The following is a 69396-nucleotide window of genomic DNA, read 5'->3' on the forward strand; positions in this document are numbered from 1 at the left end:
ACACAAACAAATCAGCCAAGGATGGTCCCATCATAAGGCAGAGTGAGGAAGTTACTTCAGGGAGCAGATTATAGTTGGCAGAAGCAAGGTGGTGGAGCAGAGACCTAAACTCCATGTGTGCCCCTTAAGCTGGCTTTCCGCATTCAGGCATGATAGAAGATCCTGTCCATTGTCAGTGCTGAGGAAAGGTTTACCAGTCAGCTTTTATTTATGGAGTGGGAAAGAATCTACCCTTCATCTGAAGCAACAAAGGTTTTGGGCTGGCTAAGCTACCTGTTGGTTAGCTATGCCAACAAAACAACAGAACTTAGCCTTTGCTCTGCTTGGTACTTGCATCCAAAGGCAGTGATGTCATGACCAGAGACATAACACAAAGCACAGCAAGGTCCCATCTTGACAAAGGAGGGTGGAGAGAGTACACAAGAGAGGCTGTTAGAACAGAGAGGAGTAGTGATGCTTGATGGGATGTGTCATCTCATATGCAAAGGAGCAGATGAAAACCATCTGCTTTTCACCAGTTCTTGTCTTTTAAAAAAATGAAAAGCAAGAGGGAGGGGGCTGTGGGATAAGGCAAGCTTGAAATGAACTGTTATCTGGATTTACTGCCAGCATCTGAGCCACAATGGGAACTTTTTCTTCTGAAATTTATGATCTTCTGTCTCATCATGTCATGACATCATCTAGCATGATGAATTTTAGGCACCATGTACTCACATCTTGTTGGAAGTCAGGCGAAGACACCCTTGCAGCTCTGGGTCATCTCCCCAGGCTCCCAAATTTCTGAGAATCATTCAGCACATCTGCCATAGATAAGGAGAGAGGAAGCAGCCTCCCGCCCAAGCTGCAGCGCATCTCAAAGAGTTTTTTTTTTAATGCAACATTTGTTATTTTCTCTTGTGCTCCACCCTGAATCTGGACTTTTCTTACAGACTTGGGACCATCAGAATGATTTGTGTTTCTGTCTTTTGGCAGCAAAGGGTAACCCTTCTGAGACTGGGAGGGAATTTGAAACATCACTCACTAAAGAGTTTGGAAAAAAGAAGGGCAAGGGCAAAGCACTTGACACATCCTCTTGTCAAGACAGTAATATTGTCCAAGACAGGACATAACACCATTCTCAGAGATCCTACAAACAGACAGTCAGCTCTAAGATGGCCAAGGGAAGTTTCCTACAATTTCCCTGAACCTTATGTCGAGATGACAGATACATCTGAAGACAATTTAAGGAATAACAAATGGAATAACAAAAAAGAATTTAGAATACATAACATATAAAACAAGCTTGGAAGAAAGTGAATGGAGCCCTGGTGGCGCAGTGGTTAAATGCCTGTACTGCAGCCATTCACTCAAGACCACAAGGTTGCGAGTTCAAGACCAGCAAAAGGGCCCAAGCTCGACTCAGGCTTGCATCCTTCCGAGGTCACTAAAATGAGTACCCAGACTGTTGGGGGCAAATTAGCTTACTTGCTAATTAGCTTACTTGCTGTTCACCGCTATGATCTTTGGAATAGCGGTATACAGTATAAATTAAAAAAAAGCAATCAATGTGATACACTGGCCACACAAGATTACTTCCATATCATGCCTTGTCTACGTCACTGGCATATTACAGTTGTTGTTGCTGCTGTTGTGTGCCTTTGAGGAATTTCTGACCTATGGCAGCCCTAAAGTGACCCTATTACAGGGTTTTCTTGGTGAGATTTGTCTAGAGACTATTTGCTATTGCTTTCCTCAGAGCCAGAGAGAGTGTTATTTGCCCAAGGTCACCCAGTGGATTTCCATGGCTTAGTGGAGAGCTGAGCTCTGGTCTCTTAGAGTTGGCATATATATCGATGCTCAAAAGTCATGCAGAAGGGAGAGAATGACCTTCCATGAGTTTGGTACTTTACTTCCCAGAATCCTTTACCATTTGGCCAGTCAGGTTATGGATGGAACTGAAGTCCAAACATCTGGAGGGCCCTAGAGCAGCCCAATCAACATGTCCTGCTTTTTCATTCCATGGAACATCACTACTAAATATCATACACCTCTGGAGGAGAGAAGTTGAGAAATTGATAATTAGCTATTCTATGAAAATTTTTGATCTGTCTCCAATCACTCTTTTTCTTTTAGTGATGTCTTAATATTAGTGATGTTAGTTCAGCTCCAGGTTGTCTGAAGATAATTAATGGGATCCCTTTCCAATCTGGATTTGGGTCTGGTTTGGGGATAACAACAATTTTGATTATATACCAACTGATTCAAAAAGAATGATACACAAGTAGAGCTGTTCTTATTTAGTTTTGCACCATTATTTTTGAATCACTGGTATTAAAACATGATCTATGCTGGCAGCTACTTCATTCTGTTTGACTTTTTATTAATATTTGATATCACCAACTGGAAAGAGGGTTCTAGACCTCTTTGGGAGATTGTTCCCAAGAAGAGTTTATTGATTAGTCCATCAGATTTCTATTTTAACTCCTTAGCCTTGGCTGCACATAATTGTGGGACTCTCAGGGAAGTTTGCTCGGCACCATCTCTCACTGTATTTTACCATATAGCAAAATCCCTTTTCTTTAGGTATACTTTATGTGGGTTTTATCTCCTGCATCTCTCTGTGTTGTTGTTGTTGTTGTTGTTGTTGTTTAATATTGTTGTATATTATTACTGGTTTTTATTTATCTTAAATGCAGAAGGAGAAGATATACATTTTCCATAATTCCCTCCTGAGAGAAAGGCAGCATTCAAAATAAATTAATAAGAAATAAATAAGAAAACATCAATATGATGGAGATGGGAGAGGTCATCCAGTGTTTGGAAACTGTGTCTCATCACCATACTGGTTGTATCCATCTCTTTCTCATTTTTAACTAATGGTACCAAACACACTGAAGAAATAATCCAGTTTGGGACAGCTTTCACTGCCCTGGCTCAATGCTAGGGAATTCTGGGGACTGTAATTTTGTGAGGCACTTAGCCTTCTCTGCCAGAGACAGCTCTGGTGCCACAATAAACTACAGTTCCCAGGATCCCCTAGCACTGAGCCAGGGCAGTGAAAGGGGTCTCAAACTGGTTTATTTCTGCAGTGTGCTTTGGGCCTAATGTCAAAGAAGCTGTGCAAATACTGAACCATTGGCTTGCCTGGAGCTCAGTCCAGAGAAGACAGAACTTCTGATGGTCTGTAGATAATTTAATCTGGAATTGGGAGCAGAGCATGTCTGAAGGATTTCACCTGATGCTGGGGTGAATGCTCCTGAGTTCGGCATTGCTTCTGGATGCTTAGGTGGCTGCTGCTATCAGGAGTGTCTTTGCTCAGGCTCAGTTGATGTTGCTGCAGCAGTTCTCTTTCCTGAAAAAGATGCATGGAGATTATAAACCAAGCCACAATGACACATGCTTTCTTGTTCACATTACAGCACAGTCTGTATGGAAGTGCCCTTGAAAACTGTTAAGAAACTGCAGCAGATGCAAAATGCTATGGCTAGATGACTTTTGGTACACATTTTATAGACTGTATAGTGAATCTTACTGCTTGGAGAAAAGCAATGAACATAACAACACGAGTAATTCTGCATTGGGTGCACAGATCTGTCAAAGCAGGCAAATAACATGGGATAATTTCTTTAACATTTGTGTCGGCCAGGTGTTTTAAAAGTAAAGTTGGTTTTACATGATTGGTTACTGAAGGGATCAGTTCCCTCATCATTTAGTTGTTTTGTTTTTTCCCTCCAGGGAATTTTCCAGACCACATATTATGTTTTGCAATTGTACAAAGGATACTGCTGCATCTGCATATACTTGAAAAAGTGTTGCAATAATACCATATTCTTTTAACAGAAAGATAATTCAGAATATCACAAAGAGCTTGTCAATGTGTGTAACATCATATGCACCAAGCTAGTTAATTGGTCATCATTAAGTATTGTGCTTCTTTCAGTGAACTAAAGGTGGAGTAAATGGAGTTGTCCCATTTTATTGCCTCAGTAGTTCTGTGAGGGAAGATGTGAGAAATAGTACCTCAAGAGAGAAGGGCTCAATTTTTTTTTCTTGTTAGTATACTCTTCCACTCCATATGCAGTTTCATAACCAATATCTGGAGTTGGGCATGTTTCGAGGTTGTAATGAACTGCGGAAACTAGAAGTTATACACTCAGTGGAAGCTGGACATAGTAAAAATGGAAATAGAACGTATGTACATAGCAGTACTGGGGGTGAGTGAGTTAAAATAGACAGGGATGGGCCACTTTGAATCAGACAACCACACAGTGTTCTACTCAGGGAATAAAAAGACAAGAGGAAATGGGATGGCTTTCATACTAAGGAAAGATGTGGCAAAAGCAGTCAAAGAATATAATGCAAAATCAAGCCGAATCATTTCAGTAAGGCTCCATGGTAAACCTATGAATATCCATTGGCCATATGGGCTGGAAAAGTCAAGGAACTGTAGTCCAAAACAGTAACTTTTCCAAGCTCTGGGCGTAGATCAGCATAAAGCAGCTTTATATAAAAGGACAATGAGGGGTCTCTTGGAAACATAAGACACCTGTATTCATCTGTTGTTCAACAGGGAATCCCATTGGTTTCTGCCTCCTTTTTCCTTCACTGCCTCATTTTCATGTCCTGGAGGGTGAGAGGGGATAACTGTAGTTCATGCACCAGTACATGACCCCAAGATTTTACAAGACATTATTGAATTTTAGCAGATGAATGGCAAGATCTATGACAGGGAACTTCGGGCTATGCATTTGACCCAAATATAGCATCTTAATCAAGGACACAAAGGGCTCCTTTTTCTTTAAAGTCTGGCTCATTTCCATCTCATGCGCAGGTCAATAAACATGGTGAATATAAACTCTGAATCACTTCCAGAAGGAGAGAGGGAGGGGAAGGAGGGGAGAATAGTCTTGAGGTGAGTAGAAAAAGAAGCTGAGGCCTCCTCTCATGTTTGTTACAGCAAGAGAGGAAAGACATACATTCAGTGTTGTTGTTGTTGTCTTAGAAATTAGCTTCACATTATAAATTAACTGCACCACATACAAGTAATACTTCTTGGATTACATTACATAGGCTGCTATGGCAGCCAGAGCAGTATAATAAATCCTGTGTCAAGGCACCAAATTCTCTGCATTCCTCTGCTTCCCAGTCTGTGTCAAATGTCAAGATTTCTTGCTGCTGCAACACAAGTGAGATCCAGAGATGTGGATTTTCAGCGTGGCAGAGCTCCAGTCCATGACAGATGTGTTTGACATAAACCACAGTGATCTGTATTCACACTTTTGGGATCTCATTTGATATTTCATATGGGCTTGGGAGCTGAATGTACACATACTGCTGCTCTTAAGAAGAGTCATCAGCATCTTTTATGTAACACTTTTGATTTGCAGTAATTTTTAAATATCTATTTTTTTTAAATTGAACAATTTTAAAACAAATTTTCTATCTTACCCATGCATGTAGCAATTCAGTAAATTGGCAGAACTTATAGAAGTTACTTAGGACTACAACTCTCAGACCTTCCTGGCCAAAAGATCACTAGCTATACTATGAGCCCCTAAGGCCAAATAACAGTTCAGCTGCAGATGTCATAAACTTTGATACCAAAACTGTGAAGCAGAGAGGAATGAATCTGTTAGTTTTAGTTTTCTCTACATTCAGTTTTTTTCAATAAAATTTATGAAGAAATATGTGAATTTTAGAAGATTCTCATCAAAAATGAACAAAATTCTCAGCCATCTATACTGGCCAGGTTTAACATGTAGATCTCTCCAATGAAAGCAAAAGTAAGTAAGTACTGTATTAAAAGAAAGGGATCTTGACACACACATAAGCAGCCATCTCACTTCAGCACTACAAATATAATAGATGCATGGGGATCCAGAGATGGACTTTTAACAAGTGGGCAAATCTGTCAAAATCTCATTTACATTTTTTAAATGTCTCTGAATTATTTTTGTGCAATTTAGGAAGAAATCTGCAGATTTTGGAAAGCCGTTTAAAAAAGGGAATGAAATTAAATTCTCCCCCATTGGTCCTCTAGTGTCTGGACAACAAGAATACCTAGTACCAGTACACCTTACGGGTTTTGTTGGGGCCAGGAGAGGACTTAATTGGTATTATCTCCTCATACAGCCAGCAAGCCAAGAACAGGTTTGTAGTATGAGTCTTCTATATACACAATTTAGAGTTGAATACACAATTCTATAAATGTAACCACTTAATCCTTATGTGATTTATTTCAGCCTACCCTGCCGTTTATACTGAATTTACTTTTTATGGTTTGAATATTTGTCTTTGTAATTTCAGGCACATTGTAATCTACCTTCTGAGGATTTTTACTCTGAAGAGTGAGCTAGAAATCTATAGCAATAGCAGTAGCACTACTTGTGAGACTACATTATCATCATTGCTGCTGCTGCTGCTGCTGTTGTTGTGTCATTTGCCGTCAAATCAAGTCTGACTTATGGTGACAGTACCATTCGGTTTGACATGACACATTCAGTTTTGCCATTGCCTTCCTCTGAGGCTGAGAAAATGTGACTTGCCCGAGGTCACCTGCTGGGTTTCCTTGACTGAGCAGGAATTGACTAGAGCACACTGGTTCTATATTTATGACAACCCTATCACAGGGTTCTTTTGGCAGGATTTGATCAGAGGGCATTTGCCATAGCTTTCCCCTGAGGTTGAGAGAGTGTGATTTGCCCAAGGCCACCCAGTGAGTTTCCACAACTGAGTACAGATTCTATCTCTGGTCTCCCAGAGTCCTAGTCACATACTCAAACCATTTCAACTGATGGCTCCCTTCTGTTTCTCACCTTCCTTTTCTCCTGCTTCAATCCAGCAGCTTTGGGGAAAGGTCCAGGGTAAGTAAGGCAGGGCTATGGAGTCAGTACACCAAACTTTTGACTCATAAAGGGCATAAAATATATTGATTTTAGTAAGTATAACATATATGTGTAAACTGATATATTTACCATATATTGTTATAATAGCATTAATTTTCATATTGAAGTCAATGCATTTCTAATTATTCCAACTTAACCCAAAATTGCTTTTAACTTTGATTCCAGTTCAATAGCCCTTAGTAAAATGTGTTGAAGGCATCTGAAAGAAAGAAAGAAAGAAAGAAAGAAAGAAAGAAAGAAAACAGTGCACTTTCTTAAGACATTTTTCTTATCTTGTCTTTGCAGAATGAAGCCTCATACCAGAGAGTATCGGGGCAGTGAGGTGAGGGAAAGTATATTTGCTCATTCAGCAAGGGCAATCAAGTAAAAGTTAATAAATTACATCAACATCATTTCAAGAAATTTAGGAAACAACAAGTAAGGCCTATAGATTTAGACTTTAGAGGTTCTCACCAGCTGTGACCAAGAGAAAGCATCTGCAGGGCAAGGGACTGCCCATCTACTTTCCGATTAGTCAGTGAAACTTAAGAGGAGTGCACTTGTCAAAACCTCATGTAACCCCTGGTGCTAGCATCACTGAACATAACAGATTTGCACTGCTTCACTGCCACAAGAAATGTACACACACACACACACACACACACACACACACCAGCATGTCTCACCAAATTGTCCTCATTGTTCAAAACGGACAAAAAATGTGACACAACTAGGTTTAGGGTACAATATCACCAGAAGAACTGGATCTCACTGATCCAAAGTTGACAAAGAGCTGTTTGTACATCAGAAGGGGAAATAGCTTTTTACTGTTCATTTGATGGGAGCCAGTTTGGAATGACTGACATGTTTTGAAAAAGTTTGAGAAACATGAAACAACACAGTAGCCCAGAAATGAGTAACCACACGCATGCCTCAGGACCCTCTGGAGCCTTCAACACAAATAACTGGGAGGGACTAGAAGTCCAGCTGATAACCTACTTGGTTGTTTTAAAATGTTAAACAATGTGAGAGCACCCCACAAACTTAAATGATGAATTCCACTCCTATAGGCAGCCAGAAAAGACTATTCACTCTCCTCCTCCACCACCACCTCCTCTTCTTCTTGCCAAAAAAGCCTGGTTTTGACAATCTGGAGGATTAGGTTCTGCAAAAACAGCTGAGAGGAGAGTTTGTGCTTTTGCCACCCTTGCAGCAATCAATATTTTACCAATGTGTTGTTGTTGTTGTTGTTTTGTGCCTTCAAATCATTTCCAATTTACGGTGACAAACCTATCACAGCGTTTTCTGGGGACAGTGTGTGACTCAACCAAAGTCACCCAGTGGTTTTCCATGGCCTAGTGGGGAATGAAACCTGATCTCCAATTGTAGTCCAAAGCTCAAACCACTACACTATTGTTAACTGCCCTTGAGTCAATCTCGACTCATGATGACCCCATGATTGAGGCATCTCCAAGACTCCCTGTCCTCCACTGCTCTGCTTAGTTCCTGTAAATTCATACCCATGACCTCCTTAACAGTCAATCAATCTGGCATGCAGCCTTCCTCTACCAAGTTCTATTTTTTTACCAATTAGTAGGAGCTAAAAATTAGACCATCTCAGCTTGCCAAAAAGGAAAAAGAAAGCTGCACACTATTCCACAATTCCTATGAATGGGGCCTTTGCCACTCAAGATAATCTAAAGAGCAGGTTTTGCAATAGTGGTCCCAACTGCAGCACTTTACTCTGACCACAGGAATAAATAAATGCAACCCTTGGGATATGGAACTCCACGAGGCTAAACCCTTCCACTAATGAGCCCAGCCAACTTCACAGTTATAGCACTGTAATTCCACTTGTACTGCCATAGAAGCATCCAGTGGAATCCTAGTATTGGCAGTTTAGGGATGGAGCATTTGTTCTCAGCCAAAGAGCATCTCTGCTACCTCTGACCAAACAGCAAACCCCAGGATTGCACAAGATGTAGCCATGTAGCAGTTAAAGTGGAATCATAGTGCTATAATTGTGTAATGCGTAAATAAATATCCAAGGACTGTTCACATCTGCATAGCACAAAATGGAGTTTGTGTTCTTGGTGGGAATGTGACAGAGACAGAAGGTATATGTACAAAAATGATTACCTTGCATTTGTTGTAGGATGTGTCATACCTCTTACTTAGCCAAACCTAGAGAACATATCTGCCCTCTCTTGGGCAATTTGTAAGCCTTGTATGAACGAGTCATGAGTACTAAGATCTGAAATATCAAAGGAGAACACATATAGCTTGGCTGTTGTCAGCTTCTGCGACGTATTTGCATAGTGTCAACCACCACCCTATCAAGGCGCCAAGAAATTACAATTCAAATTAGGTATGAGCACCATCACCACCATATGATTAATACTGGAACAAGCTGCCATATGAGAGGGTGGATCATCCATTAATTTGCACCCTTGGTATCAAGCCCAAACATATTGGTAAGATGATTTTACTTGAGATATGCTTCCTGATCCTTCCCTTCATCCTCTTCAATAAAGGGAGAATCAAGTTAAGCAAGATGTGAACTGCAAGATGCATGTCACCCACCCAACCTTCATATTCTTTATGGTCCTGGTAGAATCTGGAGAGCCCAATATTTTAAGTCAAAATGTAAAATTCTGGTTCTAAAGACTCTACCGTATAAAACAGAGAAAAAGGAAAGCAAAACACCAGAATGTTGCTCTGTACTGAAATACCTCCTCACAGCTATGTTGAAAACTCTTTCATGTTTATTCAAAGTTGCTCTATCATTAAATAGGGTTTATATCAGTTCCTGGTTTCTTTTAATTATAAAAAAACAGTTGTGGTACATCCTGAATATGTAAATATACTTGTGTTTATCTGTCAGAGATTTGTTCTCTATCAGTGAGAACAAGTTATTAGTACTAAAATCTGAAATACCAAAGCAGAAATATCATTGCTGAATTTATATGAACATGAACTGGCATCTCCACACACCAAGGAATATCAGAGAATTTTAATATTTCCATCTTCCACTAGAAACTGCATAAACTGCCTGCACCTAAAAATACAGCCGATCTGTTCAGTGAAATACAGAGCTGGGGCTGCGTCATGCCAGTTAAGATAATTGCGGTGGTGGTGGTGTTGCTGGTAGTGGTGATGGTGGTAGTAACTGTGCAAATTAGTAATTTAGTAATTCCACATTTTAATATGTCTCTCAGGAAGTTGCCCAGTGCTGAACAAAGATATCTACAAATGCCATAGTTTCAAAATATGGACAAAATATGACCTATTTTTGGTCTAAATCAACCAATCAATCTTTATTGTATAATCACAGACCATTAAAACACAAGGAATCTGTCATAAAAGAAACATGATAAAAAGCTAAGCCATATAAAACAGACAGAGGTAATATCAAGGGTTGTTAAAACATTTTTTTTAAAAAGCATTCAGTACATTTGGTATCATTTAGTACAATTAAAATGAAACAAATCCCAAGTATTACATATGTGTCTAAGTCATAATTTTATGAGTCTTAGCAGAAGAGAAAAGGAACTCTGCAACAGTTTCTGTTACACATTTTTTGGTCTATTCTAATAAATAACTAAGTGTCATTCAGAGCAGGGATAGGCAACCTGCGGCCCGCGGGCCGGATGCAGCCCGGCAAGGCCTTGGGACCGGCCCCAGCCCAGTCATGCCGCCGATTGCTGCCGGGGCCTTTGGCATCTCACGTGAGGGGCATGGTGGGGCAATTGTCTATAGAAGCCTCAGAAACATGCATTTATCTTAACATTTTTTTAAAAAATCAGCAAATTTTTTTGCGTGTCCTCCATTTTTTATTTAAAAAGTGCCCTCCATTTGAAAATTTTGTCCTACATTTGTCCCGGTTGATTTAGTTATTGATTTTTTTAATTATTTAATTATTTATTTTTTGTATTCGGCCCCCCAGTTGTCTGAGGGACAGCAACCCGGCCCCCGGCTCAAAAGGGTTGCCTACCCCTGATTCAGAGGGTCTTCCAGGGAATTTATTTAGGAGGGGTGTAATTAATCTTGATCTCTCATTGTTGTAAAAATTACAAAAGAACAATATATGGGATAGAGACTCTGCTAGTTCATCTCCACAAGAACAAACATGTTTTTTGTGAGGGATTCCCTGAAAACTGATGGAAGATTTTTGTATTCTCTTTCCCCCTCCTTAGATAGATAGGGATTTCCTGCATGCAAACTCTCCTCTCTCTCTCTCTCTCTCTCTCTCTCTCTCACACACACACACACACACACACACACTCAAACTTACCATGTAATTTAGGTCTCTCCCCCTTTTGAGAAGTACGAACACATTCTCTTAAAGATTTTCAACTGAACTGCTGGTCCTCCATCTTCCTCCTCTCTCAACTCTCTTTGGAAACATGGTGAAATAAACATTTCCAAATGATGTTGGGTTGCAGCTCCCAGCATTCCTTTCCACTGGCTACGCCAGCTGGGAGCTGCAGGCCAACATCATTTGGAAATGTTTATTTCACCATGTCATGCCAGACAAATCTGATCTCTTTCTCTGATAAAATTACCAGCTTGGTAGATGAAGGGAATGCTGTGGACAAGAGAAGTAATAGTGCCACTCTATTCTGCTCTGATCAGGCCCCACCTGGAATATTGTGTCCAGTTCTGGGCACCACAATTTAAAAAGGACATTGAGAAACTGGAGCGTGTCCAAAGGAGGGCGACTAAAATGATGAAGGGTCTGGAAACCATGTCCTATGAGGAACGACTTAGGGAGCTGGGAACGTTTAGCCTGGAGAAAAGAAGGTTAAGAGGTGAAGACGAAGGCCCTCCCTCCTTGCCAACTGTCATCTTCTGGCCTGGAGGGAGTGAAATGACAGGCCCAATGCCATTGGCCCAGCCTCGATTAAGAAGAAGAGCCCTCCCTGCAGTACAGGCCTCAGAGGGAGAGAAGAACCACTGGACCTGATCCCCTTCCCCACCCCCATTCCCTTCTCCTTTTGTGTTGTCTTTTTAGATTGTAAGCCTGAGGGCAGGGAACTGTCTAATTAAAATAATAATTGTAAGCCGCTCTGAGAGTCTTTAGGGCTGAATAGCGGGGGTATAAATACCATAAATAAATAAGTAAGTAAGTAAGATAGCCCTGTTTAAATATTTGAAGGGATGTCATTGAGGAGGGAACAAGCTTGTTTTCTGCTGCTCCAGAGAACAGGACCCGGAACAATGGACGCAAGCTACAAGAAAAGAGATTCCACCTCAACATTAGGAGGAACTTCCTGACAGTAAGGGCTGTTCGACAGTGGAACACACTCCCTCGGAGTGTAGTGGAATCTCCCTCCTTGGAGGTCTTTAAGCAGAGGCTGGATGGCCATCTGTCAGAGATGCTTTGATTTAGATTTCCTGCATGGCAGGGGGTTGGACTGGATGGCCCTAGTGGTCTCTTCGAACTCTACAATTCCATGATTCTATGAACATTTGGAAGGCCATAATTTGACCACCTTCTTATTCCAGTAGCTGGAGATGTTTGCTTTAAATGAAGGGTTACAGAGTAAAACACCACTAATAGCTGGGACCTCTTGTTTATTTTTATTAGTTATTTATTTAATTTATATCCTACTTTTTTCCTGGTATGTGACTCAAGGCAACACACAACATCTTAAAAACACAATGCAAATTTAAAAACTCTTGTAAAGGTTAAGATACAACTTCAGCTGTGCTATTGCTATGGATCTCCAGGCATAGAAACAAATTTCAGGACTAGCAGGACTGAAGAAAGAGGCACTTTAATTTGGATATAGGAGATGGCTTTAAAACCTGAGCACCCTGGCAATGGCAAACCTCTTGAAAAATCTTGCCAAGAAAACCCCATTATAAGGTTGCCTAAGGTCACCATAAGTCAGAAACAACTGGAATTCACACAACAACAACAACCCCACCTTAGACTGCATCTACACTGCAGAATTAATGGAGGTTGACACATCTTTAATTGTCATGGCTCAATACTATGAAATTCGGGGATTCGTAGTTTTGTGAAATACTTAGCTTTCTCTGTCAGAGAGCTCAGGTGCCACAACAAACAACAAATCCCAGGATTCCATAGGATGGAGCCATGATAGTTAAAGTAGTGTCAAACTGCATTGCCTCTGCAATGTGGCAGCTGCCTTAGATACCCTATTTTCTAACATCAGCTCTAAGGCTACATCTACACTACAGAAATAAAGCAGCATGAGACTACTTTAACTGACATGACTCAATGCTATGGAATTCTAGGATTTGTAGTTTTTTGAGATATTCCGCCTTCTCTGTCAGAGAGGTCACGTGTCACAACAAACTACAAATCCCAGGATTCCATAGGATGGCGCCCTGATAGTTGAAGTAGTGACAAACTGCATTAATTCTGCTGTATGGCAGCTGTCTTAGATACTCTATTTTCTACATGCTTCCCGCAAAGTCAGTGGCCAAAAAAATAGGTGGGATTACAACCTAGCAAAAAGCTTTGTGCCTGGAGCAATCCCACTAAAGAAGGCAGGGTGGGAAAGGAAAAAGTAGACAAGAAGCCAGAGGGAGACAGGACTGGTGCCAACAAACAAAAGCTATGGAGCACCTACCAAATATAGTACAACAGTCAGCATTACACATTCAAATTCACACTGTTTACGCAAGCTGGCACAGAGAAGCAATTGGGCAACTGGAACCAGGTGGGTGTCAATCCTGCCCTGGAGTAGCAATCAGCTCCTTGCTAGCCTTTACCTGCCTTTTCAGATCAAGCAAGGCAGGAGAACATAACCTGAATACCTTGTATTTAATTTTATTGCATTTTTGATCCAGATTTTTTTAGTGTGCTGTTTCATGACAGTATTAAGGCAAGAGTTTAGACAATGATGGGGAAACTCTCTGGTCCACCAGACATGGCTGGACCCCAGCTTCCACTACCCCCAGACAGCCCAGGTAATGATGAGGTATGATGGGAGAAGCAGATAATCCAAATCTGGAGGGCTGAAGGTTCCACACTCCTGGCTTTGTTTCTCCTTATAAGCAGTAAAAGTCTTTGACTTTACAGAAACAAGGCCACTCAGGAGGCAAGCTGCACTGATGTTTGATCACAGCTACTGGTGGTGATCATAACATTAGCTAGAAATATCACATTGAACCTCAATGTTCTAGAGTGTTTTTTTCAGCAGGGACTTGGTGTTAGCCCCTGATATTTTGCTGCCTGAGGAGGGACTAAAATGGCACCTCCCCTCCCATTATGGCCCACATTTTAGAATAGCTTTCACTAGTCAGGTTCCACCCAAATGCCTTATCACATTACAAAAAGTAAGATAAGAGGCAGTGAGATAGAAGCGGTTTTCTGTTTACATTTCCACATGCCCTCAAAGCATTTCCATTCTATTCCTCATGGAGACCATCATAAAAGCATGCTTTTTGTTTTTCTGGATAAATCCATTTGGCAAAAGCCACGCTTTTACAACTGTCTCCCTCTGGAGGTAGAATGGAAATGCTACAAAATTATGCAGGGAGGCAAGCAGAAAGCCACTGCTTCTATCTCACTGCTGCTAGACTTACTTTTGTAACATTATAAGGCTCTTCAGCTCCCATTAACTCCACACAGCACAGCCATCTATTAGGAATGCTGGGAACTGTAGTACAAAACATATGGTGGGTACAGGTTAGAAAAGACCACTTCAAAATAATCTGGCTGCATCAGACAGCAGTTCTGACTTTCCTTAGAGTGCATGGACAATCTACTGAACAATTCACTGAATAAAGTGAACCTACTGAATGGCTAACTGGGACTGACCAAATTATCTTCTGCTATATTGCCTAATAAAGAAAGCACTGATAAAATTGCAGTCCTCATCACCAATTATCTATCCTTTAAATGTTTAGAAAAGGCAACAACATGGCTGTTGAATTTCAGGTTGCCAAGTCTCAGAGTGCTGGCTGATGTTTCAGGGAACAATGCTGTTTCTATGGATTTCCAAGCATTGATCTCAGAACAAGCAAGACTGAAGGAAGAGTCAGTTTGATTTGCATCTGTGAAATGGCTTTAAAGCCTGAGCACCCATCTTCACCCATTCCCAGCTGGTACCATAGCTGTTTGGCAGAGAATAAAGGTGTTTGCATGTGTTTAGAGCTTTTGCAATGTCAGTACTGTACACCAAACACCAACAGTGACAGTTTACCAAAGGCCCACCCATGGAGTGGGAACTGGTGAGTGCTTACATTTATGCCATTTGGTGTGAGTCTACACATAATATGAGTCTTGAGCTTTCCTGATGTACAGTCCTTAGCAGCTGTGGATGCAGGGCTTGGCTGGGGGAGGAAACTACCTGAAGGCATGGCAATGAGCCTTCCACAAGCTCCAGTAGCAATAATTTCTGAGGGGAAATCTCCCTATAAATTGTGTATGCTCTAGTTAAGCCCCTAAGGACTGTGAGATCTGGAGGTAATTTGACAACTGCTGCAGCTCTTGGACAGACCATTCCGTCCACCCAGAACATGCCTTGTGGGTGTCCCCCTCCAGCTCTGGTTGTTTTATTCCCTTGTTAGCTGCGTTTTACCCATTTTATGGGCCTATTAATCCAGATTATCCTTGCACAATATAACAATGAGCTAACCTAGAAGCAATTCCAATCCATTAGAAGTATTTGACATCACAAATGCTGATTCCTTGGTCCATTTCAGGAAATGGGATGATACTGACCTGACAACCACGGCTGAGCAATACGTACCAGACAAGAATATTTGATCTCTTTATTTGACTATTTAAAGGAGGAACCCATCTGAAAAGAAAAACTAAGGAAAAGTTAGATGTAGATGGGTTGTTCCGCTCTAAGGACTTTTTCCCTCAGGGAAAATTGGAAGGTTAACCCAGGGTCAATCTGGAGTCATCCATGGTATTTCACGTAATTCTGCAAGAGAATATAAAACAATGTCGCAGGCAATCTAGGGGTAATCCAAACGCAATTACGAGCCATCTCAGGAATACGTAAATTTGGAAAAACATCACATTTATCAATCGTTCCACAGCAAATTTGAAGTCAATTCAAATTTGCGTTAGTATGAAATGCATCTCTAGTTTGGCCATGACTTCCCCCCCATTAGAAACAGACTGCAATTCCCATGATCCTTGGTTGCTGTGATTTTTCTTCCTGTACTCCCTCACTGCTGAGAGCAAAGCAGCTGTTTCAGAGGAAAGATCGGAGGGGGGGTGCAAAGTAAAGGCAAACCTCCTGAAGAAATCTTGCCTAGAAAAACCCCATGATAGGGTCTGGCATAAGTCTGAAATGACTTGAGGGCACACAGCAACAATATAAAAACTCAATTTAATGTTCTGACAGGAAATGTTTCCAAACAAGAGAAGGAGGAAAAGGGAGGGTGATTGGTCTTTTGGGCTGGTTTTCAGATGTGATCCTGTCCTCCCTGCACAGGCGCAAACACGCTAATTCACAATGAAGAAACCAATGGGTACTTGCTCATGTGCTGAATGCATTCACATTCACACTGCTTTCTCTTTCTCTTTCTGCATTGTCTTTGCATGTGATGAGCTAGTACGTAATTTCGTGGATTTTCAAATTGGCCCCACTTTCTTCTTCTTTTGGGATGGTGATACATTCCTCCCGTGTGAAAAAGTGTCAGCCATTTGTCTGAGACTGAATCTACACTGCAAAATTAGTGCAGTTTGACACTGCTTTAATTGCCATGGTTTGATCCTGTGGAATTCTGGGATTTGTAGTTTTGTGAGATAGTGAACCTTCTTGGTTAGAGATCTCTGGTGCCACAACAAGCCAAAAATCCCAAGAATCTACAGGATGGAGCACTGACAGTTACAGCAGTGTCAAACAGCATTAATTCTGCAGTGTGGCAGCAGCCTGAGTCACTCTGACTACCTTGTAGTGAAATAGATGGTACATTTTCTTATTGCTCTGGAGGTGAATTCATGGAGTTGTGAATTGCATGTGTGTGCACACGCCTTGATGGCAACCCCATGAATTTCCTTTGGTTTTGTTAGGCAAGGAGTACTCAGAGGTGGTTTGACACTGCCTTTCTGTGAAATATATAGCCTCCAGCACATATTGTTTCTTGGTGGTCACCCATGCAAGCACTAAACAGGGCTGACCTTGCTTAGCATCAAAGGCAAGATGGGATCTGGTGCCTTCAAAGTATTTAGGTGTCTTTAGAATGAGGACATGGAAAATAAGATTTTCTTTCAGTTAAAAGTTGCACCTTTTTAACCACAGAAGGCTCTCTGGGATTCTGATCAGGAATATAGCGCTATATATTAAATGACCCGTGCAGAACTATCACCTTGATTCTGCTTCCAGCTGTGACTGGAAAATAGGAATGCCTCAACAAACCTGAAGCACTCTAGGAGTGAATCAAAGAATGGCTCCAGTTTAGAAGCCTTTTCCCTAGAGATAACATTAATTTGCCACCCAGTGTGTGTATGGAAATATATACCCAGCATTATAGATTTAAATTGGGGCTGTGGGGATGGCTATGAAATTTGAAACCCTTTTCTCTATAGGCTATGAACATTTAGATCAAAAAATTAATAAGAACTGAATAAGACCTGAAACTTCAGCTGTTATGGGTGGTGAGTAAACTATTAGCATTTGGATGTTGCTCACTATCAATTACATTTTTCTGTGGTGTTCGTCTGCATTCTTTCCTATGTTACTCAAGTTCTGGTTTCTCTGATCTCCCTTTACCAATTTTCCACCTCACAGTCTTCCATCTAACCTGCTTGTAAATATAATTATGGCCACTCCTTCCAATATGTAAACAGCACAGACCTCTTAACTCCCCCAGTTTGTTGTTAATTGGTATCAACCCTGTCCTTATCCTAACAACTTCTTTTCACATCTATGTTGTTTGTTTTCTTCTAAGTCCATCTCAGGATGTGCTCATAATTACTGCACAACTGTAACTGATCCCACTTTTGCTGTCACATGGTCTGTTGGATGGAATGCTGGGGTTTATAATTTAGTGAATTACTTAACATGATCTCTGCTAAAGAGTTCTAGGCAGCATCTACACTGAAGAATTAATGGAGTTTGACACCACTTTAACTGCCATGGCTCAATGCTGTGGAATTTTTGGATATTTAGTCTTCTCTGTCAGAGAACTCTGATGCCACAACAAACTACAAAACCCAGGATTCCATAGGATGTTAAAACAGTGTCAAGCTGAATTAATTCTGCATTTGACCCTTTTTATAGTATCTTGGAAATCACTATTTTGTCACTGTTGTGCTTTTGCACATGCCAAACATTTGTCACAATGATTAGATCGTAGATGGCAATCCACCCATGGAAAACTGGTATATTTTCAGCTTGTGAGTTGAAAGGCTGATGCCTCTTGGACTGAACTGACGCGTTACATCTCAGCTAACATGGAGGATAAGTCTATCATCCATTAGTTTTATCATAACTGGTATGACAACCTCACTTTTTGCTTTGTAAACCAGTGGTTCATCCTCATTTTGTGTTTGTAAAATAAGCCAGTGGTCCACAGTGTTCTAGTTAACACCATACCTTTCCTGGCAAGCTTGAAAAGACTGCTGTATCAAAACCTACATTGCAAGTTATTCTAAACACTGTGGAGCTAAACAAATCTTTCTGAGGACAGCTGAAACAGGAGCTGTCTCCTATTCACTCAGGCTAATTTGGCTTCTCTCCTGCAAGACTGAACTTCTGCTGTGTCTATTTCACCTTGTCTTATAGGGAACTTCTCTGTGCACCAGTATGAAATAGCTGATGCATGTGTAACCTTTACTTTTCTCCTACCATTCTTTATTGTCTTTTCAAATCAGATGGCAAAGCATTATCTTGTATTGGAGGCAGCATTAAGTGCTTTTCCAGAAAAGTAGCATATAAAATAGCAACAAATACATCTTTAAGCATTAAAATAAGCACAGGTGGCCGATGGCCTCCATGTCAGTCAGAGGTTGGGTTGGATCTGCTCCGGGTTTTAATTTGAAATTTAAATGAGCTTTTCAGCATTCAGCACCCCATCCCCAAAGCTTTAAAATAGTTTTCCAAGGTGCTTAACCACTACTGAAAATGTTGTTGTGTGCCTTCAAGTCATTTCTGACTTATGGCAACCCTAAGGCAACCCTCAGTAAGATTCAGTCAGAGGGATTTACCATTGCCTCCCTCTGAGGCTGAGAGAGTATGTCATGCCCAAGGTGACCTAGTGAGTTTCCATGGCTGAATAGGGATTCGAACCCTTGTATCCAGAGCTGTAGTCCAGTGCTCAAACCACTACATCACATCTGTACCACTGAAAATACCACTGACCAAGTTCAGTTGTCTTTTCTATAAAGTAGATAGGCTACCCTTTCAGAAGTATCATGGCAAGAGCTTCCATTCTCAATGAATTCATCAGCCCAATGCAAGTAGTTTTCTTTAGAGAGAATCTTAGCAGCTTCATTATAATGAAATATATCTTGATCTTGTATCACTAGAACCATATATGTTCTTTATCGACTAAACAAAAACTGAGGTTGCATTCCTGTATGTACAAGGGTGGGCAAAGTGTGGGTTGTGAGCTGCATGGTTCAAGGCTAGTTCATACTGTTTCCCACCCCAATACTTCTGCCAGGATCACCTCCCACAATTGGCTTTCATCAAATAGTAATTTGCTACTCCTATGTCCGCCAGGGGCCCTTTCACACTATACAATCATAGTATTATAATCCACCATGGCTGTATATTTTATGGACTCCTGAGGTGTTGTAGTTTGGGTCAGAGGTACCAGAGGATCCCGGGGCTGAAGATTCACTGCTCATGTCCAGTTGAAGTGGAATCATAGTGGCTATAAATACTGAGGTATCTGAGAAAAGGCACCATGAGCAATAAGTTTTTGTACTAGCATGGCCATGTTGCCAGGGGAGGCTTTCTCTGCTCAAAACAGAAATGAAATTCTTATTGCCTGGGATAGTTGCAGCCCTAAGGTCACCTGCCTGTAGAAACAGTGCGTTTGACACCACTTTACGTGTCTCCAACCCATCCTGTAGAATCCTGGGATTTGTCTTTTTACAAGGAGTTTATCGCATTGCGTTCCGAGAACATTTTGGAACCCGATTGGAACGGAACACTTCAACTTTACCGCACGTTTTTGTCCCCATCGGGTTCCCATCGGTTCTACATACCCCTCAAGTGTTCCATATGTGTTTCCTCGGAGGGAACGGATAAGAACGTGATCAAGCTTGTGGAACGTTTTTAAAACGGGTCCAAGAAATGTCAGAGACGTAATGTAATCCGTTCTTACTACTGTTCCCCAGGTTCCTGGCCTTGTTGTGATTTGCTGAAGAACTCCCTCCCTGCATCTGGGGTTTCCCAAGCTCTAGCCTGGCCCTGGGGGCTCCTCGACGGCAGAGTCCTCCAAAGCCTGGCTGGCAGCTTGAGAGGAGGCTGTCTCCCAAGCCTAGCCGGGCCCGGGCTGGGCTCCTCCGACTGCAGAGTCCTCCAAAGCCTTGGCTGGAGCTGATAGAGGGCTGTCTCCCCAGCTCCAGCCTGGCTCGGGATGGGGGCTCCTCGATTGCAGAGTCCTCCAAAGCCTGGCAGGGACTTGAGAGAGGCTGTCTCCCCAGCTCTAGCCTGGCCCTGGAGGGGGCGCCTCGACTGCAGAGTCCTCCAAAGCCTGGCTGACTTGAGTAGAGGCTGTCTCCCGCTCGACCTGCCCCTGGACAAGGTTAAAAAATGTAGGACTTTCTTTTAAAATTTCCTGGCCAGGAAATTTTTTTAAAAGTGCTACATTTTAAAACATTGTCCTACATTCCCAGTTTTGAGGTCCCCAGGGATGGCAACCCACTGGTCCCCACCGGGTTACGAAATACCCAGGTTACGAAATTTTCGGCATACGAATAAACTCCCATAGGGATTTATTGTTTCGGCTTACGAAGGTTTTTTCGGGTTACGAAAAAACCCGGCGCTGTTTAAATGGAGCCCGGCGCAGCCGCGGCTTGTTCCCCCATTAGGCCTATGGCTATTCGGCTTACGAAGTATCCGGGTTACGAAGCGGCGCGGAACGAATTAATTTCGTAACCCCGGGGTAGCCAGTGTGTGTGTGTGTATAGATAGAAGATAGAAGAAGATAGATAGATAGAGAATAGATAGATAGATAGATAGATAAATTTTTGTATATATAATTGCGGACTAATGGTGTGTATACATGGTGTGTGTGTGGTTCTATATGTATCTGTATATAAAAAGATTAGGTTTTGTGTTTGCACAAATATTTCCTGTAAAAGCCTTTTGTTCTGTGTAGGTGGTACTCATGAACAAGAATAACACTGTTACAAATACGCATGTGCAAATCTGGAAACGTTTCTCATACTTATGCACGCTCTATAAGGACAAATGCGGTGAAGTGGTGTTCCCGTTACGTTCTCGGAACGCTTACATTTTCGAATGCGATAATATCCGTTCCCCATAACGTTACATCGTGAACGTTTTGGGAACAGAATAGAAACGTTTCAGGCACTGAGGCGATAACCCTTCAAGGTCTTCAACCTCCTCTGCCAAAGAGTGCTGGTACCTCACAAAAGTACAAATCCCAGGATTCTGAAGGATGACGCCATAGCACTTAAATTGGTGTCAAACTGCAGTATTTCTACAGTGAAGATGCATTCTGGAAGTGTGTACCAACACACAAAAAGGCTATTGAACTAGTCCTGCTGCCCTCCATCTCCAGCTCTGTTATTCCTCTCACATGGAGGGAGAGTATAAATCTGACCTGTGTTGCTTTCGCTAAGATCAAGGACCCTACCAAATCAGGGTTCCCAGTCCATGAGTCAGGACTCCCAGTGTGGGAAAAGCTTGGATGTAGAGTTCTCTTTGTGGATTGATTCAACAAATTTCCAACATGACCTAACAGGGCTTGGGATAAGTGAACTTCCAGTTACTTCTGATTTCAAAGGAAAAAAATGTGTGAGAGAGAGGTCTGGCCTTCAGGAAGGACAGGCAAAATGGCCCCTTGACCCCGTGATGCAGCCCATCTTTGCTATGCAGACAGGGTACCAAGACATCCTCCTTTTCCATGAAACTTCATACATTTCAACCTTCTGTCCAGGAACAATTCCAAATTGTCCTCCTTTTTGAGCATCACTATTGAGTAACACCATTGAGTAACACCACATTTGCTGCTCCCCTTCAAGGAATTTGTCAGCTTGGCAGCCTGTCCTTGCTGCAAATAGAGGAATAGGATGGATCCTTCTGAATTCTTATTTCCTAGGAGCAGCAGCAGCAGATAAGACTTGCCTGCAGAGCTCAGGGTACATTTGTTTCTTGGAAGGGAAAAGGACACCAAACGTGCTAGGCAATGGGCTGCTTCAGGATACAAAGCAAAGGTTGAAAGGGTTTTTTGCCTTAATTTCAGCACAATGAACAAATAAAAGGAATAATTTAAATGTAGATTGAGTCAAGGATTGTTGCTTATAAAGTACAATTTTAAGCATTTGTCTTGCTCAGAGTTCTACAAATGTATTGCAAGTCAACAAGACAAGTTCATCAGAAAAATGCAGTCAACCCTCTATATCCACAGATTCCTCATCCACAGATTCAAACATCCATGGTTTGAAAATATTGAAAATATATGTAAATTCCAAAAAGCAAACCTTGATTTTGCCATTTTATATAAGGGACACCATCTTACTGTTCCATTGTATTTGATGGGACTTGAGCATGCATTGATTCTGGTATCCATGGGGGATCCTGGAACCAAACCCCAGTGGATATGAAGGGTCCACTGTACATAGTAAAATACAGCATATATAATGTAGCTGTAAATAAACCATAGGAAATGAATTTATAGTTATATTAATGTTTTAAGTTTTTATTTTGCAATATCTCATACTTGTTTTGAACATCCTACATTCTGTGGTGCCTTGTCCTCCTTTGTGGTTATGACATCTGGTCACCCTGTGTGCATAGTGGCCTGTGAGTAAATTTCATTAAACTCAATAGAAGCTAATTGAGTAGAACTACATGGTGAGGGAGCTGTTATTGAGAGGTGCTTTGCTGAAAGGAAGGCAAAGCTAGACTGCTACAAGATTATCTGTGTAGAAGCTAGGAACAAACTATTTTGCAGTGTTTTCATGATACCTAAGCAACAACTGATTGATAATGGCATTTACAATGTGTTTCTAGTTGCTATAAAAGATGTCTTGGTTCATATTGTAAGCGAAAAGGCACCTCTACCATCTCTACTACTATTTGCATATGACAAGATGAACTGAATTCAGATGTGTGTTTTTTAATGTTCCTGATAGTTGTAAATAATACCTTCTTCCAAACTGGTTTGACTTTGTTTGACTCAGCATTTCCTGAATAAACTGGAGATACCTGTTCTTGGAATTGGCTGCCAGTAGCTGGCAGATCCCACCTACCCACCTACCTCTCTTCTCCGTGGCATTTTAATTATTGCTGTCAACAGACATGAGCGCACAGGAATACTAGTACTTCTGACTCTGCTAAGCACAACAACATCTCCAGAGTGACTGGATCTGTTCCAATACTGCCTCACCCTTTGCTATACAACACAAAGAGTATTGTATTTGCACAGCTCTGTATTCAGTTCTAAATATGGTATCTTGTGATAAAGTCTGTTTTCCATGAATCTGTTCATGAAGGACAAGCATCTGAATAGGGTTGCCAGATGAAATAAGGAATGAGACTCCTGTACCTTGAATAGTTGTACAGGACAGGGAATTTCAGCAGGCCTTGTATGTCAAGTCATGTGCACAATATTGAATGCCATGCAGGCATTGTATGTCATCAACAAAACCATTAAAGGTACAGGACCCTTATTTCACCTGGCAGCCCAGGACTTGTTGCTGACCAGAACCAGTCAGGAAAATTTTGTCTCAGCTATATCTACTGCCAGGAGGGCCAGTGTAGTGTAATGGTTTGAGCATTGGACTATGGCCATGGAAACCCACTGAATGGCCTTGGGCAAGTTACACTCTCTCTGCCTCAGAGGAAGGCAAAGGCAAACCGTGAACAAATCTTGCCAAGAAAACCTTGTGAATTCAACTCACCTCACCTTAGGATTGGATAAGGCAGATATGACTTGAACGCACGCAACAAATGTCCACTGCTAGATAGGCTAGATAGGGCAGATTTTACTACCCATTATTAAAAGTTACACAGATGAGTTGAATTCATAATCATCTCCAGGTATGGAATGTCTAGAGAGCCAGTGTGGTGTAATGGTTTGAGCATTGGACTACGACTCTGGAGATCAGGACTCGATTTCTTGCTCAACCATGAAAACCCACTGCGTGACCCAATGCTCAAACCACTGCACCACACTGGCTCTCCAGCTACTTCGCCACTCAGCCCCAGAAAACCCCATGATAGGGTCAAGACAGAAATGATTTGAAGGCACACAACCACCATCACAATGAAATGGCTGACTGTATGTTACCAGTACAGAAGAAAGAATCCACAATTCACTTCTGTACATAGAACAGAGGAGACACGTTGGCCAGAATCCTGTAAGTTAGTTCCATGTAGAGCAGAGCTATTGAGTCAACTGTTGTGAGTCAGCATGTAGGTAAATCCAACTGATTCAATGGTTCAGGACTATCAATAAGATCTAGGTCATTTTGTCCTTCATCTCAAACAGTAAATTGTCTTGGACCAGCCCTGGCAGAACTTAGTCCATCCCCTGTATTTATGACAAGTTAATGAACTACAGCTACTGGATAAAGGCAATTCTGCTGCCTCAAAAGCATGAGGTGAAAACAGCACTGTTCCTCTCATCCTTTTTTGTAGCATCTCTCAGTAAGTGAAATGCATTATAATTCTCAGCCTCATGAATAATCCTGGAAGCCGAGCTATGCTGAAAGATAAAGACTTCTCCAAGGTCAGCCTGCAACTTTATAATGAGATGGTGATTTGAATGCTCCCATTGAAGCAAAATGTGTTATCCACTACCCCATAATGTCCCACCAAGCTAACCCTTGCAAGTTTTTCTAGCCTTACAGTTTGGTGACTCAACATGCCATACCCTTGGCCTTTCAGTCACAGGTAGCCTCTTGACCTTGTAGTTTTGTGACTTGTGCATGTACCATCTCTTGGCTCCTTGAATGAAACTGTTTGGCTCCAGAAAGCCTTGCAAATCAAAGGGAGGGCTTAGTGCATCCTGATTCACCCATTTGTTTTAGGGCGTGTTTCATCATTCCATATATTACTCTTACTCTAACTTGCCCAGCAATTAAAATTACTCCAGGATGGGTGGTGTGTGCTTCACCATGCAACTGTAATATCCTCAGTCTCGGGTATTTTTGCATCACACAGGATGTTCTGATCCTTCACTCTTATGGCTGCAATGCATCTCTCGCAAGAAGAGACTCCACATTTTTAGAGCCATGGGACATTATACTTACGAATTCTTCCAAGGGTCTCTTTCCACCAGCAGAATGAACACCACTGGTGGATCAAACTCCTCTTGACTCTTCAGCCAGTTCCAAAACCCTGAAGTTGTAAGAGAGCATTAGGGATGCTTAGGAGCAAATTTGAGGAGGCTGAGCAGGCTTGCACCAAGGAGAGAAAAAACCCTTCTGTTTTGCTTGTGTGACTTTTGATTGATTTAGTCTATTGATTGTCAAAGTTTTTACCCTTGTGATCCCCTTTTACATCCAGATATTACCCCACCCCTGGTTGACGCTTATTGTTACTGTTGTTTTGTGCCTTCAAGTAGTTTCTGACTTATGCTGACCCTAAGGTGAATCTATTCATGAGGTTTTCTTGGCAAGTTTCTTCAGAGGAAGGGTTGCCATTGTCATCCTTTGAGGCTGAGAGAGTGTGACTTGTCCAAAGTCACCCAGTGGATTTCCATGGCTGAGCTGAGATTTGAACCCTGGTTTCCCAGTGTCTTAGTCCAACACTCAAACCACTACATCATGCTGGCCCCGCCTGACATAGTATATTAATAAAAAATATTTTGTTTGTTTAGTGTGTGTGTTTTCATTCACACATTCATGTATACTCATATTTTAATATCTAACAAGGAAATAGCTGTCCTCTTCCTCCTCCCTCAGGTAGAGGCTCCTAACCTTTCTCTTCCCCTCCAGGATAGAAAAGGTTTGGGAAGCGGGGGGATGAGAGTCGCTAAGTGTCATGCCCCCTTGGAACAACTGGTCTTGCTCTCCAGTTTGAGAACTATTTATTTAGTCCATTATCTTTATCCTATAGGACAGATCTTCAGTCCACTGCTTGAAAACAATAACACTGACAAACAGAGCATACAACACAAGCATACATGTCACGCCAAGAATGTCCCATGTCAGGCCAAGAAAATAAGATAGCCCTTCTGCTGTAATAGACATCTTGCAGTTCTACACATCTCTTCGAAATGCAGAGCCATCATTTGTATAAGGAGATTACGGAATTGTACTTTTAATGCATTAAAACATACAACCCAAGTTGTATGTTGTATCAGCAAGAACTACATACCTCACATACACATAGAAATCCACAGATGGAGATACTATAGTTCCAGAGTGCCTTACAGAACTAGTGGGATTGGTTCCCCCCACCCTTTAATGGGTTGCATTCCTCCTTCCATTTAAACAAATGGAAAAACTGACGGATTTGGGTACCCAGACAGATTTCTCATGGATTTGTCTGGTGCTAGATCTTTGTAAGCTCCTTCTCACGGATTCCTATGGACCTATTCCACTGAAATTATCCCACACTGAATGCTCTTGAATGCCAAGCACTGACATGAGCCAGGCAAGATTATCCATGGTTTAGACAGCACAATTGCTCCAGCCCAGTGCTCAAGAAAAAAAATGTAGTGTGCTTTTTCTTTTTCCCCATCATTTCATGAATCCCCAAGTGTTTCCCTTACTGTCAACATTTTGTATGTTACTTGCATTAGTCAGTAAAAATGCATGGAATTGGGCTGTTAATCTCACTGAAGTTGCAGAGCTAACAATGTGTTCACACATGAAGAGGGTTGTGCTGTTCTCTGTGTTGCTCTGTATTTTATTTAGCATTTATTCAGTCGTTCATTTTCTGTGTCACCACTGCTAAAATAGCATGTACATACACAAAATGAGCTCAGTTGCTAGGGTCACACAACCACCTTCATTTGGCTTTGACTTTGGTCTTATTAGATCATGAAGAAAGAACTCCCCCTCCCCTTTCCAGGATGAGTAAACTGATATCTAACATTGTTTAAATGTGCATTGGATGGAAAGCATGCCAAACATTCTGACACAAGCACACCAGATGTGTTTTATTCTCCTGTCTCTTTCACTGCAAGAAACATTGCCTGGACTAGCCAAAGGATCTGAAGAACAAGTCCATCAAGTTGCACCTACACCCATCTGGTGAGCAGGTGCAAGGTTTTATGGTGCAGCCCATGTCTCCTAGTCATCCTAGCCTATAATTGTTGGAGTCTACCAATGATAGGTGAGAAAACTACTATGCAGAAAGTTAGTTGGAAATCCTGGATTCCATTTTTTTCCCCACTGCTAAAATATATAAATAAAGGAGATCTGGAAGATCGCACTGGTCAATCCCGTCACAACACTGTTTTCACCAATACAAAATACTGTTGGTTTGCATATAAAAGGAGGTGGTATAGTAAAGGCAAAGAGGAATATTTTTGAGCTGCTTGCCTTGATTCTCACATTTGTATCCCATTCTTTCCAGGGTAGCAGATGTGGAAATTACTTTATTTTATCCGCACATTTTGGTAAGGTAAGGTAAGGCAAAGAAAGAAATGGGCTTCAAGGATTCAATCTCAGATCTCTTCCCCTTCCACCCAAGCCTAGCACTTGTTCTGCTACACTACACACTGCTGTAGTTTTATGATAACCTAGACCCCATTCAGTGGTTTCTAGTCTCCAACATACTAATCAATGTGGACGTCATCAAATGGTTGAAAACAACATTGCAAAATATTTCATTCATTCCCCCCCCCCCCCCTACACACATGCATAATTTGGTGCCCTGGGACCTAGGTCAACCAGAGACAGTGATCTCTCTTTGCTCCACAGGCCAAACTTGGGATCAAAAGAGGCTGCCAGCTTGCCAGAGGCCCTAGAAGTACAGCAGAGACTCACTTCCTGCAGCTGGAATAAGGGAGCCAGGATGCTTTTGAAAAAAAAGAGGGGAGAAAGAGCAATGTGAGAAAGAGGGCTCATGTCATGGGTATCAGCAGTTGGTCAGAGGTGCATGAGATGGTCATCAATGACTAAAACCCAACTGGGTAAGAACTAGGGGTGGGGTGGGCATTCCAATGACTGCTCAGCCAGAGGGTATTTCACCTAGTCCAGCATTACTACCTCCCTGCATTCTCCTTGCTATTAGCTGAGGGCCAGTTGTAAAGAGTGTTGGACTGGGACTTGAATGATTCTTTTCCGCTATGAAATTCACTGGATGACTTGGCCTATCTTTCCCTACTGTAACCTACCTGACAAGCTAATCAATGTTGTGAAGATCAATTGGGGAGCCACATACACCACCATGACCTTATTGGAGGAAAGATGAGACATTAATGTAACTAATAAAAGTATAAGTAATATATGTTGTTGTTGTTGTATTCCTTCAAGTCATTTCCAACTTATGACAACCCTCTGGCAAAACTATTGCAGGGTTTTCTCAGCAAAAGTTGTTCAACCTCAACTTCAACAAAGGAGGTTTGCCTTTGCCTTCCTCTGAGACTGAGAGTGTGTGACATTTTGTGTCATGCAATGGGTTTCCACAGCCAAATGGAGAATTGAACGCTTGTATTCTACAATCCTAGTCTGGCACTCAAACTACTACTGTATGCTAGCCCTAATAATATTCATCACTTGACATATACTTATATCAGAATTAATTCTCTATACCGAACTCTTTCTGAGTCCCCTACTTTCTCCACATTTGTCCATCTTGTAGAATTGCTAACAGACCAGAAAAGTGGAGGAACCTTCAAAATAACTTTTTAATGACTGTTAAATAGGGAGAAGCAGGCCAAGCTCTTTTGTTTGTTATGCAGACATCAGCAGGAGACCATTTTACACATCATGGAAGTAACCAAATATTATGACCTAATTATTGCAATTTAAATTGCAGTTGTTGGGGCAAAAACTTGGCAGAATCTGTTACAAAGTGGAAACGAGTATTTTCTATGGCTAGGATACTTCTGGAGAGTTTCCATCACTACCTACCTCCATGTAACTCAAACTCACACTGATACTTATGGTACATATCTCACCCATCATCATCAAGCTTGCTCCTTCTTCCATGACATTCTTCCAAATATTTAAACATGACTATCAGAACATCTCTTATGCTGTTGTTATTTATACTCAGTTTTCTAAGATCTACAGCTGTAACTACAGTAAATAAAAAACAAACTCATAATGCTATGCTCCAAATATACCCACAGGAATATATTATTCACCACATGTTTAATATCCCAGTTCAGGGTGTGCACACATAAGTACAACAAGTCAGACAAACCACCTGTCTTCTGTAAGAAACTTGCCAGTCTTCTCATCTGAGTACTAGTAAAGCTGAGGAGGCTCTTTCTCTGACGTATGGTTATTGGAGCAAGCCATATTGAATTTGTTACTGGCAAATTGGTGTCATCGTTGATCTGTCCCAGGCAAGATGCCATCTTTGTCTCCTCAACTTGTACAGAAAAGGGGGTGGAGAGATTAACAATAAGTAACAACTCTCCAGCCCATTTTACAATCCAAAATGAGCTGCACACCATGATTTATAACTTCTCTTCCCTTTAACCGATCCAAGTGAGCAGCTGATATAAAAGTAGTCTTAAGACACATATTTGGGACTAAGCCAAATACAAAAAGATCCTGGATGTTAGAAAATATGCTGTAAAGGACAGGGCGTAACATCTCTGGCCATCCAGCGTAGCTCATGATGAAGACCATGATAAATACTTCCTTCTGAAGAAAATAAAATGTGCATTAAATTACCCTTGTCAGTCCCTCCCTTACACAGCCTGTAATTTTTATGTGTGCACCTGCCAGCATTGCAATAATAGGCATGTAGCAATGCATGTCAGCAAATCTGAAAACTTCCCACACAAAAGACAACTTGCCGTGTGGCATAGCACAAGATGTAAGGAAGGACAAAGACCTCGGGCAGCAGATGCACGGCTGGCAAGCTGAATGTTCAGCATAGCTGGCAACCCCAGGACAAAAGCCAGGGCTTATGTGATAAACAGGAAGGAGCCAGAACTCTTCAAACCACATAGATGTTCTAAAGATGGGCTGGAAGTATGAAGTGATTGGGGGGGGGACCTTAATCCCTTTTTAAAATGGGTACAAATGGGCAGAGGTGTCCCTTTGTTAATGGGGAAGGAATATGGATGGGCCAGAGGGCCACCTCCTTAAATAAATATTTATTCAGAAAGCATGGAAGAATATTTAAATAATAATCCAAATGAGAAAGGGATTCTACACTGTTATTAACTGTCAGCTAATATATAATAATAATATATATATAAATAAATGTTTATTTATATACCGCCCTGTGGCGAACCAATCCGGACGGTTTACAACATTAAAATAACATACAGCATAAAAACAATATATTTCCCTCCCCCTTAAAAAGTTATTAAACAACATATCTAATTTAAAACCACAATAACTAGTTAAAATAACAATAAATTAAACAAAATAATACCAACCAACAAACCACTGCAACTTCAGTTCTAAAGAAAAGAAAAGGGGGCTTTGGAGACATTACTGAGGAGGGGGGAGATCCTGAGATCCTGGGGCCGGGATATTTCAGTCTGGGAAGGCCTGCCTGAAGAGATCCGTCTTGACAGCCTTTTTGAAGCTGTCCAAAGATGTTAATTGACGGATCTCATCCGGCAGGTCATTCCAGAGCCTGGGGGCAACAACAGAGAAAACCCTCCAGGAGGTCGCCACAAGCCTCGATTTTTGAGGCTGCAACAAGTTCCTCCCAGAGGACCAGAGAGTGCGGGGAGGATTGTATGGGAAGAGGCGGTCTCTGAGATAGCTTGGACCCAAGCCATTTAGGGCTTTAAAGGTAATAACCAACACCTTGTACTGGGCCCGGAAACCAATAGGCAGCCAGTGGAGGGACCTCAAAACCGGGATGATCCGGTCCTTTCTTAATGTTCCTGACACAAGCCTGGCTGCCATGTTTTGAACCAGCTGTAGTTTCTGAACCAGGCACAAGGGTAGCCCCATGTAGAGCGCATTACAGAAGTCAAGGCGTGAGATTACCAGCGCATGCACAACAGTCTCGAGATCCCTTACTTCCAGAAAAGGGCGCAGCTGGCGTATCAGCCGAAGCTGATAACAGGCGCTCCTGACGGTCGCATTCACCCGATCTGTCATCAGGAGCAATGAGTCAAGGAGCACCCCCAGACTGCGAACACAGTCACTAGAGGAGAGTGTGACCCCATCCAGGACTGGTGGTTGCAACCCAATTCTTGGTTTCGGGGCCGCTACCGTGAGCACCTCTGTCTTGTTCGGATTCAGCTTCAATCTGTTTTTCCTCATCCAGCCCATTACCGCCCGAAGACATTCATTGAGAGAAGAGATGCCATTAGAATTCGAGGCCAACTAACAAGACATGGAGAAATAGATTTGGGTGTCATCAGCGTACTGACAGCACCCAGCACCATAACTCCGTATCTCACCCAGCGGCTTCATATAGATGTTAAACAACATTGGGGACAAAATAGCTCCCTGAGGGACCCCACAAAGGAGCTCCCTCTTTTTGGAGCTACTGTCCCCGAGCAGCACCCTCTGGGACCTGCCCGAGAGGAAGGACCGGAACCACTGCAATGCAGTGCCTCCGATACCTAATCCCCCAAAGCGGTCCAGGAGAATGCCGTGATCTATCGTATCGAAAGCCGCTGAGAGGTCTAAGAGCACCAACTGGGTCACACTACCCCTGTCGATGCTCAGACGCAGATCGTCAGTCAAGGCAACCATGGCAGTCTCAACCCCAAAGCCTGTCCTGAAGCCGGTTTGAAATGGGCTAGATAATCAGTTTCATCCAAGACAGCTTGGAGCTGAAGAGCAACCACCCTCTCTATTACCTTGCCCAAAAATGGCAGCAAAGAAACAGGCCTGTAGTTGTTCATATCCAGGGGGTCCAGGGAAGGTTTTTTTCAGAAGCGGCTTAACTCTTGTTTTCTGAGGCCTTTGGCAGCACAAGTTTGATGCTCATTTTGTATGTTGTCATTGAGAGTTTATTAGCTTCAGATGTGCTTCCAGTTGTTGTTGTTGTTTTCCTTTCCCTACATCTGTTGCAACAGGTAGACTCTGGGGCCAAATCCCTATTGACTTCCCCAGAGTGAACTCCATGCATCTGAGGAAATAGACCAAGTCTACAAAGGCTTATGCTGCAACTCCTTTCTCATTTAGTCTCAAAAGGTGTTACAAGATCACTGAAATTCAAGACTAACAGCTATGTCACAGAACTCGATGAAAAGGATTTTATAATAGATTTGACATCTAACAGCTCCTGTGAAGTCCGCATAGGTTAACTACTACTACTACTTTTATAGCTGTTAAAGTGCAGATCTGAATGGAGCCAGTATGAAGTACAGTGGAAACTCGCCTTATGTGGGGGATCCGTTCCGGACCCCCCCACGTAAGGCAAATTACATCTATGCTTGAGCCCCATTCATTCAAATGGGACTTGTGTGTGCGGCGGTGGCGCACACGCACCATTGGCGTGCACCCCATTCATTTCAATGGGACGTGCTGCCCCACGTGCTCCCCGCAGCTTGAGCGTGTACTCTCAGGTCTGCATATAGCGCGACCGCGTATAATGCGGGCGCGCTGTGAAAGCCTCTGAAAGAAATATTAGCACAGCCCCTGCACAACTTGGTACTAGGTAGGAGCCAAAATTAAATTAGACTAAACTTCTTTGGGCCACATATAGGTTTTAATTAAATATTAGTTAATTAATTAATAACATTAATAATTCATATTAATTAGAATTAAGATTAATTTCCCTCTGCCTGGCCCTCTCCTCAGGACAAAGCTGAGCAGCATGGAAGCCTTTCCTGTCCTTCTCCTCTGCCTGGAGAGGTGAGCTTTTGCCCCTCTTCCTCCTGTGCCACCCAGCCTTCCCAGGGGAAAGCCAGGCAGAGGATCCTTGCAAGGCAAGTGTTTGCTGGTCCTCCTCCACCAGCCCTTCTCCTTAGCAGAAAGCCAGCAGTGGAGGAGCCTTGCAGTGTGGTGCATTCACCCATTCTCCTCCACCGTCACCACCTGGTCTTCTTCTCAAGACAAAGCAGGGCAGTGGAGGAGCCTTGCAGGGTGATTGTTTGCCTGTCCTTCTCTTCCTCCTCCTCAGGAGAAAGCCAGGTGGCATAGGAGCCCTGCAGGGTGAGTGTTTGCCTGTCCTCCTCCTCCTCTGTATGGCCCTCTCCTCAGGGGGAGGCCCAGTGGTGGAGGAGCCTTGAAGTCATTCCATAACCCTGTGGGCCACCCAAAATCCTCCGTTGTGCAGGCCTGTATTAGTAGAAGGCATTTAAATTCACACTTCTCACAGTGTGTAATGCTCACTGAAATGTATTACTTCCCTATTTGATATGTATAGGGAGCTACAGAAATTTTTTTTGTTAGTGTGACACCAATTAACAGCTGTAGCTCTATGCTATGGAATTCTGGGGATTATAATTTGTTGTGGCACCAAAGCTCTGTAACAGAGAAGGCTAAATGTCTCAGAAAACTACAATTCCCAGAAATCCACAGCATTAAGCCAGGGCAGTTAAAGTGGTGTCAAACTGGATTATTTCTGCCATCCAGATGCAGCCTAAGAAATCAAAGGTCCAGATTTCATTTCTTCCCTTTATGATAAACAGAGTAAAATCTGGAAACATAGGATAGGCAAATATCTACTAAAGGTTCTAAAACTGGAGAATAGTGAAAGTTAAGCTTCCCAAGAATGGAGGGTGTGTATGTAACTACAGTATTGCTACATGGTTAGAAGTAGCAACATACTTATCTACATTTATTCATCCATCTTAAAACCTATCTGTTATGGAAGTTCACAACAAAAAGTATGATAATCAATAGTTACAAGTAATTTTATTGCTCACTACAGCTTTGAACCTGGCCTATAAACTGTCTCTTCAAGCCAAATCAAACTTATTCTGAAAAATAGTCAACATTCAGAAGTTGCTGAATCTCCAAGGGAAAAGTTCTGTAAGGCTGCATCCACACTGAAGAAATAATCCACATTGACACCATTTTAACTGTCATGGCTCGGTGCTATGGAATTCTGGGGAATGTAGCTTGCTATGGCACTGGAGTCTAAATATCTCACAGAACTATCATTACCCAAATTCCATAGTATTGAGCAATGGCAGTTAAAATGGTGTCCAACTAGATTATTTCTGTAATGCAGAGGCAGCCTAAATTAGAAGCAGCTACTGTAGAGTTTTTCTCTGTTTATAAACTAAACTCTGAGAAAGGCTGGTACAAGGCTGGTACAGTGTGCCGGCACCATATGTGGGCACACCATACACAGCTTTCAGCTTACGCTGAAGCCATACAATAGAAACAGCAATGGCACATGCACTGTGTGTACGGGCCTCATTGTTTTCAACGGGGCTTGAGCATATGCAGTATTTCCCTTATTTGGGGAGGGGGGGTCCAGAATGGATCCCCGTGTAAGGGAAGGGCCGATTGTATTTTTACGGTGGCCATCTCTGCTGATCTTAGGGATGTTTCATGGGAAATAAGGAGACAGTGATCATTCAAGAGTGACATCCTGACTTTAACCCAGACGCCCACGTGAGGCCAGTGCAATGTAGTATGCATGAATACTGTGTACAAACCTAGGGTTAACAAAATGGTTTCCTGGTCCTTCCCAGAGGCACTTTTGCATTTTCAACCATTAATGCTGTGGGAAGCAACGAAAATATTTAGACGTCAAAACCAACATGGGGTCAAATCCAGGAACTTTTTTTTATTTTTCTGGAATGGAAACAATTCAACAGCCTGAGGGGAAAAAAATCAGGCAGCAATTGTACATTCTATTTTTTAAGGAAAGCAAGTGTTTGGTTCCATAAATTTGTCATAAGAAACAACTTCAAAAAAAAATTTACACCAAGCTTTTTACAAAACATTGGATGGTTTCATCAGCCTCTACCATGCTGTTGTCCATTTATATCATGCAAAATGCTACATCTGTTTAACACATGTTTAAAACATTAGTATTACAAAGATACAAAGGTTCATCTGTTGATTTATATTTTTAAGACATGGAGATTGTGATGCATTTCTTTATCATTTTTCTTATTGGGATTCCCTCCCCACCCCCAGTCTCAGGTTACAAAAATAATTTAGTTCAAATGGACAAGATGTGGAATCGCATTGCAGCCTTGGATCCTTTAACTCGTACCTCTGTTGCTTTAATTAGTGTGCCCAAGGACTGGCTTGTTGTGGTTCTTGCATTCATAAGATCACAGAATTATATTACCTCCAGGGTCACTGAGTCCAGCCTCATGGAGCAGCAGGAGTCCCTAGACTTAAACCCTTCCTGACAGATGCTTGTCCAATCTCCTCTGACAGACATCCAAAAGGAGAATGTTCCACCATCAAGCTCTTCCACTCTTATAAGTTATTAGTTCCATTTAGGTTGAAGCATCTGCAGCAACTAAGAGTTAGTTCTGTCTGAACCCCAAAAATAACCTATGTTGACGAATGCCATTTCAGTCTGGACCAATTTCACATGGATTTAGACCTTTGTCCCTGGCCTCTTTATACATCCTTTGGAAGTCTCTGAAACGAGGGGCGCAGCCTAGTCGGGGTTCCCCAAAGTGCATGCGGCCTGTGAAGAGGAACTCTCCTTCCCCTGGTCTCACCCCACATTGCAGCAAAGTCTTGATCTGTCCTTGCCACCTGCCACTGTCTGCTGTAGGCTTAAAGATCTTTGTCTTCTGCCTGTAAATTCTCTCCACGTTCACATCGATGTTGGAATCTTTCTGTTCCTCCTCACTGATGACATTTTGGATGGTACCTCTGACAACTGGGGATGGAAAATATACAATTAGGTCAAGGATTTATAAGTACACACAGAGATAGCTACCACTACTCCTTAATGTCTATGGAAAGCTGGATAATATTTGTGATCACTGACTCAATGGCATCTTTTAAGAAAAAGGAAAAGTGTACCGTCAAATTCTAAAACACAGTGGTGGCAGGCATTGGGTGGGGGGGGGGGGGGGGAGGGAATACAGTTCAAGAGATGTGCTAACCCAAAACTTAAGAACTTGTTAGGATCATTGTGTATTTCTCTACTGAAGTATTTTAGATCTTTAAATGAATGTATGATTTCTGACTGTGAATAAACTTAAGGTATGTTGACAGATTTGAATTTTTTGAAAATGGTTTTACAATTAGCTATGATGAAACTTCAATTAATTCACTGTAAAGCAAAAAAAAAATTCTGCACTGATTCAAGAAATAATTATCAGCAATTTTTCAGGTTAATCCCACTGTTTGTTGTCAGTATCATCTTGGGCAATTCCTTTTCAAAGGTACCATATTAACAATATCAGTACATGATCAGGATTAAGAACAGTCCACTTTAAGTCCACTTCAAAAAAAGCATAACCTTAGACCAACTTCCTCCAACCTGGAGTCCTCCATACGTGTTAGACTAAGAGTCTCAACACTGTCAAGCCAACATGGCCATGGGGGTTGTTGTCCCACATATCTGGAAGGCCCCAGATTTAGGAAGACTGCATTAAGCCACTATGCTATCCTATAACTTAATCATTTCCAAATATAGGTGAAGAATAGTGAATACAGTTGTCCCTCCCGATTCACGAGGATCCGTTCCACCCCTCCCCTGTGAATTGGAAAAACCGCAAATATCCAAGCCCCATTGGATATAAAGGCAGCGCACCATGGTTGCTCGCACCATTTTGTCCCTCCTGACTTTCTGTCTGCAGAAATTCAAGACCACAAACGGGAAGTTTGCGAACTAGGAGGGATAACTGTATTTAGTAAGCTGTTCATTTCAGAAGATACTAGTACCAAGCATCATTTGTAACCACCACCCACATTTTTTCTGGTCCTCCAGGAACCTATTTATTTTGTGGCTATGTGGAAGAACTGTACCTGGGAAGTTGGATAGTTTACCTACACCTCCCCCTGGATAGTTGAAATTACTTTTCCCATTACACATCAAGATGGATGAAAGAACAAGGGAATTGAGAACTATTTCATATCATTTTTTTTAATTTACCAACAGTACATGCAGAAGTCTTCACAGTGACTTCCAGAAGAATTATCATGTTTGATCTATATGTATTGTACCCAATGGATATTTACAGTATATTTTAAAACCCTGTGTTGGTACCCTTAAAGGTTTCTGAAACATGGCAGATCAGGGTCTCAGCTGTACCCACAACAGGGATAGGAATCACGTAGCCCTTCAGTCGCTGTCAGATCTTCAAACCTGCCAGTATTTCTCACGACTAGCAGTAGTGAGTAGAGCTTCTGGGCGATGCAGTCCAACAATATTTGGGTTGCTGCATGATTTACCTGACCTATAAACATTAGTACCTTTCTACTATAAAACTGCCAAAAGGGGGATGTAATCACTTTCTTCACTGTGTGCCACTAAGAATTTATCCTACAGAAGGTAATGTCAAATAACAGAGTAACCATCATTAAGATAATTAAATACCTGCATTAAGACCCAGAGAGGAATTTTCAACTGAGCTCTATTAATGGCCTGCTAATATTTAAGTTGAATTCTCTGACACACTGCCATGAAGAATAACTCAAAACGGGCCACCACCTGTCTAGGAACATTTTCCACAGAGACAAGCCTAGATCAATCCCACTGCAATTCTTGGATGTTGCATCTTCTTGCTCCTGCTCAGAATATTGCCCATTATGTTCATCACACTAGTAGACTGTATTTTTATCTGTAGCAGATGCCCAAGATCAGACATGCCCAGCTGTTTCACTGCTGCGCTTACTCTACATTCCAAGTGTGGGAAAATTGTTTTAATATTATTAAATAATCATGCAGAGGAAGACAGATACCCCACCAGTTGTGTTGCAGAAACCACTTGAGTCTGTGGGTGCAGCAGACCAGAAAAGAGAATAATTTTTATTATTTCTTTCATTCATGTCCTGTATTTCACCCAATAATGGGACTTAGCTAGTTTTCTTTTTTTTATCTGGGGGTTGCTCTGAAATTTGACCCTTAATGTGGAATTGGTTTTGAGATTAACAGTCCACTTCTGCAGAGCTACCCAAACTGCAATATTACAAGGGTCAAAACCAAACTGCATCTTACACGTTATTATGTTTAAGGCATTTCTGGGACTGACCTCCTCTTGTTCCTATGACCTAGAGGGTGTCGAAAGCCATATATTCTATATACAATATAGCAGAATTACAAGCAAAACTCTCCCTGTTCAAAGAAAAATCCAAATTTTAATTTAAAAACAAGCACTTCAGTATTTCAGCTTTTGTCAGGGGTCTGTTTAAGAACATCAAGAGGATAATTCCCACTGCTTGCTCCTAAAAACCTTTGAACTTCTGCCTCCATTATTGCTGCCTGTCTCCCTTTGTCCACTGCAGAAAAGAGTTAGCCAAACACAATGGCTTTAATTGAAGCTCTTCAGAGCTAAAACCCCATAAAGCTTTTTCCGCCTTGTTCCCTTTGTAGTTCTTGGACACACTTTGTTTACTCCAGATACAGAGAGAAAAGAACTCCCTTGTTTGTCACAATCTGGTGCTTTCAGTTTGTTCACTGTTTGCTGAGGCTTCTGTAGGCCAAATCTAGCAAGTTATCACAATAAAGAAAGAAGAAGGTTTAAAAAGCAGGGCTGAGCACAATAGTTGCATAGAAATCAAGTAAACCTACCAAAGTCACTAGTGCAGACGGCCAAGAGCACTTCCGTGTCACTGCAAGGTCGGCAAGGAGCTAGGAAAAAAGAAAGTGCATTTCAGTGTCTCAAGAATGTAAATTCTATACAAGCAAAAGACAGTTCCGCAACCCACCCTCCAAAAAGCAGCCCACTTTAAGGATTAAACTTGAAGATGTGCTGTCAGCCCCCATCTTCAGGTCAACATTCCCAGCAAAGGCTATCTTTGAAAAACTCACTGGGTCTTACATCAGAATATAAGGTTACTTATATCAGCATATGGTCACTTTGTTGGTTGGGGCATAGTTACAATGGGTGGCAGTAGCAAAAGCCATCTTGGTAAAGACCCATCAATTCTACAAGCATCCTTATTCCAGCAATTAGGATGCTGACTACTATGAACAACAACTACATTCTTCCCTACCAAAGGATAACAAACAAACAAAAAGGTTTCTTATTATCCTTTGGTAGGTCTCTTTCCTCTTTCTTTTCTTAAAGCCATTTCCTCCAAAGAACGGACGCATTTGGTCTGAAGACACTGGAAGAGCAGTAGAGGAGATTCTGAGGAGAGATGAAGACTGAACAGGAGAACAAGGGCCCTGGGGCTAATCTAGTACAGTAATATATATTATGTGAATAATCATAGATGCCACATTGATGTGATCTTTAGCAAAGCATTTGTGTGTATGGTTGGTGTTGGCATGTTACTTTTTTCTATACAAATCTCATAAATGGTGACTGATTCACATGGTAGAAAACCACCTCAAAACCTTTCTTCTGTTTGATTTCTAACATCTTTGTCTAATGAATAAGGCAGTCGACTTTCAAAAACTTGCATCATGTATTTTGTGCATTTGGGTTGGCCAATAGAAGTATCGCTGTTTTGTACATTTTGAATGTTATTGTACTTTGCCCTACGACCAACAAAGCTGTATGGCCAACCTTGGCTACGTCATTTCAAAGCTTGTTTGTGCAGCAATCATTCGTTGCTTGGATGACACTTGTGTTAAAGTACACGGGCACTATAAAATAACGTGAAAATTTGCGAAATAAAAAAGAAATCACACAGCCAATTATTATATTGTTGAGCTGCTTCTACACTCTTCAGAAAAAAAATTAATTGAAGTATTTTCAAGAAATAAAAGTTGGCCAGTATGTCTGAAGACAGGAAGATCAAGTGGAAACTCAAGGCCAGATCTGTTACCACTCTGAGAAGTGTGTAGGCTGGAAACAGTAGAGAGACCCTAAGCTAATCTAATCAAGGCAAGAATGTATCTGCTCTTTGTTCTCAGCCAGCTACTTCTGCTGAGAAGGTAGTGCTGTTAGAAGTGCAGATGTTTCTATAATACCCTATTCAGTTATGGAATTCCTTTTTTCTCTCAGAGGTCTGCCCTATCTAGCAACATGCTAATTAAATCTACCCACTGGAGGCCCAGAAGGATCAAGAAGGGGGAAGTGAGGACACAACTTTCTTTTGTCATCCCAACAAGACACTCGCACAGATCATACAAATGAAAATCCATCAGCTGTGCTAACACCTAATGTTAATTTCACTGGACACTGGAGAAAGACAGTCATGCTAAAGTGCTTAGTGGGTCAGAGGACTGGCAGATTATACACTTCTATTTATTTATTACCTATATAGTCTGTTCAACTGCAAGAGTTTTCTGGGAGGATTACATAAAATTTAAAGAACCAGCATGTACCGGGCTCTCACCCCATCTTCAAATCATGAATGGAAGGATTTAAAGACATTTTTAAAAACATGCAAGCTGCCAGTTCACAGAATACAGAAATAACAGGTTCTGTGAACTCATTTGCTAGCTAGTATACACTATGAGAAGATAACTCATAATAACTGGAGGAAAGAAAGAGAAATTAAGAAACAGGAAAGAACACGAATTCCATTTTTGTTGTAGTAAGTGTGCATAGGAGCACACTCACATAACCTCATAAGGTACTGTCGTTCATAGAAAATTTGCAAAGAGTTTTCAGCATACTCATCTGGAGAAAATAATGTGCTTTGTATACCTAAAAGCAAAATCTTCCCAACTGCGTAGGTATGAATCACTGGATGTTTAAATTAATGCTGTTCAATCTAATTCACTTGTTATTTTGGAGAACAGGACAGGGCCCAGTTCACTTATTATTACCTGAAAACAGGGGCAAGAAATTCAAGAGGCTGTTAATTAGGTTGAAATTCTACCTCAAAATCTAACATGTCTAGAGAACTGCCAGGGGTTAGGGGCTGCATTTCCACCACCCCTAGAAAATTGGAGAGGTTCATCTCCTGTCATACACCACCAATTCTGTTTTTAAAAACTTTAAAGTGAGTCTGAGTAGCCACCAACTGTAGTGAACAAGGGAACATTTGGGGTTTAAAAAAAAGAATTCTGGAGCCAGGAGTGAACCTGGGCTGCATTTTGCCCTCCAATGCTTTACATGTTGCAAGGAAGAAGTCTGAGAAACTGGTGCCTCCATTTATGTCTGCCATGGGCAACATGTACAACAGAAAGCCTTTACAACTTGTACATATCATCCCAGGAGAGGTGACAGATATTACTGCTTCAGGCACTACCATGGATGCAGGCAAAGGATTTGCAAACCACTTCTGTAATATCTTGGTGTCCTCTGCTTCCAGCAGAATTTTGATTCACAACAGGTGGTGCCTAAGTATACTTAATTCCACTGCTGGATCACTTAACAGAAGTAAAAACCAAACATACAAGAGAATGTTCCTTCAAATCTTTATTGCCCTGCATCAAAACCCAGAGCACACCAGGTGTGCTGGGGGGGGGGGAAGAGACCCCAAACACAGACCATTTAAAATTCAATTTGTTAAAAGGTGTAGCTCTTTGTGTTTCAGCATTCTGATAAAAAGAAAAAATTTCTATGAGGAACACATTTCTGAAGTTTGGTACTGGTTTTTTTCTAGTATGTGCATTGCTACCGACATTACAACTGCAATCTATGAAAAGAGGCCATTTATGAGCAAAACTTACTGCGTGTTTACAAAAGAAAGAATTATTACCCTTCTTAGTGCTTTTTTTCTGCTACTGGTGATGGAACTCAGATATCCTCAAAACCCAGGTTTGAAACAATCAAACCCCCACCTCCACAACCATCCTCCTCCTCCTCCAATCCACAAAAGAAGGAAAAGCAATTTCAGTGCACTGCCAACCCCGGATGCTTTCCTCTGCTAAAGAGGCCATGGCATAATGCTGGCATTGTGCGCGCTTGCTGTCAAATCAATGGGGAATTCCTTTGATAGAGTGTCACGACCCAAAGTAACCTTTTGTAGCCCTTACCCCCACCAGCCACTCCTTATCCCCCACAGTCGACCAATGCAGCTGAAGTCCATCTCTTTACTTCTCCACACTGATGATTCGAGGAACAGGGAAGGAGGAGAAGAGACTTTTTTACATTCTGTCTTATGAAGCAACACTCTAGGCCCAGATGCTTTCAGCCATTTCACCTCCTAGTTTCTGTTGTTCTGAGGAAAGTACCTGAAGAAGCACCTTCACTATTAGCCCAGTTTGTTTTTCTTTTAATTATCACTTTGCAAGAGGAAAAAATAATAATATGATAGTCTCATAGGAAAACCCCTGGATAGCATTCAGTCATCAGAACTCCATGTGTTTCTTGCATTTTCCCCTCTGGGATTAAGAGGTTTTAATCCAAGAGTATTCTATCAGCAAAATGTCTTTCAGTTTCCCTTCGCAGAGCCTCCAATACCAATTGCAACCTACTCCAGCTACTGTACACAGATATTTCACCATGAATTTGAATGTTGGAGAGGGTGGGGGTGTTTTCAATAGCTGCTCAAGGATCGATTCGCCTGGACAGCAAGTGTCACAGTTTACCAGTGATTCCCAAACTTTATTCCTCCAGGTGTTTTGGACTCCAGCTCCCAGAAGAGCCCCAGCCAGCCTGGCCAACAGTGAGGAATTCTTGGTGCTGAAGTCCAAAAGATCTGGAAGTTTGGGAATCATTGGTTTATACCAAAGCCAGGTATTTTGTGCTCACAGAGCAAAAGGGTGCTCCCCTAACCCCTCATGAGACTCCTAGCTCATAATAAGAGCCTTCCTTGTCCATTTTCCACCAGTTTGGCATCAGCAGTTGCCATCTTCAGGGAGCTATGAAAGGGCCAACAGCCCTCCAGGCTCCATCAATGGCAATGCTTCTTCTAGGATCCCTGCATCCAATGTAGCATCACTCCAGGGCATGGGCAAACAACTCTTCAAAGTGAATTCAGCTATGTTTTTTCTCTCCATCAATGGGCAGTTAGTTGATACTATCAAGAAAGTGCCCTGTTTGTTGTGTTCTGCCTTCAAGTCGTTTCCGATTTATGGCAACCCTAAGGCAAACATATACAGAGTTTTCTGAGGATGAGAGTGTGTGATTTGCCCAAGGCCACCCAATGGACTGAGTGGAAATTCAAATCCTGGTCTCTAGAGGTATAGTCCAACACTCAAAACACTACACCATACTGGCTCCTGCACTTCTCTTAGGTCACCTTAATAACTACCTCATTTCCATACACTTCTCTTTTCCACAAGGGCAGAATTATAGAAAAAATCCAATCCTGTCAACAGAACAAACTAGTTTATTTTGCAATGCTTAAAAAGAAAGGCTGTGTATAAATGATCAGAGAAATCAATCCTAGGCAGGCACACTGGAAGTTTGAAATGAGATTAAGAGTGCATCTGCGCTGTAGAAATAATGTAGTTTGACACCATTTTAAAGTGCTGCAGTTTCCTATAGGATCCTAGGATTTGTAGTTTCAAAAGATGTTTAGCAATCTCTGCCAAAGAGTGCTGGTACCTCACTAAACTACAAAGCCCAGGATTCTAGAGGATGGAGCCATGGCAGTTAACTTGGTGTCAAATTGCATGATTTCTACACCCTACACATTTAAATGCACCATATATGTTTCCAGAATATAAGCACTTACTTTTAGAAAGCTGCGGCATGGCCTAGTTACATAGGTACACATTCCATTACAATCAAAAAGCACCCTATCCTTCCATTACTGATCATAACCATCATCTTTTGAAACCAACATGTAGCAACCACTCCAAGCTAAAACCCAGTAAATAGCAAACTAGTTGCTGAACTAGAGGCTGGTGTTTGAATACTAGTGGTCAGGACCTGATTATATTCATTATAGAAAGAATTTTGTTCCAGTACTAGTAGTTCTTCTGTAATTACATGTGGCTAAGAAAGTCCAATTTTCTCCATGGCTAACAGCAGTTATGATTAAATCTGGATGGACTAAAAACTTTAGGAAAAGTCAGGGACTGGTTTTAAAGTAGGGTGTATGCAAGGCCCAAAAAAAGACACTATTACAGAAAAGAAGGCTGTAGCCATCAGAAAAACGTTCCCCAGAATAAATCTGGAACTATGGAAATCAGAAATAATAAATAATAAATAAAAATTTTATTTATATTTTCCTGCCTCTCCCAAGTGGATCGAGGCGGGATTACAGCCCAGTATCAATATACAGTATGCAAATGCAAATCACAGCAATAAAAACAATAATATAGTACAATAAAATATAAAAATGGATAACAATTAAAAAATACTATCAAAGTGAAAAGGAGAGAGATGTTTCAATCTAGGTCAAGGATATAGAAAAATATATCTTATAGGAGATTAGGTGGGTAAGCTCGCCAGAAGAGATGCCTTGGACGACATAAAACAAGATGGATGAGTTGATTCCAATTGATTCCATTCATGTCATTGTTCTACACTAAGAGAAGAAGATGAGGTTTAATTTTAAATAGAGTCCTATTTGTGTATTTCAAATACAGTCACCTCTCCTTTTTCGCAGGAGATCTGTTCCGGACCTCCTCGCAACAACGGAGTTTCATTTATATTCAAGCCCATTAGCTTGAATAGAGGCACGGGCGCATAGGAATGCGCAGGCGTGTGCTGTGGATGCATGCCCCATTCATTTCCCCTCCATTCATCCCTCGCACATAAGTGAGGGATGCGAATCTGAAGACCGCAAGAACAGAGGGAGAACTGTATTTCCTAAACTATTTTTAAAGACTGTTTCCTGTCTAATCTATCAGGATGAATATACAAAGTTGCACACAAGTTGGTTGCCACTGTCATAGAAGCTGCCATCCTTACATTGGAGTAATCCCACACAATGGGATTTATTTGTGAATTAACACAAATGGGACTACAGTACATGTAACCATCAGAATGCAATTAAACAGTGTAGCAAGTAAACCAAGATTTGCTCACATGGGATGTATTACCATACTATCTGGCTAGACAATAAGAGACAAAATTAATGGGTTTGGGTTAACACATCTAATGGACCTCTGGTGGAACAGTAGGTCCCAGTAGAACTCAAATTAATTCAGCCTTTCCCCCACTACAGCCCTACAACCAATGAGCCTCCAAACCAGCTCTGGACACTGGGAAACTATCTGAAGATGCTTTTTCGGTGGTTTTAGTGCGGACTGCAGTTTGGAAGAAAGAAGACAGTTCTGCCAGCAGAACTCTGATTATGTTACAGAGATCACAGGAAGACCTTAGATCTGGAGAGGAACATCATATGAAGCTCAATGGGCAGTTTTAGCAAAATACTAGATAAAATCAACTAGGGAAGAGCTAATGTGCTAATCCCTGGCTGCCTCGTACATCTCATTCATTTGAAAATAGTCAAGGAGCAAACCCAGGAGGTATGGCCCTGCTTTTTCTCTACATAGCAAGAACATGCAAAGGCCCATATGAAAAACCCCAATCATAGAATCATAGAAATGTAGAGTTGGAAGAGACCGCAATCTGTGTACTACAGTATTTTCTTCCTAATACAAAGGTTTGGGTAATAATGACAAATAGCAATGTGCTCCTAGTTCCCAGTGCCCTGAGACCATTTTGGACATTCTCCAGAAGTAGCCAGAGGAAGCTGTAACTCATACTCATTCTCCCAATGATTCAGAGTCAGTGCCAAAGTTGTTGTGTGCCTTCAAGTCACTTCCAACTTATAGGGGTTTCTTGGCAAGATTTGCTCAGAGGGGGCTTTCCTCTGAGGCCAAGAGAGAGTGACTTGCCCACATTCACCTAGTGGTTTCCATGGCGGAGCAGAGGTTGGAACCCAGGTTTTCAGAATCATAGTCCAATGCTCAGACCAGTACACCATGCTGGCTCTCCATGCCCAAAGTCGAAAGAAGTTATCCTCTGGGAAAAGAACCTCTGTCCCCCTACAAGAGGTATCTCCACCCCACCCATTCTTTTTCAGATATGACCCAGAAGTCAACCCCTACTCCCACTCTTATGGCTTATTCTTCTTCTCCACATAAGAGAAAAATCTTCAAAATAGCATCTTCTTTGCCCCAGTGCTTCAGCTGAACACATTAATAGAGCCACTGTTTTAACAAACTACAGTTTTAGACCTGGAGCTTGATATCAGCAAACTAAAAATACAAGATTTAAAAGGTGAATGTGCTTGAATGGCTGCAAGAATCTGGCATAACTCTAACTCCACTGAAAACCAGAGCTGCATACACCTGAGGAAAACTTAAGCTTTCACAGCTGGGATCCTGGGGTTTGCTGCTATAATTAGGGCCTGAAGAAAACACAATATATTAACAAAGCTTAAGTGCTACTCAATGGTTCTTTTGGATTTACAAAAGTTATTAATTTAAAATACTTTTATATTTCTGTTGTGGCTTGTGGCTTATTGTCATAAAAAGAAACGGCTAAGAAAACAAAAATTCATCTCCTTTTGAATGCTCAGCATATAAAACTATCCCAGATATTGCCTGCTGGGGCTATGGAATTTCATTAAATGTATTTACAGGTTAAATTCCTTTTACAAAGCTCAAGTCTGGAATCCCATTATGTGGTGAACCTGACCTGTGCCAAGAGAATGGAACTCGTTTCTTTCTATCTATGTCCCATCCTGGGTGGAAAATGCTTTGTGGAAATATGGAAAAGCTAGAATGTAGGCCTTACTCTATGAAATCTGAGCTCAGATCCCAACTCTAACATGACTTGCCTTGACACCAGAAGTCCAGGAATCAGAGTGCATAAGGAAAGGAGAGAGTCAAATCCAGGTTTTGCTGAACTATGATGTGATGTCAAGTCTAGTCTCTCAACCTACCCCACTCACCCCATCTCAAAAGTGCTACTGTAAGGATAAGCCTATGTAAAGAGATTTGAAAATCCAGAGCAATACAAATGGTCATGTGAACAGAACCTAAGGCAAAACAAACAAGACTTGGTTGGCAAAGTTCACGCCTGCATTCACTGGCAGAAGAGAGTAAGAAGTGATACTGAGGGATGCAGCATACTAGGAGGAGAACGGACTTGCTGATTGTCCGTTCTACAGTTTCATCCTTATACAGCTATTTTGCAAAGGGAAGGGTTTCATCACACATTTTAAGGCTATCCAAGATGAAACAATTCAACTATTCAATGTAAAAAGAATATCATGTCTGCTTTGGTCCCGAAAGCAGTTAGAACTAGGTTGAGCAGAAGACCAATTGGTTCATTCAAAGATCACCTACTTCCCAGATGTTTTATTTCTACCTTGTCCTTTAGAAATGTCCCTTACCAGACAGTTTACAACAAAAATGCTGTCAAGGATTCTTTCAAAGAAAGCTCTGCTTCATGTATGATCTTTAAAACCAAGAGTGCATATTGTCACTTTGTATAGACTTGTTGCACAAAGCAGACACACTGCAAAAGGGTTGTTTTTTGGGGGGAGGGTAAGACTGTAATTTGATGGCTATGACCTCTATATGGTTTTCATGAATAAACTGAACTGTACTGTACTGCTTCACTGCAAAAGGGTGAGACATTAAAAGAACAACTGGCAGACCAAGGAAAGGAGGAAAGCTAAGAAACATTACACAGGACAGGAATCAGATGACTCCTGCATTTGGCTCAGGGCTTGGAAAAATATTTCTTCCAACTACAACTCTCCCCTCCCCATCCTCTAGCCAGGATGGCTGATGGCCAGGATGGCTAGGACAATGAAAGTGTCCTAGTCCAAATTAGCAACTTGGACCTCTAATAGCAACAGTCCTCTAATGCTATACCACTACACCTGCATTGTTCTTTACTTAGTGCCCTTGGCTATGCTTTTTTATATCTGCAGTCCTAATCAGGCAGCAAAAGCAAAAAATCTATCAAATCACAGCAAGTAAACATGACAGGATGGCAGTGCCTGGATCATAGTTTGTAAAAGCCTAGAGTATTAAAACATACACAGTATTTGTGGGGAAGAGCAAGGGATAAGGTTTTATATCACCAGCAACTGGAGAAGAGAAGGTTACGAGGTGATATGATAAGCCCTGTTTAAATATTTGTAGTAGGGATGTCATATTGAGGAGGGAGTATGCTTGTTTTCTGCTGCTCCAGAGAACAGGACCTGCAACAATGGATGCAAGCTCCAGGAAAAGAAATTCCACCTCGACATTAGGAAGAACTTCCTGACAGTAAGGGCTGTTCGACAGTGGAATGCACTCCCTCAGAGTTTATTGGAGTCTCCCTCTTTGGAGGTCTTTAAACAGGGGCTGGATGGCCATCTGTTGGGTATGCTTTGATTGTGAGTTCCTGCATGGCAGGGGGTTGGACTGGATGGCCCTTGTGGTCTCTTCCAACTACAATTCTATGATTCTAACTGCTTGCACCATTTCAGAGGCCACTGTGAGTCCCTTGGTTTAAGCAATGATCATAACCCCACTTTTACCTATTCTTTTTCCTCTTTTGCCCTTGTTTCAAAACCTCTGAATTAGTTTTGACTAAGTCATGGTCATTGTTTTCTGTTAATAAAGCTTTAGCTCACTTGTCACATTTCTGAAGAGGTACTAATAAAGCTGGGAATCCACCTCAAGATGAATGTTCCTCACTGTGGTTTAAGTATTCTGAAATGTGAGTCCACATCTTATTATTCCCTGCCTCAAACTACCTCCATTTCAGAAATTAGGAACTTTTTCCTACACTACACATCTTTTTAACATGGCTGAGAGAAAGAACTTCAAGTACTATCGTAGGGGGCTGTAACTGCTCCAAGAAGGTAGCTCTCCAAAAGTTTCCTTTCCCTTTATACATATACACTCTTATCTCATGTACTGCTCCAGCACAAGAATAACTTTCCCTTGCCCTCTGGTATCAGGACAATAAACCCAAGAGCTGGTATATATTAACCCATGCTGGAGCCCTGCCAGGAAAATGTCTCAACCCCATATGGTATCCAGATTGGAGTGGAATTGAATTAAATGACTGGGAGCTGGTTAAAGTTAAACTTCCAAAGCAAGTTAGTGAAAGATCAAAGTTTAAGCAAGCCTTTAAAAATAACCTAAGCAATACTTTATGACTTGCTTCTAAAAAAAGGTGTAAAAATAATGGATTCTGGTTCGTTTCTGGTTGTTGTTGGGGTTTTTTTTTTAGTTCATTTAATATTGAGCAACTTATTAAAATAGATGGAATTGTATGGATGGCTGTGCATTTCCTTTAGGGTCCCACTGAAACGAACAGCCATAGAAGAGAACTACTTCAAACTAGACTTATAATTCACACACTGGAGAAAACAAGACCATTTTCTTGCTTAAAATAAGAATGCAGGGTGAGGTTTTAGTTTTACAGCTGAATCTCAGAGCAACTCCCAATGAACCCAATGATGCCTTATGTAATGATTATAGGGTGCTGTGAGATCACATTGGCTCCAAGTGGGACAGAACTGTATGTGCTCTGCAAGGCAATTCCAGTTCTGGAATCTGAATGAATTCTTCCATGGAATTTCCATACTGTTATATCTCTGTTCAACCAAAAAGTTGGGGAGGGAGTAGAAAATGGAGCTCTGAAATCCTACCCTTTAGCAGCTCCACAGAATATTTCTGCAGTTCCAAAAGATGTGAGAATTCAAAGAAATCTCTGAAATTATGAACATTAGGATCAAACTTCCTACATTGCAACCCTACAGAAGCCTATGCTAGAAATCAGCCTTACTAAATTCTGAGGGATTTATGTAAATGATCATAAGGCTGCAGCCTCTCTTAACTGTAGATCTATGGAGTAGGAGTAGCCAAGGAGCAAAGTGACCACATATCAGAAATACAACATGGCATATATGAGTTCATTCGTTCCTTGTTAAAAGAAAAGGTTTTGATTGTCAGGTATCTTTAATGCTAATTGTTCTGTGAATTATCATGTTCATCCTGCAGGTTAGATTACATGGCAGCTCACTGTGATGTTCCAGGCAAACCACCAGTGTGAATCAGCCATCTTAATGGGCTTTCATCAAGAAACTCATTCACATTTCCAGATTATGAGAGCCATGCACAAGTGTTGCAAAAGTAGCAAAAAATGTACAACCTGTGTGTGTTTACTGAGCAACTAGTCTTACCAAAGTCAGTAGGGTCTGCCTCCAGGTAAGAATACCTTAGAGAAACTGGTTATGCTTTCCTGTGGCCTGAAATGTGTCCACCTTAGCAGAACAGATGTAAACACATCTACAGTATCTTTCTTCTTCTTTGTGGCTTATTACCTTTTCTTTTAGACATGATTCCTCACAATGCCTGTTAGAGCATTATATTTTTGACAGAAGTAGAAGGCACATTCTCTCCCAATCACACAAGCTTTCCACTGCTTCTAATTTAATTCAATGGAGTTTTAAAGAATTAGCAAGAGGGGAGGGAAAACTTAATGTATCCCCCCCCATAAGAACAAAAGTCAGTGCAAAATGTAGAGGGATATTACAGCTCTCTTTTCAATTCTAGCTCTTACTAAGTTAATAGTAAAGTTTATTAACAATGAATTTGCATATGTCCTCTTCTGCTTTTCTCTACTTATGATTTTGTCATTACAACTCTATACTGTCAGCTCAGACTTTCATAAGGCAAAATACTGGTGAACTAGATTGCCTTGAAGCAATGAAAGTAGGCTATCTATCTATCTATCTATCTATCTATCTATCTATCTATCTATCTATAGTGTGTGTGTGTGTGTGTATACACAGAGAGAGGTAAGTTAGAACTATTATGTGAGGTATCAAATGCCTGGTGCCTCTTCAGATTTGGAATCTAAAATGGCAATTTGGATTATTACTTTAGTTTCTAAGGTGCCTCCACAAATAAAGGCTAAGAAATAACTGAATAAACTAAGAAAATGATATTAGATATGACCGCCCTCCCTCAATGATATGGGTAGCTTTTTTAAAAAAATGTACTAGTGCAGAAATCCTATACTCTAGAACTCCAGCCCACTCCAGCCTGTAAAATGTGGCTACAAAAATCCAATAGGATTATAGCTTCTTAACATTTTCATCCCAAATGGCTGTACAAATGCAAGCACACATTGTACCCAGCCAGTCAAGAAAACAACCCATCAAGGATTAGACAAGTCCTCAGTGCTAGCTGGCTGCAAATCAACTGAGCTTCTTAAATGAGGATACAGGTTTAAGTTTCTAATAATCTGTATCACATTATTCTGAATACTGGCAGAACCAGCTGATTTTTTTTAAAGCACCTATGTGGGGAGGATTAGCAAAAGCAAGCATTCATTTATTATTTTTAATAACTGGTTTTGCTTCTTCTGAAGAGGATGCATCAGTACTAGGAAGACAAGCCTCTCTCCCCTTTCAGCCACTGCTTTTGGGTGTGACCTTGCTTTGGCTCTGAAAATACAGCCTTTTTTTGTAAAAGGTCATTATGTGCCTTTTGGCAGGCAAAAACTCTGTAAAGCAGGTTCCAGAGGACTGTACAGCTTCAGAAAGAAGCTATAGCAAGTGACTCTTCGCTTACACATTCTTCCGCCCTTTCCTCTCCTGCCAACAACATTTAAGTCCAAAAAGAACAGGATTGCTGGGGATGGGAGTGAACTATAAAACAATTCTCAGCTTAATGTCTACTTGCCATTAAAAGCCACATTTAGAGAGGGGGGAAATTGAGACATGCTAACTTTATTAAGTCACAGAATGGTAAGGCCTATTCTAACTTCAAGGTTACCTTACCCCAAAGAACTACTGCTTGTAAAAGTTATTTTTCTGGACTACAAATCCCCAAAAGACATCTCCTGCTGCTCCCACAAACACACACATGTACTTCAGAATCTAGCACCAGAAGCAAAAGTATCTAGCACACTGTTCTACTCTCAACATCGGCTAAGATATTGGGAACAGGATGGGCACACCCTCCTCATCTCGGACTTTCATTTTATTTTACTTTTAAATCAGTAAATAAACAAAATAAATACAATAAAAAATTATGAAGACCAGGCATAGTGAAACATTCATTGCTATCAGTGACAATCACTGTCCAACAGGTCCTGAAAGAGTAGTATGAATCATATCCACAAACACCCCTCCTCCAGAGTGAAACTACAATGAAAGAATAGTAGTTGTTAAAGACTCAGGCACTCATTGATAAGACATCCACTAGAGGAGGACAGGGAAACACTAATTGGAGGAATGGCCTTGCTTGTTAATTTGACTGATAATAGAAAGGAAAATGCCTCTACTTGTCAGTTCCTCCGGGTGGTGAAGCCATAACAATGATATGAATGTGAGGCAAATGGCCTTTAATCATGAGACCAACGATCGTCACTGTGCCAGGGAAGAATGTGCCAACCAGGTAACAAACCCAGATAATGGACTTGGTGGAGGAGTTTCAGAGACCATGCAAGGCCAATCCAAAACAAAGAGACTATAAAAGAAGGGGGGGGGTTAACCAAAGTGGGCAACTGCAGGGGCCAACTGTCTGTCCCTGGAGCCTTTGGGGGGTAGCACAGACTGTGTCAATGCTAAAGAGCAACAAAATGGCTGTGATTCTTTAAAAATCATAACACTAACCAGCTCAAAGCTTTAATTTGCAATACTGACTGTGCATCGAAGCCATAACTCGCCTAACCATTCATATACGTTTTTGCTTAGGAAGTGTTTAATACATTTTAATCAAGGGTCTGAGTCTACAGTCATGTTTTTGTCCCTCTGTAGACCTCACTTAGAATGGCATGCTCTGGTCAGGCACATTACCTGTTCAAAGCATTATCATGTGCAGATGTTCAGGATGGTGAGTATTATGGTCTATACCACAGGGGTCGGGGGCAGAAGGACTACCAATAACATGAAGGGGGAATAACTAGAAGTGGCCAAAAACCAATTATTTTTGGTTGTAAACCAACATATTTTTAATGTTAAATGGGGGGAGGGGGAGTTCTTTACTAGATAAATGGCTGCTCCTGGAGGGCTTCTGTAGACATAATTCACCTTTTTTGCCAGAAAAAAGGGTACTCTAAAGCAACTTGGAGGAGGGGCACATTTTGCCCTCCCCTCATCTAGTCAGATCTTTCATCTTTCCCCTTCTCAAACACCCTTTTCAACAGGCTAGAAAAAAATGTTTTCCAAGGGTTGTGTTCCTCAAAGATTAACAAGCTGCCTATGGGAAATGCCTGGCTATTCTTCCAACTTCAGTTGATTGCTGTTTGAATGTAGGCATTTATAAATGTTTCCAACTAGCTACTGGACATTAAAATATAGGAAACCCATAAACCAACAGAACCTGCCTTGTAACAAGCAGATCCAATCAAGATAGAAGAAATGTTTGTTAAAGTTTGACTTGCCTAATGCAAAATAACCCCTGAAGGTAATAGGGTCTTATATTTCTAAATTCCAGTAAATTAAGTTTGCAGATCTTGGCTAAGACACAGGGAAGCAGTTTTGCAGTGAAAACCTAGAGCCTGGAGTTTAAAACACTTTGAATCTTTGGAGCAAACTCTTATGAAGTAAAGTGCTTTTCAACATGAATAAGAGGATTGGAATCTTTGCTGAACAGCTGCAAAGGAAAGATTATTCCAAGCCAAGTAAGGGACCCCAATTTTCCTTCCTTTCATTAAAAAAAAAAGATGTTTTAAAAGCAGCAGGATGGAGGGGATGGGAATGTAGCAATTACCTTTGAGGGAGCTTTACCTCAAACTCTCTTTATTTGTTCATTCTAAAGTGATTTAATAAAACTCATTTCGGATTTGTGTAAAGGTGAGAGGGGGATATTTTTAATTTAAATTTATTAATTTTCCTCACAGTTGGCAGAAGTGGCACAGTGAGAGTAGTTGTGTATATTGTGCTTCGAATAATTTAAGTAAGGTTATTTTCTGAAGCACCCTGCAATAAAGGCCAGCACGCTGCCCTTTCTTGGGAGGAGTAAGTGCACCTCACATGCTTGGCCCCCCCCCCCCCCGCACTCTACTAACTATTACAATTTTGACCACATTCTCAATCACACTTGCACATTTTTGTTGTCCCAGTACACATCAGCCCCAGTACAGATCGATATGGGCAGAGAAATATAAATCATAACAAAGCAAGAACAAATGCTCATTTCCCCATACAGAGCTGAAGGAACCCATGGCATGCCAGATGTTGAAGTCCAGTTCCCACCAGCCTTAACTACCTTGAACAAGGATGATGCAAGTAGCAGTTCCTCAATATCCGGAAGGCCAACATTTCCCCAATCCTATCATATTAATCATTACAGAGAGAAAATTCAATGTAAGTATTTGAGTTGATGCTCATAGAATGACATAGACAAATTGGAGCAGGTTCAGAGAAGGGTAACAAGAATATTAAGAGGTATGGAGAACAAAACATATGAGGAGAGGTTGAAGGAGCTGGGCATGTTCAGCTTGGTGAACAGAAGACTGAAGGGTGACATGATTTCACTTTTTAAATACCCCAAGGGCTGTTAGAGAGAGGAGCAAGCAGATCTGTTCTCTGCTGCCTCAGAGGGTGGGACCATGTCTAATGGTTTTAAGTTGCAGGAGAGCAGATTTTGACCGAACTCTGGAAGGAACTTTGTGACAGCAAGAATGGTTCAGCAATGGAACCAATTGGTGGTGGGATCTCATTCTCCATATGTCTTCAAAAAGACGCTAGTCAGCTACCTGCTGGGGGATGCTTTTTCTGGAGATCCAACACCCACACAAAAGGTTATTGTACACACAAGATTCTTGCTAGCAAGACTGGAGTACTTATGGAAAGCTGAGTCTGGGGGAGTTGCAGATCTCTGTCCCTTTCCACTTTCATGCAGAGGTACTCACATTTACTAACTCCCCAACTCCATTTCCTAGCTAAGGAATAAGTAAAGTAGAAACTTATACCATGGGATTACTGTCAAACCTGCTGCTGTTGCTGACAACACAGCTGATCCACCACAGCATGAAGTTGGCACTACAACAGGGTTGCTCTCAACACATTAACAAGGACAGAATCCTGCTTTTGAAACTACAGTACTCCAGGGCCCCAACCACCTTAATCTGGCTTTGGTGTTAGGCCCCTGCTTTTATAACATGTCCTTGGAACCTGTCAGCCACCCAAAAGGATAGCAACTGCAGCATGAGGTGCCCTTCATCTCCTGGACAGTGGAACATGTAATGATAAATACATGGCTTTCAAAGACATATTCAAGTGCAACCCTTTGGGGCTTTATAATTATGGGATATAAATAAAGGTTAATAATAATAATAATAATAATAATAATATGGTGGTATAAAAAGTACCAAAGTTGACATTATTCTTGCCGCATCCAATCATTTCTAACTATGGCCCTGCACAGACAGGCCTTTTAGCACGTACCGAGTACGTGCTAGGGTTGCCTCGGAGCATCCTTTACAGACGCTCCCTAACCCTAGTACGTACTCTGTACGTAAAAATGGCAACGCCCTGTACAGATGGGTGCTGCCATTTTGATGTTATGGCCATGCCGCGTCCAAATGGCGCAGCGCAGCCATGACATGCTCGTGCTGCTACAGGGCGCTCCTTCCTGGGGAGCACCTCGTTCCTGCAGCCACCTTTCCCTCCCGGCAGCGGCAGTGGCCCCTTTCTCTCCTGGCAGTGGCTCCCTGGGGTGTCCTGGAGCATGAAGCCCCAAGGACACCCCTTTCTAGGCTGGGGGGAAGCAGCATTTTGCCGCTTCCCCGAGACCTGGAAAAGTGGTGGATCGGGGCTTCCAGGGCTGCCGCTGTGGCTGCTCAGGCCCCAATCTGGCGGAGAAAGGGGCAGGTGCAGGCTGCCCCAAGGGGCAGCCTGTATCCCACCTATGTAACTCCAGTGATGGGTCAGCACATGTTTTTGACCTATGGAACTGCAAAGAATACAATCCACAAGTAGACAGCCAATGTGCAGACATGGCTGATCTAAAAAAACATATCCTCAACTTTCCTCCTGGCATACAGTGTCATTAATCAAAGTAAGGCACATTCACACCGGAAATTAATTCACTCCTGTTTCTATCTGTCACAACAATGTATGTTTACATGTTCACCAGTTATCAAGTTTGTGCCATAGCAAGTCTCAGAGTTACTGTAACAGGGTTGTTACTTACATCAGTGCTGCAATTCCCATTTTGGAACTTGCTAGAGGAGATCACAGAAAATGTGGACAAACGATGCTACAGCACTGGGTTGGTTAAGCATCAAGGAAACAAGAATCAAGTCTGAAGTACATTGTTCACTCACTGCTACTCTCAGAAGCTTGCTTGGGAACTTTAGTTCTCATGGCATTATTTGCAAAGCCCAGATTGAGCAGAAAAGCAAGTGTAAACTAATAAAATGCCAGATCCACTAATTAAATCCCTGGCACTCTGCCAAGTACGGCTTGCTTATGCATCAATGCACTCTGCAATGTCATGATTTTGGGGGCATGGTAAGTAATTAAACTATTAATAAGATGACTGGTGAGCTTTGATCATAGCTAGGGTAGAAGAGGAGTAAAAAGAACAGAGAAGAGTTCAAAAATATCATTGCGGTGTAGAAAAACAAGTGCAGCCATTGTGCTGATGAGAGACCATGACTGCAGGAAAAAGTTAATACAAGGCAATACAGTAATTGTAATCTTCCAGTTACTCTTGGACTAGCTCTTCCAGCATCCCTCATCATTGCCTGTTCTGGGAGTTGCAGTCCAACAGCAACTAGAGAGTCACAGATACTGACCATTCCTGCTTTGTAGCTAGCCTATTTTTGGCCCTTTTTAAAAAAAACAAAGCAGTAGGTTCGAGTTCAGAAACTAAAAAAAGGAAAACAATATACCTTCCATGGGAGGTCTGGTTGGCCCCCACCTTCCTCTCCTTCTGCTGACAGGCAAAGACCTTTCTATTTAGGCAGGCCTTGGTGCCTAAATTATGTGGAAAAAGAGTGTTTTTCATGCAGTGTGGCACGCTTCTAACTCTTTATCATTTAATTATTATTTAAACGTATTTTAAACAGCTGTTAACTATGTGCTTTTCTAAAATAATTGTTTGTTTAAATGTATTTTAACTCATGCAAAACAAGATTGTAGCTAAACTTTGTTCTAAACATCTGTACATCACTTTGAATCCCTTGTTGGGAGAAAAGGTAATGCATAAATTAAACAACATAAATAGTGAATGCTAGCAGATTGCCTAAAGAGAGCCACTGTGGTGTAGTGGTTTGAGTTTTGGACTAGGATTTTGGAGAGCAGGGTTCAAATCCTAGCTCGGACATGTAAACTCACTGGGTGACTTTCAGCCTCTGAGGATGGCAATGGCAAACCCCTTCTGAGGAAACTTGCCAAGAAAACCCCAATGATAGGTTCGCCTTAGGATCATCATCAATTGGAAATGACTGGAAGGCACACAACAACAACAGCAGATGCCCAACATGATACCCAATTGACATTTAAAGGAAAGAAATATGAAGGAAGATATCACATTTCTTCCAATCACCCAAGAGGTTTGGCCAGCTAAAGTAGATGACAATAAAACATGATATGAAAGATGGCATTTCATATACACACACACACAAAAAAGATAACACTTTGGTGTCTGACAGGAGAAAAATAATCAGCTGGAATTTTAACACAGAATCAGCATGGGTCCACTAAACTATGTATGTAGTAATATACTAAGGCTGCAAGCCCATATTGATTTAACTGGAACAAAGTGTCACTAAATTTGACGGGACTTAATTTGAAGTACATGTATTGGATTGAACTGCTTGCAATTCTATTGCAGTGATGTAGTCGCAGCAGAAATATTTAAGATCCTAACATTCCCTATTTCAAAATATCACTCACAGCAAATTCAGAGCTACAGCTCTGAAGAGAATGTTTAATATTTAGTCAAAATGGCAAATGCGCCACCTATCGATTAGTGCGAGGAACTGTAATCTGGTGTAACAGCTGATGTAGATCAGGATGCTGCTACAGATGCAAGGTCACCCAACAGCAGATGTCTATTATCAGAGGCTTGGAATTGACAGAGTGCCAACATTACTTTACAGAAGAGAAAAAACTTGCAGAAGACAAGAATAACAAAAGAAGAGTTACTGATGCACAAATGGGAGGAGGGCTTTTTTAGAAAACACATCCACAGCAAACGTTTGTGTAAAACACAGTTTTAAGTCGTGCTCACAGATACATATAACCATGTCTCATCAGAATCAAGTAACAGCCAGCAAGTCAAAATAACATCAACTTTTGTATCTGACAGACTAAAGCTCGATTCTGCAAAACTTTCCAATCATGGATTGTTCTTAAAGTTCTCTGACCATTCATTATAAATATATTATCTTTTGAAACCACCACTTCCAAAATACAGTGACCATGCTGGCTGGGCACTACATCATTTTTCTATATGAAGAGCATCCATGCCTTTCAAGTTACTCCTTAAGATGTACAGTGGGCCCTTGTTATCCTCTGGGTTTTGGTTTCAGGACCCTCCATGGATACCAAAATCCGCCAATGCTCAAGAACCATTCGATACAGAGGTGTAGTAAAATGGTATCCCTTATATAAATCAAGGTTTGCTTCCTGGAATTTATATTTTTAAAAATATTTTCAAGTTGTGGATGCTTGAATGGACAGAGTGTCTACCAACTGAATGAATACTGACTGTATTCACTGTTCCATGCTGCTAGTTCAAGACAGTTTCCAAGTAAAAGCAACACACACATAAAGTTGCAAATGTTTTGTGGGTTTTTTAAAAAAGCATTTGACATGTGTACAATGTCAGCTGGAACAACAGGGCAATGCTAATTACACAGCATGAAAATATGCATCATATCATTGTACCATCATCACTGTGGTGAGATTGTGACAAGAAAGCAGTAAGACAGGACCCAGGCCTGGAGGTGGAGTGGGGGGAAACACCACTCCTTCATAACAATGAGTAATTAGGTCAACAAACAGGTATAAATATAAGAGGAACAAAAGCACAACAAAGGAGATGGAATGAGGCAGAGAGCCTCTGGCCAACCAGGAGTTATATCTGGTTGAACTGCTTGCCATTCAACCACTGCACACACAACAGGTGTGTACAATTCTAAGTACAATTCTAACACCTGGATATGTGCAATTTCCCATTTGGAAGTGAAGCTTACACAGAAAGTTGACCATGTACGATGTAGGCCTGAATTTACAAGGCATGGTGTCCTTTTTTAATAATTTGTGTTATCACCATGATTTGGGGCCCATCTCACAATCCACATTTGCACATATGGCGAGGGGCTGAAAGCAGACAGAGGACCTAGTGACTTGCTCTCCTCCTAGGAAATACTACATTGAACACAATTTGGTAACAGGTTGTTCTCGGAAACAAGCAATGCTGATCTGGTGGAAGGGCAATTAACACTGAAGTTGTTGGCTTTTAAAGTTCTCAGATTTAACTAAACTCATCTGCACTATGACTGTATCTGAAGAGCCAGCTTTCAGTTCATAGAGTTCATATAATGTCATCAACCACTTATGAGACTAAATTAACTTCTTATCCCTACCTTTTCAAATATTTTGAACAGCCTGAAAAATTGATGAGCTACAGACCCAGCATATTATTCTTACACAACCAAGTCCAGTTGCAGTCAACCATCTCAGAACTCACCAGAAATCGTGTGCAAATCAGATGCCGTCCCCTTGTTTATGAGTTCATACTGGAAGCCTGTAATTTTCCGACTAATATCCAGTTGAGGGGTAGCTTCGACAAAGAGTCCACCCTGATCAAAGCTGAAGCAATGCATTCTGGTGGGGCTATGGTCTCCATCTCGGACCAACAGTTTGAGTTCTCCAGTTTTTTCCAAATAAATATTTGCTCCTGCGGAGTCCTTGAAAGGCTTTATGCAAACAGTCCAATGTTTGGAAGAGGAAGATACAATATTGGGCCGCAGATTGACTATCAGCGCTCCTGTCGGATACATCCATTCTATGGATCCTTCAGAACAGCGGAGGTAGACCTGTTCAACATCTTTCTTGTGAGACTCATGTGTTAATCCACTGAGGGGAAAGAAGACAGAGATATTATTATAAAGATGGTTCTGTCACTTTAAGGCAATACTATCTGTGTCTCATAATAACATTTGCCGGGATTTGTATGGAAGCTGGAGAAACAATTTCTGGAGTGAAATACCGTTTCAGACAGACCTCAAGAGTATATGTTGTTTTTGTATGTTATCAATAAAGAAATTTTTTAAAAAAAGAGTATAAGGTGGCTTATCACAGAGTCACAAAGTGCTGGCATCTAACTCAAAAGATCATAACAATAATGTCCATGAACTGAAACCATGCATGATATTGGTGAGGTTCCGGCTATTCACTTTAATATGCAGAAGTTAAGTGACAGAAACTCTCAGGAAATCTGTGGATGAGGATATAACACTGAGCCCCAAATCCAGCCATGTACTGCAGTTGCACCAACCTTGTACTACAATCACATCAACATATGACCTGTTCTTCTAAGTATTCTTTTCTTACATACAGATTCTTGTATAGAATCATAGTAAAGGTAAACTGGATGAAAATTTGATTAAGCAAAAATGATGTAAAAGCCACAAAGTCAAATAGTTTTGCTGTTATACAGACAAAGAAACACATTATGTTTAAGATCAACCAGCATTTAAATTAATTGTGGGATATATTATGGCAGGGGGATAGAGAATAGGAAGTATACAAGCGAACATATGGTTTCCATTTAAGGGTGAAGAGACAGACATTACTGGGGATGTCAATACAACATTCTGTTCAAAGGTTACAAGAGGAAGCTCCAAGAAACGCATATTTTAATCATCATCATAATACTGTCTGCAAACATAAACTGCTAAATAATCTTGAAAGCCACATCAAGAGCACAGAGGCTTGTGGGAGCAGAGGTTGGTTCTTGACCTCTATGCTTTTGTCCCCCAGCACAAGGAAGCACTTGACATATTTGAGAAATGCACTTCTCAATGGGACATTGGGTATTTAAGAATCAAATTTTCTTGTGTATTATGGATGGGGCCTCAAAATACCAGTGTGGTCTGGTGGTAGTCGTGGTATGTGACTACAACTTGACTCTGACTTATGCTGACCATACCACAGGGTTTTCTTGGCAAGATTTACTAAGAGGAGGCCTGGAATCACCTTCCTCTCAGGCTGACAGAGTATAGCCTCCAAGATCACCCACTGGATTTCCATGGCTGAGCAAGGATCCAAATTCTAGTTTCCCAGAATCCTAGTCCAAGACTAAAACCACAGTAGCTCCAAATGCCTTCTTAGCACAGTAGGCAGTGCATGAGTCAATGTGAAGGTGAGCTTGTGGCAGGATATTAACTCAGATAAATTCAGACCCCCAGAAGCTGATGGATCTAGAGTAGCATGTCAACACCATTTACAACATAGAAAATGAAACTACAGTCCACTTCTCAGGGCTGTTGCTTAATAGAACCTGAGAGCCCCACTCCTCTGTCTTAAACGTGGGTATCTTATTTCTCAATAAGGGCAAAGCAAACATGTTCAGAAGCACTCTTTTAACATCAGCATATGTTCCTCACCTGAACCCCACACTAAAAAGAAAACTCTGAGACCCCAAACCCTCCAGGTTCCTGACAGCCTACACTGTGGTAACAACTGCATTATGATTACATCAAGGGAGCAAGTTTCTAAATTAGTGTGTGATTAAGATATGAGTGAAAGAACAGTGCAAAGACCAAATGGCATACCACTTGAAGCTTCATCAGTTGCAAAATGTGTTTGCTCTTCAGAGAGATTAAAGGAATTCAAAAGGGAAAGTATCATCTTATTGGAAAAGAGAATAGGGATTTTGCTTTGAAGTTTCTGCAGGAGTGATCTTGACATAGGGATATTGGATTTATGCACTAGTGGGTGGCTATGAGCTTTTCTTGTTGGGAAAGGAAAGTGAGTACGTAAAGTACCATAAAGACAGGAAAGCAGGGTTGACGAGAGCAGAAAATTATTATATATATTAAGGTTCCTACTGGGTGGATGGCTTGGAATGCTTGGTACATTAAATAAAAAATCCTAAATTGACCTGGCTCAGTATTTATGACCTAATTATAGCTATAAGCTCTTCACTACAGTAAGTGGAGACAGAAAGACATCTTTGATTTGAGAGGCACTAAACATGAAATTAACATATCCAATGTAGAAGACCGAGGACAGAAACATACATTCCTTACTGGCCTAGTCACATTTTCTGCCAAACAGCAATGAAGACATCCATTGCTAACTATACTGAGGAACAAGACAGCTATTCCCCAAAATGCATGACTGGTGGTCCCCATGTCAGTGGACCAGCAACTCCAGGCCTGGTTTTACTCTGAACTGTAGAGGGGCTTATCTAAATGACTGAATCTCTTTTGGGGGAGTGAAGCACTTTAAACAGTTCAGGTGCTATCTCATTTTTTGAACTAACCCAGGCCTCATTCCCACTACCTTTTAAATCAGATTGCAATTCGGTTTGAACTGGTTAACATGACCCTGGTCCCCACTTAAATCGAATTGCTGAAGAGACTCGGTGAGGGGGGCAATGCACCAGATCCATTTAACTCGCATCTTTTTTACGCTGATTTCTTCCGTGTCTTTTTTGATAAATTGATTCCATGCAAGTGTGAACCAGATGCGGATTGGAATCAATTTAAATTTGCCCTTCAGCCGGCTAGAGCGGGTCTATTTTGAATCTATTCATGCATGAATGTGAACCAAAGGAGATTATTTTAGATGGAAAAATGCGAGCAGGGCAAATGTAGTGGGAACCACGCTCCACTGTTGAATCAATCCATCGATTCGAATCGCACACCGATTTATCTGTACGTAGGAATGAGGCTCCAGACTGGATTACTGGCCCACTAACAATCCACATTCTTTCTATTTACAAGGACTGCATATTCAAGCCCCCCAACAAAAGCACCCATCCATATTTTTAAGGGTCCCATAACTCATTTTATACATGAAAACAATTAAAAAGGCTTTCCAGAATATCTACTATGTTTTACTATGTAAGGGGAATTGGGAGATCCAGTGCCTATTGTCAGGTGTATCTACACTGAAGCTGGACACCACTTTAACTGCTGTAGCTCCATCCTATGGACACCTGGGATTTGTAGTTTTACAAGGTATTTAGCTTTCTCTGCCAAACAGTGCTGGTGCCTCACAAAACTACAAATGCCAGGCTTCTGTACGATGGAACCATGGCAGTTAAAGTGGTGTCAGAGTGCATTATTTCTGTGGTATAGATGTACCTTTATACATGAAGATGGGCTTGCATAAAACAAACATATCCATGGACCATTTTTCATGGATTTGTTGGTGGGCAGCCATTCCAAGTACAGCTCCATGATATAAATACAAATTGAAGCATCTTTATTCCCACTCTCTGATACAAGGTATCAGTTGCCTTCCAACCTGATGCACTACAAGTATCATTTCCCCCCCTAGGAAGCACAACGGAAACTGTAAAACTCTTCATATAACCAGTTATTAATACATAAGGAGTAATTCCTCATTTTGTTTTAGTTATGTCCCACAGTTAAACAGAACATATAAAGCCATAGTTAAAGAGATATAATAACCTGTTACTTTATAACTAATAAGGACTACAGGTGATTTTAAGAAAACCCTGCTGTGGCAATGGATCAACTTAAAAAGGCAAACAGAGGGTTTGGAGCAAAGCGGAGCCAAATACCATAAGGAGGTCTGGCAGTATTTTAGAGTATGCTCAGTATTTTAGACATCTTGGGAGAGGTTCTGTGAGTCTTCTCTTTAACTATGAAAGATTTAACTAAAACAGATTTGGTTAGATACAGCAGTGGGATGATGTGGGGAAACATGCTGGAAAGTTACTTTTAGAAAAGAATTAATACAGTGATATGTAATCCATAATGGAGCAATTGTAAGATAATGTTTTGGACATGGAAGAACACATAATTTCAGGAATGATCTGATTGCCACAAAATTTAAAAAACAAAAAAGGAATGGTATGAAAAGCACAACCTATTAGAAAAGGCAATAATGCTAGGAAAGGTAGAGGGCAAGAGAAAGAGAAGAAAGACCTCACACTAGATGGATAGACTTTAGGGAGGACACTAATCTGAATTTGCAGAACATAAGCAGAGCAGTGGAGGACAGGGGGTCTTGGAGATATTTCATCCAAAGGGTAGCCATGAATTGGGGTCAACTTGAGGGCTGTTAACAAGCTTTAAAAAAAACACACACAAATTCTTAAGAACTGTTGTATACACACATTAAACATGATTCTTTTGAAAACATGGGCTGGAGAACATTTAATCTCACAACAACTCTGTTGCTCCGGGAACAAAACACATCCCAAAGCTATGCAATAAAATTCAATGTAGACCAAGATTTTGAATTTGGTTTTTCTGTTTTCAAATTCCATTCCTCTGTCTGCTAGAGTTTAGAACATCACTACAGTTCTCCTTCCATCTCTGTGATGGAAGGGCTGTAGCATCACCAGCTTGTGGTGGTGGTGTGTGCCTTCAAGTCATTTCCAATTTTTATGGTGTCTTTACAATGAACCTAGGAATAGCAGATCACTGGGTTTTAAAATCAAAGGTCCATTTATTACTCATATACCAAAGCTGGGAGGGTTTTTTTCAGCTTAAGAGCCAATTGCAATTTCAGAGAAGTTGTAGGGATGGGATTCCAGTACCAGGTGGGGCAATGGGCCCAGGAATGGCAAGCATATTTTATCTTATCACTCACTGGCAGTAACTAAACCCCAGGAGGGGCACTTAACCATTTAGAATGGGGGAAACTTCCATAGAAAACCTGGGAAACCACTAAATGATGGAAAGAGCACACAGTCACTTGGGGAATTCCGAAGGCCAGAACAGGAGAGCTAGATTCAGCCTCCGGGCCTAAGATCTCCATTCCTGCTTTGTTCATGTTAATTGCCCTCAAGTTGACTTCAATCTCTGGTGACCCTGTGAATGAGGCATCTCTCAGATTTCCTGTCCTCAATGGACCTGCTCAGTTTCTGCTACTGCTACTCTTATCTTTTTACAGTCATGCAAAGAGTAGTACTGGATCACATCAAAGGCCTGTGTAGTCCAGCCACTTGATTCCCACCAACCAAATACCTATTAGAAGTCTGCAGGCAAGAGAGGAGGACAATAGCATCTTTCCACTCTCATCTCCCAGCTACTGGCATTCAGAGGAACAGGTCTCCAATGCTGGCATTAGTATGTAGCCATCATGACTAGCAACTATTGCTGATTTAATTTTGAATATAAGAGAAACTGGGAGCCAACATGGTGATGTTTGAAAGCTGAAACGGGACTCCAGGAAAACAGGGTTCAATTCCTCTCTCACCTTAAGAGGAAGGCAATAGCAAACTTTCCTGGAATAAATCTTGACAAGTAAGTCTTAAAACAGGTGTGCCACAATGGCATGAAGGCATGTAACAACAGCAATAAGAAAAGTTTCTTAAAACCTACTGTGTACTCGAAACCATTTACTGGAGCTGCATCCAACAGTATCTGAAGGCCCATACATCACCCAAAAGCAATCTATACTTTCAGACAGCAGCCTTTTCCCAGTCCTAGTTTGACTGGCCAGGGATATTTGCCTCCCCCCATAAAGTATCTGGTCTACCAGAATGGCTTAGCCCAGGGCCACCAGTTTTGATCAGCTTCATCTCATCCCCCCCCTTTCAAAGTCAGATGTTCTCTTCTTGTGAAACTGTAAGTGTCAGCAAGAATGTGTCATTCCCTGAAACTAAAATACTTGATGACAGATGTGGGGGGTGGAGGGGATTGTTGGGTCACTTCTGCAACAGGGGAGTGAGTCATGTTGCTCATACATATCCCTTGTGGTTGGCATTCAGGGCACTGAAAAGCCCAGAAGAGAGACTTCATTCATCAGCAGAGTAACATATTAATGAGAGCTGGCTTAGGATAATGGCTGAAAGACTGAAATATAAACCAGGAAGTTGCTGGTTAGGATCCTACCTCTGTTAGGGATTTGTGAGATCACCTAAGGCAAGACACTCTCCCCAAATGTTTCCAGAGAGAGAGAGAGAGAGAGAGAGAGAGAGAGTGAATGAATGATATTGTCCTGCCTAGCTGTTGCTATGTCTAAATTTATGAGCAGGTAACTAAGGCACCAAAATTTGGTTCACCAGTACTGCTTTTTCCATTATCCACTCCACAGCTGGAACAAGTAATACAAAGCTATTCCTCTTCCCTTGTAAAAATGTCTACACTACACTATGCTGGCCTATGTGGTAAACTGTGCATTAATGCTAGGCTTTTTTAAAGAGATAATGGCGGGTTACAGACCACCATTAGGGACGTCCTGAGGACGTCCCAGTTTGAAAAAGGGGCGTCTCTTTTAGACGCCCCTACTCCTATTACGGACAGAGTCCATAACAAACGGCGGCACCCTGTTCATATGGGTGCCGCCATATTGACGTAGCGGATGCTCTGCATCCGCATGTGGCGCCCCGGAAGTGACACTGCAAGTGTGCAACTAGCGCCTTGCGACGTCTTTTCCAGGACCCAGGAAGAAGCGCATCCGGGACCCACGTGGTTTGGCCACTGCGGCTCCTGGACGCTGCAAGCGGCGGTGGCGGGAGACTGCCACAATCCGGCGGTATGTAACGCGCCCAAGTGAAAGCCTCAAAATCAGGAGTGGGCCCCCAAATGATGGTGGACTCCAGCTACCAGCATTCTTCATCTTTAGCTGCTGTGGCTACAACTGCTGGGACTTGCAGTACAACATTCATCTGGGAAAGGGCCACAAGCTGACCACCTCTCTCTTGAACTAGTGCCAACTGTTGTCCAGTAAGCAATTTTGGATTTAGACCTCAAAATGCAAATTTCAGCTCAGTCTTACAGACTCAGTGGTTATGAGGCACCTCTTGGAAAAGTACCAGTGAGCTTCAGTTCTTCATTTGGTGTAATAGGAAGAACTATTTACCCTACAGAATGATTTGTAATATTTATCATTACGTTTGCATGGACTGTACCAGGTGTAGGTGCAGAGACAAGTATAATTGTAGATGTGCAATGGAAAGTGTGGATGTAGGACTTAGTGATAAATCTCTAAGATTCCTACACATACTGAGTAAGAAAAGTAAACCACACTGAAGTTACTTCTAACTAGGTTCACAAATTAAGAATTACAGATTGTCTTTTAAATGCAAAGCTGCTTTAGCAAACCACATTATCAGCAACTTGACTGATATTCCCAATCAGTTGAACACTGTTTTAAGCAAAGCCTTTTAAAGTCATCAAACATTGTTCAGTAAGTGTCCCATGCCACTATTCTGAGCCATTATCATCCCAGATAATACAAATATTTTGCCACATGACATGTGACCAGTCTTGACAATGGAGATAATTCATGGCTATTTGAATTCCCTCCACCCCTAAAAACAAATAATTCCATGGTATGTCTGGATCCTCTCCTTAATCCCTCTGCAAGTGAGCAAACAAACAAACAAACTAAAAAGAATGGGTCAAAATCCTATTTTTACCACTCTCATTCCTTGTAAAAAGTAAATCTATTCTTCCAAGTCAGTTCTAAAACCCCATAACTTAAAATAATCATTAAGTCTAATACAACCCTCCAGAAAGTTGCCCCCAAAAGTGGCCAAATATAGATTTCAGGTGGCAACGGTTTCATGTCTGAATGACTTTTTCAGAGGCACAATCTATAAAAAGTTCTGAATAACCATAAAGGCACATTAAAATTATTGCAGAGGATTAAAGGGCAGAGAGGAGGGGAGGGAAGAATGGAGGAGCCAAGGAGTTCTAAAGATTTCACAACCAAAACTATTAGCATAGCTGTGGCAGCCAAGGAATTACTGGGCAAGAGTCTGCCATGCGCAACAACGCTGATTGAAATCTAAAGCCACACCAATGATGGTCTGCCACAGGTGGAACACAGAAACCAGACTGACTCCAGACCCAGTATCTTTGGCAATCTGAGTTGTACAAGAGCAGGTGAACTCCAGAGGAGGCCAGCAAGATGTGAACCACCCCTCCTTCTTCTTCCTCTTCTCTCCAAGACACGTCAGTGTTAGCATTTCCAAGGAAAAGCTACCCAAGGCACCCACAGCCAAGTCCTCCGGTCTCAAATCTTGACTGCTTTCCCCCCTCTCTCTCTTCTCTGCCACAAGGCTCCAGAAAGAGCTCTGAAGCCGTCCAGGCTAAACAAGCAAAGAAACCCAATCAGTGTTTCAAAGCAAACCTGGGCTGTGCAAACGCACTGCAGAAATAATCCAGTTTTGTTATGCTGTGTTTGATCTTACGTTGTATTTGTCTTTTTTTAATTGTAGTTCTGTAACTCGTTTTTATCATATGTGTCAGTATCCAATCAAGATATAAAATATAAAAAAAATAATCCACCACTGCCACAGCTCCATGCTATGGAATTCTGGGACTTGTAGTTCTGTGAGACATTTAGCCACAACAAACTACAGTTCCCAGATTCTATGGCAACTAAAGCGGTGTTATACTGGATTACTGCTGCAGTTTAAGGAGGGAGGGGAAATGTACTCCAGTGATTTTTTTTTAGGGGGGGGGTTAATCTCAGTACCCACTAGGTGCCCCCAGGGCAGGTGCCACGCTCTCAGCCTCAGAGGATGGCAATGGCAAAACCACCTCTGAAGAAACTTGCCAAGGAAACACAATGACAGGGTCACCTTAAGTCAAAATCGACTTGGAGGTACACAACCACAGCAAACAATCTCAAAGTGTGTGAAGTTGAAGGCTGGCATGACTTTTGTGTGTGTGTGGGGGGGGGGGGGGTATGGGTTTTTCAGGCAATGTGGCCATGCTCTAGAAGAGTTTATTCACCTCCTTCACCTTGGGACCCTTAGGGGGAGCCATTTGCCCCTGCCCACTAAAAGCTTGCTATCCACTTTGCTCATCTACCCTGCAGAGTTAACGCAGCCTGAAACTGCTTTAGTTGCCACAGCTTCGTCCTATGGAATCCTGGGAGCTGCAGTTTTGTGGCCAGGGCACAAAACTGCACTGCAGAGGTAATCCGGTTTGATACTGCCGTGGCTCCATGCTATGGAATTCTGGGCACTGTAGTTTGTTGGGGCATTATCTCTGCCCTGTGGAAAGGACTTACTGAAAATGGTAGTGTGAAGGTGGCAGGAGGTGACTGGGCAAGGAGGGGGTCTTAGGGTGGGGTTTTTTTTGGGGGGGTTGTCCAGATGTGGAGGGGGCTGCCCCCTTGGCCTGCTGTCCCTGGCCTTTGGTGACCCTGGGCTCGCCCCCCAAAGGCCGGGAATGTCAGCCCCCCCTTCCTGGCCCCCTCCCCAGAAATCAGCCCAAAACTAAGGCTCCTCCCCCCCTTTGATTCCTTCGCCACCCCGTTAGAGCCAGAGAGAGGGAGGGGCAGGGGAGAGAGAAAGGGGGGGTCAATCCGGACTGACGACCAGGAGAACGATGCCCCCCC

General features: G+C 41.6%; 1 protein-coding gene across 1 annotated transcript; it reads right to left on the minus strand.

Annotated features, from left to right (window-relative positions):
- Nucleotides 1-34779: 34779 nt before the first annotated feature.
- On the minus strand, nucleotides 34780-59985 carry METRNL (meteorin like, glial cell differentiation regulator). The gene is made up of 3 exons (XM_042452614.1): nucleotides 59579-59985; nucleotides 38729-38788; nucleotides 34780-35866 (listed from the first exon to the last, which is right to left on the minus strand). Exons 1-3 carry the CDS (start codon nucleotides 59889-59891, stop codon nucleotides 35550-35552), a joined length of 690 nt encoding a protein of 229 aa, XP_042308548.1. The 5' UTR covers nucleotides 59892-59985; the 3' UTR covers nucleotides 34780-35549.
- Between the last annotated feature and the right edge of the window lie 9411 nt (nucleotides 59986-69396).

Source organism: Sceloporus undulatus, chromosome 2 (genome assembly GCF_019175285.1).
Source record: "Sceloporus undulatus isolate JIND9_A2432 ecotype Alabama chromosome 2, SceUnd_v1.1, whole genome shotgun sequence".
Taxonomy (NCBI): Eukaryota; Metazoa; Chordata; class Lepidosauria; order Squamata; family Phrynosomatidae; genus Sceloporus; species Sceloporus undulatus.

What these genes read in the sequence shown, in the direction of transcription:
- METRNL (XM_042452614.1), bottom strand. Translation starts at nt 59,891, where the DNA reads ATGTATCCGACAGGAGCGCTGATAGTCAATCTGCGGCCCAATATTGTA. An exon ending in TGATTTGCACACGATTTCTG is followed by an intron (nt 38,789 to 59,578) that starts GTGAGTTCTGAG and finishes CTTTTTTCCTAG; the next exon opens with CTCCTTGCCGACCTTGCAGT. An exon ending in CGTCTGCACTAGTGACTTTG is followed by an intron (nt 35,867 to 38,728) that starts GTAGGTTTACTT and finishes TTCCATCCCCAG; the next exon opens with TTGTCAGAGGTACCATCCAA.